Genomic DNA, 72,089 nt, shown 5'->3' with positions numbered 1-72,089 from the left:
CTGTGTGATGCTAAAAAGAGAGAATTGGTAACAAAATGTTGATGCCATCATCTAAGTTGCCAGAAATTGCAAATATGCAGAAGAAACTGAATTAGAAATAAATGACACTTTATCAAGGTGTCAGGTGTCATGCAGTGATGGATGAGTCATTGAAGAGCTAGATGTTGCAGTGTCACTCATCACACACAAAAGTTTGGATCCTACTCATAGCCTTGCCCTAGTATTTTTTAATTTTTAAACTGTTCTGGAAATATGTTGAGAATAGCCAATCATCTGTGCCCCCAAAGACGTTTCTTCTCTATTCTCTTCTTTTGTCATCTTTTCCCACACAGCTAAGGAGTTGCAGCCATGTTTATTGATATGTCAACCATTTCAACAGCTTTGCAGTGTGATGGTGTAGAGGCAATAGCAGCAGGGTGGATGAGAGCAGTGCCTTTTTTTCTTTTTAAAAAAATGTTTAGGGGATACTCTCATTTTGACTCAAGAAAACCACCATTTTATAGTTCAAATCAGGGGAAATAAATACAGTAAACACAACGAAACTGATCAATCACCATGCTAGATTCCAATTCCTACTTCACACATTAAACGCTCGCTTCCGTCTGAGACTCAGGAAGCACCCTGACTGCCATTGGAGTAGCAATGGAACTGATAATTCACCATGCTAAAGAAACTGAAAATTCTAAAAACAAAACAAAAACCAGTTTCTTCTCCTGTTGGATTCACCAAATGTTTAGGGGTTTGAGTAACCCTGTGTCCCCCCCCCCCCAGAAAAAAAGCACTGGATGAGAGCATACTTTTGTTGGTTTTCTGGATACTCAAACACAATTTGAAATATTAGAAACATACAACCAGAAAATAAATAGTGACTCCCATACATCTCCCAAAGGATCCAAGATAATGACGGGTGCTGTTTTCATCTTACCAAATCCTAGCCAGAACAGGGATGACGACAACAGAGTCTGCTAAACATGGAATGCCTCTCATCCACACAAGTTGTTCATCCGTGTAAATACTTTCTCATTAAGCAATTACATCAGCCAATGATCCCTCAGACCGTTAGATATCCATCTGTAGGATCTCTGCCAAACATTGAGCAAAACACAAATGCAAGCTCTGTGGCAGGAGCAGAGAAGCAAGAGATGAACTATATTTTGTATTCTAGGCCATATTTGTGACATACACTTATCACTTCAGCAACTTCAGATCAAATAGATTATGCCATATTCAGAGCTATCAGAAACCATCCTGCGTGATAATGTTGTCTGATCACTGGATCCAAAGCTGTTTTTTCTAGAAAAAGAGGTGCCGGAACTCACCATGAACACCTCTCTTGTTCTTTTAGAATGGCAATGGTACCCATCTGAGAGTGCCGGAACTGAGTTCTGGTGAGTTCTGGCTGATAAAACGCCCTGGCTGGATCCCTCCTTCATTAGAAACAATACAAAGAAGTACAGTGAAGATCATTCTGCTGCAGCAGTGCCAGTTGTACCCCACCTAATCTGACCCCTAATCTTGTGAGCCATGGGCTGTAGGATTAGAAACAATGGTTTAAATAAAAAGAGGATCCTGAGACCTTCAAGATTTCGTTGGTATTGACCTGGCCTTGTTGATCAAGGCAGATGGAGTACAACAAATCGTGTCCTCCCTCAAAGAGGGCATGTGTTGCGATGAGACCTGGAGACTGATCTCCTGGTTGTGGGTGGGTCTATTGAATAGCCACAACACCCAATCGGTAGGTCCCTCGTTGCTGGGTTTAACCTGGCCAATGGGGTGCAGTCTAAACAGATCAAGGGACCTATATAAACCCATGCACGTGTCCCAGAGCTTCCTCTTTCGGCGGAACACCCGCCCACCTCTCCCTAATTTTAGGGCATTTTGCGATTGATCTTGCTATGCCGTTGTGTGTTGTCTGTTGTTGGGACAGGGGCATGGCAGGAATTTTCCCCACTTGGCTGATTGGCTGTAGCCATTTGGGTTTTGCCTGCCACATAGCAATTCATCACAACTTGTATGGTTGCGGATAGGGATAGGGATAGGGAACAGTCTCGCCATCCCTATGTGAAGGGTATTCCGTTAAAGGAATCCAGGGACTCAACTTGGTTTGGCCAACCCCTGAAAGGGGTTTTTGCCCGTGCCTGAGTCCAGGGGAGCATCTGGGGAGTGAGCAAAATCTGTTCCCAGGCTTTTCACCTGCCTCAGGTGTTCACCCTTGGCTGACCTATGATAGAGCTCTGGGTCAGCGCTACCTGCAAGAGTGTAGGGAGCTAGTCGAACCAGAGCCTATGCAATCACTCACTCTTCTGTACTCAATAAAGTTGTGGCCTAAATTCTGCCTAAAACCAAAACTAAAATTTGAGTCATATGTGTCTTTATTTAGGGGGGGGGGAGATCTCTGGGTCTGAACACGCAACATCTGGAAGGCCTCAGGTTCTTCTTGATTGGGGATTCTTGATTGAAATCCTGCAAAAGTTTTTTTATTTTATTATTTTAAAGGCCTATAATCTACTTTGACCAAATCATTTCCCATCATCTAATGTAACAATGAATGATATTGCAGATATCCATCATAAATGGGACAGGAAATATGCTAGATTATAGGCCTTTAAAAAATCATGCTGGAATAAAAGATATAATATTAACATTTAGCTCTCGTGAGTCAGTTACATGCCTTTAACCAACTTTGTGGCATTTCTGATTATTTCTGAAGACACAGAAAGATTTCATGAAAACAAAACATTCCCCTTAAGGCTATGCTCTGAGCCAGTACCAGTACCAAGGATAGAGAATCTTTGGCTCTCCAGATGTTGTGGGATTCCAACTCCTATCAGCCCCAGCTAGGATGGCCAGAGGCCTAGTTTCAGACTGGAGTCAAATTACATTTTGAGGGCACGGATTCCCCATCCTTGATCCACACACAAACTGATGCAGCTGCTTGTTATCCATCCCTTCCATTCAGAATATGCATTGGCCAGGTGTCAGTACTAGGACATGCAGAATATGTGTCTTTCTCATCCCTAAGAGCATCAGGAAAGAAAAACTCCAGCTAGCAATGCTGGTTTCTGAGATAAAATAATATACTGGAAATGATATGTGATTGATATTGCTAGACTTCTGCGAGGCGGACCCTTGGCATCCATGTATGCCATTTCCATCAGAGATAAATGAGATTTCATTCCATTCTGGGAGGTCTTGTCTACACATTCAAGATCCCATGGAGAATGATCTATTTTATTACAAGTGTGTATATGAATAAACTCCACTGACATTTTCTGCTGCCCTTCCTGTCGCCTCCTGGGTTTATTTAGCTTATGGTGTCCCAAGAAAAGAAGTCCAGCGGAGGAGGGGGGGGCAGAACATGTGTTTTTTTAATATACAGTATGCTTTTTAACGAATTGGCATTAAATAATCAGAAATCTAGTATTTTGACTCTAAAAGGAACATTCCTGCATATATTTCCTGCTCTGTAATTCCCACCTTTTTCTTGTCAACATTTATCAGGCAGGTTTGCAAATATAATATCCCTCAGAGAGACCATCGCTGCTCAGAAAAAGAAATAGCCTCTGAAAGAATGTGAGTGATTAGTGTTATAGGCTTTTCACCTTTTTTTTTTAAGGTAACTGAAGGGATATACAGTGGAACCTCAGCTGTCAAACATAATCTGTTCTGAAAGACTGTTCGACTTCCGAAACGTTCGACAACTGAGGCGCAATTGCCGGTTGACAAATTCCATTGAGGAAAATGAAGAAATGCGCCTTGGAAGCTGTTCAACTTCTGAGGTACGTTCGAAAACGGAAGCATTCACTTCTGGGTTTTCAGCATTCGGGTTCCGAATTGATCGGCTTCCAAGACGCTGGAAAGCCGAGGTTCCACTGTACTTTTAAAATCACATGTGGTAGAGGACACAAATGTGCAGAAGGTATTTACATTCAAAACCGTCTCTCAAAACACCAAAGTATCGTGAGTCGTTACTGAAAACTGAGAGGAAGAAAGCTAAGACACACCAAAGAGATTGGTTTAGAAAACATTATTATCATATGGAACTCACTATCACAGGAAGCTGTGCTAGTCACAAGCATAAATATGTTTGCTATCAATAATGTGAAAAAGTTATAGGCGTACTGTGGACTACCAGCCACTATAACAAAAAGAGCAAGCTCAATTTTCAGATGCATTATACTTTTTACTTGCTATTATGGGTGGGTGGGTGGGACATCCCCTGAATTTTCTTTCTCATTTTAAAAGCACTTTTGGCCTCACCTTGTTTCATTTGAGAGGATTAATCCAAATTCACTTTGAATTTTGCATTGGGCTAATGAGTTTCCCTGACATACTTTATCACTGCTAGGAGATTTAATAATGAGCTTTCAATGTAATACCTGGATCCCTCCCCTCCCCCCACCTCTGGGGAGTTTTACCAACAAACTATTGTCTTAGCACTAGAGCCAAACTCAATTTAACCAAAGATAAACTTCTGATTTACTGGTACTCTGAAACATTCTGAAAGCAGGTTTCTGCTAATTTACTCTGGAAAGTCTTAAATGGAGATTTAAAGAATTCTTCAATGCAGAAAGAGAAGTAGATCAAGGAGACTACTGGATTTGAGCCTAAAAACATGCATAGCCTCTAGGAGAGTCTAATCTATTAAGTCTGCTATCTCTTCTCACACTCAATTTTATGAATGTTGCCAATGCAGACATTGTGGCTTTAACACCATCAGCTTCTCCCTTTGCTAAATACAAGCCTGCAGAAAAGTTCTGAATAATTCCAAAACTTGCTCATTGCTTTGTGCCATTTTGGTTAGCCTAATAAAAATATTGGCCTAATGTGGATTTGGCGATCTGCCCGCTTCCCTGCCATAAAAAAAGAAAGAAGTTTTATCTTGAGATGGAAATTTTGTTAGGCCCATTAAGCGGTGCATCAGTAAAACTGCTAGTACATTTGCAAAAGCTAAGCAGAGTCTGGTATGGCTTCAAATTGGATAAGGGACAGTGTGCTGAGATTTCTGCATTTTAGGGGGTTAGACTAGAGGACCCTCAGAGTCCATTCCTGCTATGACTCTATTAAGCGAGGTCAGTGTTATGTACACAAGAACCAGGGGTGGTTTAAGGGCACTGGGCACTGTGCTGCAGGGGGGGGGGTGCCACAACAATGCTGTAGAATGGAGCACAACGGGCGCCAAACAGGGCCATCTTACCCATAGGCACTAGGGTTGCAGGGCACTCGGGTACCAGGCTCTCAGGGGTGACAGGCATAGCTGCCAAGTTATCCCTTTTTAAAAGGGATTTTCCCTTATGCTGAATAGGCTTCCTCGCGAGGAAAGGGAAAACTTGGCAGCTATGGTGACAGGCGGAGAGTCCGAGGCCCTAGAGTTGAGTCCGGGGAAGAGCCCGCCCATTGGTCGGAGCGCCGCAGCAGGCTCTTCTGCTGCAGCTCTGTGTTCTGTGCCGTGACTTCGGGGGCGACCGAGCCAGTGAGACACTGAGGCAGCCGGCCAGCTCTGCCCTCCTGCGCACCTGGGACTGGGCAATCGGGGCAGGATGCCGGGCGGATCTTTGCACCCTGGCGCCGCATATGCTTAAGACAGCCCTGGTGCCAAATGTATGTGTTGCACAGGATGTCGCTGAAGTTTGAGAGCCCAAAGTCTGTCACAGCAAGAATGCAACATGACCACAAGACTGGTAAGAACTGGTTGAAGAGGAACCTAACGGCTGACCGTTAAACTAAAAAACAACCTCATATAAAGTACAAGGAGGGTTCTGAGATGTAAAGTAAAAATGGGTAGAGTAAATTCTATTCTGATTGATTGAGAGATGGTGAAGTGCCAGGGTGGAAGAAGGTGGTTGGGTTAGCAGGTCAGGTGACATATATTTGCCTACATATCATAATGGAGTCTCACGGAATCCTTGGACTCTGTCCAGAAATGCATTACTGAATAAAGTTTTACCAATTGTGAATTTGATGTGAGCCTCTGTACTTGAACCCCCCAAGGGGAATTTCCCCCACAATCTCTGCCACCATCCCCATCTATTTTCCGTGTGTGTGTCCCCTGCTTTTTTTTGGGGGGGGGGGAAGAATCTTTTCATTGTTTTGCTTTTCATTTTGATTCACCACTAGGATCAATGTGTGGAGGATGAATATAGATTCAGCAGAAGCATTTCATCGATATGAATGGAAGTGACCCTGCAGTTCTTTATTTAAATGGAACATGTTTATTGAACTGCTACTTTCTGATTGTTCGGAAAGGAGGCTTAGAAGTGATTCATCTGAAGCCAAGAGGCATTCGAGATTTCTATCAAGCGCTTTTACAAGCCTGAGCAGAGAAAGGCAAAAAGAAAGAAAGAAAGAAAGAAAGAAAGAAAGAAAGAAAGAAAGAAAGAAAGAAAGAAAGAAAGAAAGAAAGAAAGAAAGAAAGAAAGCAAGCAGCAAATAGCTGAATGCCGATATATGGATGGAACAAAAGAAAGTCTGCACCTTTGTTTTGCCTTTAAATATCTAACTATGCATCCAACCTATTCTAAATGCTGTATGAACTGAGGTGACAAGCTTCCAGAAGGGGTGGAGAACCTTTTACATTCCCTTCTCAGCAGCCTATTGGGAGGCCACATGACATTGCTGGGTGGTTCCAGAGGCAAACATGGGCAGAGCAACGAATGCAAATTTTACCTTCAGTAGAGTGGGCTAGTTTCTACGCACTCTTTTCTATTAGCCATTCAGAGAAGCAAGAGGCAGTGGCAGAGCAAGCCAATCGGGCACCTGGGGTGGCACGCGTGCCCTGTGCTTAGGGGCAGGGCGAGCCGGGGCAGGACACTCCGTGGGGCCTCCAAGGAGTCTGCCTGCCTCCTCCCACTCAGCCGTCCTACAGCTGAGGGGGAGGTGGCAGGCAGACCATTAGGGGCAGCACGGAGCCTGCAGGCGCCCAAGCCACCATGTCACTCCCAGGAGAGTGCCGCCCAACATTTTGCCACCCCCTTGAGTGGTGACACCTGAGGAAGATCGCCCCCACCACACACCCCTTCCCTGCAAGAGGTATTCTCAGAGTTCCAAGGACACATTCCAAGGTTGGACCAGTTGGAGAAGCAGCTGCAGAGGGTCCCAAAGGGTAGATAAAGAGGCCTTTGCAGTGAGGGCCAACCTTTGTTCCTGAGGTTCTCCAGGTTCCCCGTCAGTGATTTACGGGTTCTGAGGAATGGCACAAAGGTGGCATCCCCCAAAGTGGGGAAATGATCAAAATCCTATTTTCAAACATAGCTGTTAACCACATGTTATCCCTACATCCCCTTTCATAATTAACGTTCATTTTTATTTGACCTGTTTCTGAAGCTTGAGCAAAATTTCCTCCCGTTACAGTATCAGCCTTATATCTTACATGAGATTCAGGTTCTGGTTCATCATTAAAAACAAATCCTAGTTTTACAAGCCCTATGAAGAATACGCCTGCCCATGGCGATAATTGAGTTAGTGGTTTTTATCTCGCTACAGTCTGTTGGATGTCTCTATGACTATAAAACAAGCCATTTCACAAAGACCCTGCGGTGAACAGAGCAGGACTTTTGGCTTTCTAGTTATTTAGCTCCCTCACCCCTTTTTTTTTCTTTCCAGAGGTATCAGATGCAAATGAGGTTTCTGGTTTCTCTTATCTCTTTGTTCCTTCTGAGGCTGAAGATTGATAGCTTTAAGGAGATCAAAGACAACTTTCAAATGTATCCCAAATTGATAATCTCCAGACTATCATACACCTTGTACTCGGAACAAAATAAGATCCATAATGACACAAGCATGGTAAATATAGCTCTTCTGTTAGACTAAGTAAAAGTAGATTATACATGTTTTTAGACTTCAAAGAACTGTCCTTCAGGTCGGGTTGCTGTAAGGTCTCTGAAGCTGTGTGTGTACTTTCCTTTTCCTTTCAATAAGCTGAGGGGGGAAGAAAGACACTCCAGCAATAACTTGGGAGGATTTTTCTTCTTCTTGCTAACACTGCAGTTTGAAAGATATAGGAACAAAAAAAACCACCCCTTTTCAAAAGCAAGGAACACGGGAGCATATCCTGTTAATTCAATGTAAAATAGAGCAGTGCATGGCTGTGAGATTTATTTGTACTGTAGATGTAAGCCTTTAAACGGGTTGGTTTGGAGATGAGGCAGAGTAAAAAGGCTAAATCATTGAGGAGGAAGGAAATGAAGATGTGGTGCTCATAAGAAGCGGCCTCACATTTAAACATTGGACCATCTAGTTTAGTGTTATCTAATCCAGCCTTTCCCATCCCGATGTCTTCCAGCCAACAGGGCCAACACCTAGGGATGATGGGAGATGAAGTCCAAAATATATGCAGAGCACCAGATTGGAGAAGGCGGGATGGAGAATTCAGATGTGTGGGACTCCAAATCCTGCCCTCTCCAGACATCATGGTCCAAGGACAGGAATGATACAGGTTGTGGCAGCGGCCATGGAGAGGCAACAGGATGCTCCCATGCTACCGCCATCAGCACTTGGAACAAGCGCTGGCTCATCCTCCTCTCCAAGATCGGCAGTGGCAGCCATAGTGGGAAGGGAAGAGACATAGAATCATAGAACCACAGAGTTGGAAGGGACCCCAAGGAAACTCAGTTAAAGTATCTGAAGAAGTGTGCATACACACGAAAGCTAATACCAATGAAAAACTTAGCTGGTCTCTAAGGTGCTACTGGAAGGATTTTATTTATTTATTTTGTTTCATCTATGACAGATGGCCATCCAACCTTTGCTTTAAAACCCCCAAGGAATGAGAGCTTTCTGGAATTAAATCAGAATCTGGGATGGCTTTCATAATTCCGGGACTGTGCCTGAAAAACTGGGACGCTTGGAGGGTATGAAATCCTCCTTTAGCCAGGGGGGAGAGTGAAAGGTGTCTCTGTGTGAAAAGAGCAATGGGTGGTTTGAGTGAAAATGAGAAAGGCAGAGACACAGAGGGCTGAGTTTGGGCTCTGAGTACATTTTAGGATGTCACCCTGGAGATCTGATGTGGGAGCTGTAATCGGCTGGAGTGTTGAAGCTGCACCCATACATTTATTTGAAAATAATGCAAATACCGCAAAATATCAAAAAGCCTTCTAAAGGTACCTAGGTAAAGTGTTGCATCTGTGGAACTTCTCACCATACGGGGAAAGGAAATAACTTCACATTTTTCAGATTTCAACCTTGCCTTGAGTTACTGTAAAAGACTGCTCTTATAAATTCATCCCAAAGGTTAACTGAGTTTTAAAACAAATACAATTTTAAAATGTTATATATATCCATATCCACAGGCAATGCTGCATCTGTCCTATGTTTCTACGACCAAACCTGTAAGATAATCAGAGATGGCAGAAAGATTTTGCCCATATCACGTTTCATTATTGTTGCTTTTATTCTGTGGTTTTAATTAACATCATCTGGGCATTCTTGTGGGAAAGTGGTTTATAATTTTTAAATATATCAATAAAAGGGTGTATACATACCCTAATCACCTTCCTTCGCCAACCTGGTGTCCACAGATGCTTTGAACTACAGGTAAAAGTACAGGTAAAGGACCCTTGGATTGTTAAGTCCAGTCAAAGGCGACTATGGGTTGTGGCGCTTATTTCACTTCAGGCCAAGAGAGCTGGTGTTTGTCCACAGACAGCTATCCAGGTCATGTGGCCAGCATGACTAAACAGCTTCTGGCGCAACGGAACACCGTGATGGAAACCAGAATGCACAGAGACGCTGTTTACCTTCCCGTCGCAGCCGTACCTATTTATCTACTTGCACTGGCATGCTTTCGAACTGACAGGTTGGCAGAAGCTGGGACAGAGCAACGGGAGCTCACCCCGTTGCATGGATCCAAACTGCTGACTTTCTGATCAGCTCAGTGGTTTAAACTACATCGCTACCCGTGTCCCCTTTTGACCTACAACTCCCATCAGCACAGTTGTGTTGGCTGAGCCTTCTGGGAATTGTAGGCGCCATGTTGGCAACAAACACTGCTAAGAGATGAGAATGAGTGAGACTCACACTAAATGATAAAATTGGTATGCTGACAAATACAGATTGAGAAAAATACATTTTCAAAATTCACCCGTCTAGGGACCTCATCATCTTCACACAGATTCCAAGTCCATTGTACTACACGCTTAAAACAATAGTACATTCTTTCTGGTTATCCTTGCTCATTGTCGATTTATTATAAGAGTATGCTCCCTGGCATTTTGGCAGTATATAAAATACAGTTCATTAGGCAACATCCAGGAAAGGCTCTAGAGAAAATAAACCAGCCCAATGTTAAGTATTACAGTACAGGCATTGCTAATTCTTTATTTCCTGCTGTTAAGCAGAAAACAGGCTTGACTGCCCTTAACAACAGCTGCAGTGTTACCACGTGGGCCTGGCCGTGAACCTTGTGTGAATTGCTCTCTCAGAAAGAGCTTTTGGGGGCAATGGATATAGCAGGCAGGTAGGCCAGTTGTCAGAAGAGGCTTCTGAAGAGTCCTAGTGCATCAGCAGCAATTAATGCAGGTGGTATTTTAGACAAGGGAGCTAATGAGCTTTAATATGCATGCAGGTGAGGGAGTGCTGAATCAGTAGAGCCATTAATGAACCTATGACAGCCTAATTAGCTACAATTTAAAATCTATGGAATCTAATCAGAGAAGCTGAACACTGCTGCAAATCTGTGTATGAATGAGTCTTTCTAAATACTCCAATCTGTTGCTTAGTCACTGATTGATAGTAATTGCTTTCCCCCCCTCTATTGTGTATAGGAAAATGCCCAATTTTGTTCTGATAGAGAAGGACACAAGTTAAATGCCTAAGATGTTTGGCTGCTTAAGTTTTAATCAGTGATTTATTTTTATTTTTTAAAAAATATAAAAATAGATAGTGGAATTAATTGTCAGCTCTGAATATAGATGATCAAAAATATCACACTAACTTTTCATCAACTTGGCTGGCGAAAGGTTTTGCGCTAGTTTCTCCCAAGCGGTTACATGAATTTAAAGCCAGAGGACATATCAAATGGAAGAGATTCAGGGAAAGTTAAGAGAGAGGTGAGTTCTGCTGACGTTGTTAGGTCTTTGGCAGACTGCTAAAAAATGCAGGAGACACCGATTTCAAAAGCGCTTAAACATCGTGTAACATCAAACGACAGCTATGTGTGAATATGCGATCACAAATCGAAGAACACAGCTTTTATATCATTGCAAATACAGCACTTGCAGACTGTGTCAGCTTATACTTTTAACTGCCAATCATCAAGTGTGAAGAAAATTATCAAGTGTAGAGGTTAAGTGATGTGCATGAAGGTATCAGCTGGCCTTTAATCCATAGTAATTTAATTTGATTGGGAGGTGGGTTTTATACATTCTGTGCAAGTACAGTCAAACAGCAGGATAAAATGCATTTGATTTGAATACATCCATATGGTAGAAATCATACAAAACTTCCTTATTGTTATATAATATGCTGCGGTTGCGATTTTGTCTCATCTACCTTTTTTGTTTGTTTGTTTATAATTGCATTTTTAATGGATATTATTGTACCTTGTGTTATCACATTGCAATGAAGATCAGGGTTTTTTGTGTGTGTAGATAGATCAAAGAAATCTGGAGACTGACATATTATTGATGACTTTAATGCCTTCCCTAAACATGAACTCTGTCCCAAATATCTAGATAATGTGCACAATAACGTACTGATTGGTCATAATCCAGGGAGCTGAGGAATACTCACCTTGTGCTACTTTCCAGGCATGATCCTGAATATATGAATGGAACCACCACAATATCCCTGATACTCATCCCACTAAATCCAGGAGGATGCCATGATCAATGCATAAAGGTAAAGGTAAAGGGACCCCTGACCGTTAGGTCCAGTCGTGGACAATTCTGGGGTTGTGGCGCTCATCTCGCTCTATTGGCCAAGGGAGCTGGTGTACAGCTCTATTGGCCAAGGGAGCTGGTCATGTGGCCAGCATGACTAAGTCGCTTCTGGTGAACCAGAGCAGCGCACGGAAATGCCGTTTACCTTCCCGCCGGAGTGGTACCTATTTATCTACTTGCACAGCGTGCTTTCAAACTGCTAGGTTGGCAGGAGCAGGGACCGAACAACGGGAGCTCACCCTGTTGTGGGGATTTGAACCGCCGACCTTAATCGGCAAGCCCTAGGCTCTGTGGTTTAACCCTGGAAAATCGTCAAACTATACTGTAAAGTGCCTAAAGAAGTTATATAGGTGAAAAGTTAAAGTTCACACGTTTCAAAGCAGCTTATTCATATACATGCTCCAAAAACACTCTTTTGAAGGCACTCTTTTGATTCAGTCATCTCCTTCACTCCTGTCTTTCACCCCAGATTCCCATTGAAGGCATCAGAAAACCACAAAATCCTACTAACCCACCTCTCGTGGCCCACCCATGAGGCGACTGCCTCAGATGGTAGGATCCACTGGGAAAAAAATATCCCGATGTCAACTTGGTTCCTGATGTTGATCTTCCCTCACACCTTCTCCACTGGCAGGGAGGGAGGTGCCATTTTGGGGACAGCCTCAGGTGCCAAAATGTCTTGAGCTGTCTCTGCCCCCGCCAAACACCCTTCTCTTTCCTGGTGCTCACCCAGTGTTATGACTTGGTCTCTCCCACAAACGCAATACGACTCTGGCTGTTAATTATTTCAGATTTATTGCTAAAACAACAAACTAGGACGGAGCTTCTCTACTCATCGTCCTCCCCAGAAGATGCAGTTGCCCGGACTGAGCTCCTCTCCCTTCCCCAGCACAGAAGTCCCCACCTTCTTTTCCGATATCTTTATCGCCTCTCGGCTACTTTTGAGATCCTACAAGATTTGGGAGAGAATGCTTTCTGCATTCCAACGTCTGACTCATTTTTGGAGCTCTCACGCAGCAGCCTGTCACTCTGGCCCTGTCTTTCGTCTCCCCTTCGTTCAGAGCTCAGAGTACAGCTGTTCTCCCCCTCCTCTCTGCCTTCTGCTTTTAACTGTTATAAATAATAATAATAATAATAATAATAATAATAATAATAATAATAATAATAAATATATTATTTGTACCCCGTCCATCTGGCTGGGTACTTTGGGCGGCTTCCAACAAAAATTTAAAATACATAAAAATGTCACACATTAAAAACTTCCATGAATGTCTTCTAAAAGTCTGGTAGCTATTTTTCTCTTTGACATCTGATGGGAGGGCGTTCCACAGGCCGGGCGCCACTACCGAGAAGGCCCTCTGCCTGGTTCCCTGTAGCTTTGCTTCTTGCAGTGAGGGAACCGCCAGAAGGCCCTCGGCGCTGGACCTCAGTGTCCAGGCCGAACGATGGGGGTGGAGACGCTCCTTCAGGTATACTGGGCCGAGGCCATTTAGGGCTTTAAAGGTCTGTTCTCTCTCTATGCCTGCTTCTTCTTCTCCTGTCAGCACCTGAGCTTTGCTGACACCCAGAGAGGAGAATCCACAGCATTACAACAAACAGAGCACCCCTTTATCTTCCCCCAAGGGATGGGTGTCTTAGATACCACCCCTTGTAGGGTTATCCCACCTCCCTGAACACTGCCTTCTATTATCTCTGATCCAAATGCCAGCCCGAGTCCTCCCAAGGAATTGTCCAGAGCTGGCTCAGGTGTCGATGGTCAGGAAATCAAGGGTTAGTGTCATCTACCTTCATCAGTTCTCTTCAGCTGTCAGAAAGGTTCCTACTGCATTTAAGGTGCGGCTCATCAGGGCAGATGTCCCAGAAGTATATTTAAATATGTATTTGAATATGCATTTAATAACATATTAATAAAGGTAAAGGGACCCCTGACCATTAGGTCCAGTCGTGACCGACTCTGGGGTTGCGTGCTCATCTCGCATTATTGGCCGAGGGAGCCGGCGTACAGCTTCCAGGTCATGTGGCCAGCATGACAAAGCCGCTTCTGGCAAACCAGAGCAGCACATGGAAACGCCATTTACCTTCCCGCTGTAGCGGTTCCTATTTATCTACTTGCATTTTGACGTGCTTTCGAACTGCTAGGTTGGCAGAAGCTGGGACCAAGCAACGGGAGCTCACCCCGTCACAGGGATTCGAACCGCCGACCTTCTGATACATGTGTTTAAATTAGCATTTTGAAAGGATTAGAAGTATTTATTAAGAAAGAAATAATTGCTTAAGCCACCTTTCAGGGCACATTGCAGGCAGTTTGCAGAAAAATCCATGCAAAAACAGAACAGAAATATGTGCAAAAATATGCAAAAGTCACACGAGACTGGAAAGAGGGAGATTCACTCATGTCCTTAAATATTCTCAGACTGCAAGGCATAAAGTGTTCAAAAAGTAATGCATGTGCCTCTGGAAGGAGACTGGAAGTCTGATAGCTGCAGACCTGAGGAAGCTTCTTCCCCCAGCAGTTTGACAATAAAGGGAAGCTAAAGGGACTTACATATTGTGAGATTAGGCCTCTCCTCTCATAGAGTCCCAGATAATTTAGCAACAACTTTCTGGTTTAATAAGCATGAGTTTCTTGGCAAATGAGGTTTTCAATAAAGATCGTTTAGCTCTCAAGTGAGTTCCTGTGTTGGCTATAAGAGAAAACCAAAGTTTCATATCTATAACTCCTCCATCCCCTCTTTCTCAGGAATGACTGTAAATTTTGGGAAAATACCTTTAACAATCCGTTGTTATTTACTTAGGAACCAACTCCTAGGGGCTAATGGGTCTTCACACACCCCAATTGTTGATGGGCATTGGCATTCAAATGGTATGTGTGTGCACCATGTCATGTGATCAATTATGTAAAGGTAAAGTCTCATTGAACTGCATGGGGATTCCCTTTCAATAAAACTTTATATGCTCAATCTCGAAAATCATGGGTGGCATTCAACAGTGTCGGTTCACTTGTCCCACAGAATTCAGCTTGGGCAATGGACCTTTTCCCCCCTCCCTTTTCCAGAAGGTTGGGAGACCCTCTGGAACAGATGTGGTTCCAGGGGGCTGCAAGGGAAAGAAAAGGATGGGAAAGTCCCATATAGACCACTGGTGCAATGTTAGATATTGCCCCATATCACTAGTTGCTGAAGCATCTTCAATATCTTGCACTTGTGATTCATTTATGATTTTATGCACCTCCCGTGTCTTAGCATTCCTTCCAAAATGGTGTGTTTGCAATACCTCAGGAACTCTTCCCAGGGCTCATTCCATTTTCTAAACCAGCATATATATTTACATTTTAGTTTTGATGATTTTGTTATTTTTAAACTGTTCCACTCCACCTTTAAAGTTGGAAATCCAATACTCCCCCTCAAGGGACCCTGCAGTTTATAAAGTAATTGTAGGTGTATGGGAAGGAACAATGAATCAAACCTTGCATAGCACTGAGATATAAGGGTTCTCTTTTTTAAACCCAAGAATGCCCTGGGAATGATGTTAGGTCGCCTTCTAGAAAGCAGACAAAAATCTCCCTTTCATGGTGGAATGAAAGGTCTAGTAGTGGAAAGGGAATGGATTGGGGAACAGCTCTAAAATTAATGGATCCTCTGAAGTGAGTGGAATGAATGGGCAGTTATTTAACTCACTGAAGAGCTTCACACACACACACACACACACACATACACAGCTTTTGCAACACTATTTTTTATTCATTTGTGATGTTGCAGCCTTATTTGTTCTTAAATAGCCTTTGCTGCCTGGGTGTAGTTAGTTGAATAAATTCATTCCGAAGCACTTGGTAAAGTGTTTTCCTTCTGTACAATTGAGGTGATGCATTTTAATAAATCACTTGTAAAGGTGGCTGCTACAGTATTTACCCTCTTTATTACCTGCTGTGGAGACAAGGGCTTTAATAATTTTTATTTATTTTGGGGGGAAGTGGCTATTTTTCGCCCATTGCTTTTTATTCTGGCACCCTGTCATTCTGGAGCTGTAACCCTTCAATGTGTTCATTTGTTTAAAATGCTTACTGTTCCTTGCTGTATGTATTACTCTTGCTTCTTGAGCATGTTGATTGGCAAAAGTGTAGCACAAGCATAAACGCCACTGAAATAAATTTAATTTTTGTTAATTCCTGCTCTGTGGAAAGTGAGGCACCTCTGGGGAAGGACAGGGATACTTCCCCTCAGTTCACCATGTTGTGGCTAACACCATGCACAACAAGACAACCCTTAAATATGAAACAATGCCATTGTAGTTAGAAATGGTTCAGAAATTCTCATCATAATTTCTCCGCAGACTGGCAAGTTATTTACTTGTTTGTTATTTATGCCAGGGGGCGCTGTGTTTCAATGTATAGTGGTACCTTGGGTTACAAATGCTTCGGGTTACAAACGCTTCGGGTTACAATCTCTGCTGACCTGGAAGTAGTTGCTCGGGTTGCGAACTTTGCCCCAGGATGAGAACGGAAATTGCATGGCGCCGGCACGGCAGTAGCAGGAGGCCCCATTAGCGAAAGTGCACCTCAGGTTAAGAATGGTTTTGGGTTAAGAACGGACCTCTGGAATGAATTAAGTTCGTAACCCAAGGTACCACTGTACTTCTTTTTGAAGCTCTTGAGTGCAGGTTAACCAACCTCATATAACCAATAAACTTGGATCTTTCTTTCTTTCTTTCTTTCTTTCTTTCTTTCTTTCTTTCTTTCTTTCTTTCTTTCTTTGCCAATCAGAAACTGCGAAAGCGCTGTTGGACGTTTGGCTTCCCAAAAAAGTTTGCAAACTGGAACACTCACTTCCTGGGTTGCGGCATTCGGGAGCCAAAACGTTCGAGAACTATGCTGTTTGAAAACCAAGGTACAACTGTAGTTTGCTTGCTGCAGACCTCCAGAGTTACTTTCCTTTTCCATTCTTGTTATGTAGCAATAAAGGACAGTTGTGTTTGAGAGACTTACCTCTTCCTGATGTGTTTTCCTGTTACCTCAAAGCAACATTGTTATAACATTTCTACCTCGCATTTTCTCTAAGCGGCTCAAGTTGGCACACATGGTTCTCCCTCCTCTCCATGTTTTCCTCGCAAAAAAAAACCTGTGAGGGAGGTTAGGTGACTGGCCCAGCATTGCCCAGTGAGCTTCATGGATGAGTGGGGATTTGAGACCCTAGTCCCCCAGATTCTGGTCCAGCGTTCTAACCACTACACTGACTGGGTGTAAGGGAGGAGCAATGGACAGAAGTGGCAGAACAGGGGGCGGAGAGCAACCAGGGAGAGCAGGGGCTCAGGGATGCTCAAGAGCCCTGCATCCACCCAGAGGCCCAGGAAGCGAGCTCAGATTCAGGAAGGGAGGGGGCTTTCAAATCAGCACAGACAAGAAAGGAAAGGAAACGTAAGGATCAAAGACGTCTTGTGCAATTCCCACGTTTACTTTGCTGGTGCGGGAATCGTAAGAAGCCACTCCCCGAATGTGACTGAACGGGTTCGGATGCGTAATTCTGAACTGTAGCTGTTTCTTGTATATATGTAATAAAGATTGTAAATACCACGCTGATTGTGCTGGGTGTTACAGCGAAGGGGAAACACCACCTTTACACTGGGTGACTTTTACAGGCCCAGCATTAGCAACCGGCATGTAAGGCAGCTTCCAGCGGACCACGAGAGACCATCAGTGGTGACCCCTGCCTCAAGGAACCCTTAGAATCATCTAGTCCAACCCCCTGCAATGCAGGAAAATGTAACATGGCAATCGAACCTGCAACCTAGGTGTTATCAGCAGCAAACTAACCCGCTGAGCTATCCAGACACTGATCTAATCTTGGTGGCCATCACTGCCTCTTATGAGAACAAGTTCCACAGTTTTACATTGCTGGGCTGTGTGAAGAAGTACTTAACCATTATCTTTCCTGAACCTTTCAACATTCAGCTTCACTGGGTTTCCGTGACTTCTGGTGTCATCTACCTTCTCCATGCCACCCATGGAGCTATCTGCAACAACAAGTATTGCAGTGTGAAAAGAACACCAGAAAACAAGACAGAAGTGCTGGCATTTTAAGCAGGAAATCTAATGCAAGATTCCCCATGTCTGAATGCATCCTGGCAGTGGCCCTTCGGGATTTCGGGTTCAGTTCCCTCCCAGCTGTACCTGGAAATGCCAGTGGTTGAATCTGGGACTTCCTGCATGCAAAACAACAAAACATGCAAAACAACAAACCAAAAAGTGGAATTGTTTCAAAGTGGAATTGTTTCAAAGGGGCGTCCTTAATGCATCACTCTTCCATTTTTTTTCCTTTCTGAATTTTGTGCAGAGTGCTATGCATGCACACGATCCGTATAATTAAATAACCACAACAAAATGCCTTGTCACATGACTTTTTTGCACCATGTGAGCTCCATCTGGAGGGGTAAGTCTTTGTCTTTAACACATGGCTCCTGGCAGCCTTGAAATATATCAAAGTTTATAGTCAGGGGGAAGGGGGGAAGCAGAAGGCTTCAATAGATAGTAAATCGAAACATAAATTACTTAAGACTGGAGTATGGAAGAATGCCGCTGAAAGCATACAGAACTGTGGACAGCGATAAATGCCGTATTACAGACTAAAGGGTAGAGGAAAAGATGAACTTTCAATGACCCCTCAGACTCTGCAGGCTGTTATACATATTATCTGTTCAGGTGAGCTTGACTATTAGAATATAGCTGTGGAGCTTAGGTGATGTTTTTTTTAAAAAAAAAATCCTGAGCTACAAGTGAAAATTAGCAAAACAGGAAGGTAGAGTCTGGCTGAGGCCTTCAACAAAAGGAAACTATGGGACTGATGCTAAAGAATAGATTTAAATATATATATTAATATTATATAAATATATAAATAAAAATTCAAAGGAAGACATTAAGGCTGAATATGAATTATGCATTTAAACACATCTAAAACACATGACTCCCCCCCCCCAAAGAATCCTGAGAACTGTAGTTCTTTAAATGATGCTGGGAACTGTAGCTATGTAAGGGAGTTAATTACCATTTACAGGATTCTTGGGGGAATTAATGTACTGTAAATGTGCAGTCATACCTCAGGATATGTCCGCTTCATGTTGCGTCTTTTCAGGTTACAGATGCGCCAAACCCAGAAGTCCCCAAAACGGGTTACTTTGGGGTTTGGCGCATCCATGACCAGCACGCATGCGCAGAAGCGCTAAATTGTGCTTTGTGCATGCGCAGAAGTGCCGTATTGCGGCATGCGCGTGCGCAGATGCAGCGCTTCATGTTGTGGCCTTTTCATGTTGCGAATGGGTCGCCAGAACAGATCCCATTCGCAATATGAGGTACCACTGTTTTGTATTTATGCAGCCTGTATCTGAATGGCAAATTAAATGAACTATGAATAACACCAGAATATCACTTCTGTTTGGACTAGCTTTCCTCCCTATTTACCGGTATGTATTTATTTGCTAATTTTTAATATTGATATTCATATTTAATGTACCTTGTATTATCAAAATCTCACATACGAAGAAAATCAGCAACTTGATTACTAATGGTGACAGCCTCAGATGTTTTATTCCAGTTTGGAAAAAGTATTTCCGTGGTCATCAGCTGTTCTGACTCGAGATTCAACTAGCTGCAAGTTGCAGAATATGGGATCAAATATCCCAAGTTGCAGAATTACAGGTTGAATAATATGGGAATGGAGAGTCCAAAGGCCAAGAGTAGGAGAGGATAATGAGGGCTGTTGACCATACCTGAGGCGATGGATGGATAATGACAAACAGTTGATGGACATGTGGACTTCTGTGAAATCAAAGCCCATACAGCCATCACAGTTAGCAACCCTTGTGAGCTCTTCTGTTCAGAAAATTATCCTTAAGGAGATAGAACAGATAGAATATTAGCAGTATTTCCACCACATCTCAAGAATGGCAAAAAAGACTGAATTCTTTCTTATTTGAGATTTTGTAATGATGTGACAAAAATAGATATGATTCCTGATCCAATGAGTATCTTTATTAGTATGAAAAAACCTTCCCTTCTCCCAATTTGAAGTTAAGCATCTTGTGTTTACAGAAAGAGGCAACTGTAAAACACCAATTTTATCCCGAGCATAGTTGGTATTGCCACAGAACCTTGTCACAACAGACCTTCAGCAGACAGATAATTCATGTCTTAATTGTCTTAAGCCAAAATGTGTCTTTCAGGTAAAAGGTTTTTTTTAAAAAAAATGAAAGTAAATAAATTCAATGTAATTCCAACAGACAGCAGCTGTTGCAAAATGACTGAAGGATACAGTAACACTATCAATGTAAAGAAGGTCTCGGATTCTATTCTGCTTTTTAACAGACCTGACTGATCAGGCCCATCTGTGTCAAATCCTCGAGGCAAGGATCTTGCGTCGGTGAATGGCATTTGGCCGCTCAGCAGTGAAATGGGTACCAGCAAGAACCAAATAAAGCGACAGGAGATCATTGGCCCAGAACTCAACTGATATCCTGGAGGTCTTCTGGTTTACAGGCATTCAATGAGTAGGAGATTTTCTCCACATGGTTTTGTCATAACACAGCGTGCGTAGGTCCATTTGTAAAATAAACACATCAGTTGCAAAAAAAAAAAAGAAGTTCTGAGAGAGAGAGAAAAGAACGGCAGTTATTTCCTGTTGGCATGCAATCATCGGTTTAAAAGCTCTGCTTTTGCATAAAATGCAAAGAGATTGCGACTCCTCATTGAGCGTAACTGGCCCATAGGGCACAATTGTTGTCTCATTCCGTATCAGAAGTTCCAACAAATCAAGCCATAGCAACCTTAATAGGGTCAACTGATTATGAGGGCGTCTTAATTCTTGATAAAATTCCCTGGCGAGGCATGGCTGCTTTGTGAGAGGGGGGTGCTGAAGTGTGTGGTTAAACATCGTAATGTGTGTGCTGCAGTGGGTATAAAATGTCTCAGTTTACATATCAAGGGCTTATAAGGCTTTTCAAAAACTGCTAGTTTTCATTTTTGTATCGTATTTTGTTTTAATGAAAATATTTTACTGGGGTGTGTGTGTGTGTGTGTGTGTGTGTGTGTGTGTGTGTGTGTGTGTGTTCACCATGCTCCTCCACATGCAGCTGCTGGGTGACCTTGGGCTAGTCACACTTCCCTGAAGTCTCTCAGCCCCACCCACCTCACAGAGTGTTTGTTGTGGGGGAGGAAGGGAAAGGAGAATGTTAGCCGCTTTGAGACTCCTTCAGGTAGTGATAAAGCGGGATATCAAATCCAAACTTCTTCTTCTTCTTCTTCTTCTTCTTCTTCTATTGGCTCCTCCCTGGTGGGAATGGGAAGGAGAAGGATATAATTTTGTATATAAAATATGCAATGTGTATAAAATATTATATATATATATATATATATATATATATATATATATATATATATATAATAAAATATATAAAGTAAATGCTTATGTTAATGTAAACACATTGAGGGCAGAGACCTGTTTTTATTATTAGTAATACTATCTTCATTTTTATCTGAAGAAGTGTGCACGCACACAAAAGCTCATACCAATGACAAACTTAGTTGGTCTCTAAGGTGCTGCTGGAAGGAATTTTTTTTATTTGGTTTCATTTTTACTGTTTGGGAAATTCGGGGGGGGGAGTCATATGCAGTATTGCATCAATGCATGTATGTATGAATCAATAAGCAACTACTAATTTATTTCTGAATTGAAATACAGGATTGCCACATCCAAATCCACCCAATATGCACCCCACATAGTGCAGTGAATCATTGACTGATAATCAAAATATGATGATATAGAGAAGTGGGAGACATGACAGGCAAAACTATTTGCACATTGGCAATAAAAATCAGTATATTCTCCCTCCAGCACTGCTGAAGGACACAGGGCTTCAGTTTATGAGTTTCCTAATAAGCTATTTTTCTTTATATCCATACTTGCTTTTGTGTACATTCATTGAACACTTATAGTCACTTAATATAGGAGCCTCTTGGGTGTATGAAACTGATATGTCCTCTTTGAAAGCGGACAGATTGTGCTTCTAATGGTGCCAGCCTCAGATGTTTTATAGTTGGAAAGAAAATGTTGGTGTTTACTTAGACAGGGTTTTATGTTTTTTCTCTAAAATGCCAAGTCTTGCATGGAGGCTCAAGAAGTAAAATGACAATTCATAGCATGTCTGGGTGGCAACAGCTGAGACAAAGACAATAAAGTGAAACTTGTACATCTGTTGTGTGGCACATTTATTGGTGTAAATGTGACCTCTTCCAAGACTATTTCTATTTGTAACAGAAGCCAGAATGAGTTGTTCACCACTCAAACGTCTGTAATCTCAGTTTGACTCAACTACATTTTTTAATATAAAAAAAGATGTATTGCTTTTGCATATACAATGGTACTTTGGGTTACAAACACCTCTGGTTACAAACAGTTTGGGTTACAGACTCCACTAACCCAGCAGTAGTACCTCGGGTTAAGAACTTTGCTCCAGGATGCGAATAGAAATCTCATGGTGGTGGCACGGTGGCAGCGGGAGGCCCCATTAGCTAAAGTGGTACCTCAGGTTAAGAACCGTTTCAGGTTAAGAACGGACCTCCGGAACGAATTTGATGAGTGAAAGAGTTTAAATTCTTATAGCAAAACATCCCACCTTTCTCAGCTGCCCTGATATGACTCAAAGGAAGCAATAGCTAAGATGGCAGTCACAGAGCATCTCCACCCAATCTGCTTTTATGATTTCATACCAGAGTTGTACAACTACGGTAAATAAGGCTATAAAGAAAAGCATTCCAAAGTACTTATTAGAAACAAAGGGAAGCCAGTCTGGCCTATCTATGTAGAAAAAAATAATGAGGCTCTAATTACATCCAGCATTTGCACATAGATCATTCTCTTGGATCTTTGCCTCAATCTTTTTTTGGGGGTGGGTGGACTATCAATGTATTAGGCAGACATGCCAGCTGAGAAGAGATACTGTTTGGTGACTGGTGTCTTCTAACCATTTTGGGCAAGATCACAAATGCAATGCATACCCCGGGGAACTGATTTATGAATGTACGGGCAGCCTTATTGATGTTGGAGGATTCACCTGTCCAACCTCATCATTCTAATTTAACTCCAATTTACAATGTCTGAGAGATACTAAACTCACAATTTCAATTTCACGAGAAAAAAATCGTGTGCCATAATGCCTTGGATTGGCTGCCGGTGTCAGAATGGTGCAGGAAGTAACCCAAAATGTATGTGTTCAGGCTTTGTAAATGAACCGAATTAGCTTTATTTTGCACAATGTGATTGGTCTTACTCTGTAGCAGCCTTCCTTGATGTGATGCCCTCCAGATATTTTGAACTACAATAGCCATAAGCCCCAGCCAGCATGGGGATAAACTTCTGAAGGGTATCCTGTCATAAAGCCCCCAGGTTGAACACAAGGGACTATGGCCCTTGAGTTAAACAGGATTCCCCGCCTTTGTTTTAATGCCTCAAGGAATTGTGTGATGATGGAGAAAGATATATTCATACGTTTCTATGGAGCACATGATATCACATCAGACCATGTGGTTTCACGGAAAAGAGATACCTGTAAACTAAAAAAAAGAAAGAAACTGAAGCAAAGCAAAAGACACACATCTCAAAACAAGAACATTGATAACCCAACCATGTGAAAAATGACAAATAGTTAAATCACTTCCTTAGTCAAATGTTAAGTTGTTATCAGATCAAAACCTTGAAGGGTTCAATGAGAGTTGTAAAAAACAGGTGTTCGTTTGGAAGCTATCCCGCCATAACAATGAATATCTTGCAGATAAAAATTAATGAAGGGGAAAACTCATAAATGTGTCAGAAGTAGATAATAATTATTTCTGATACAAGCCAGATGTTTTCCTGTGGAATGTAAATTAATATTCATGATTGGAAGGAACTCTTTACTAAAGATTGCTCCAGTTATTAGAGGGGAAGTCAGCATTGGAAAGGCCTTTGAAAGCAACATATAGTATGGTTGATAAAGAGATGCCAATTTGAAAGTTGTGACCACTGTGTGATGTATAACAGAGATGGGGAACCTGTGCTCCTCCAGGTCTTGTTGGACTACAGCAGGCATCCCCAAACTGCGGCTCTCCAGATGTTTTGGCCTACAACTCCCATGATCCCTAGCTAAGAGGACCAGTGGTCAGGGATGGTGGGAATTGTAGTCCAAAACATCTGGAGGGCTGAAGTTTGGGGGTGCCTGGTCTACAGCTTCCCTCACCCTGGCTGATGGGAGCAGGTAAAGAAAGATTCTGTAGGTTAGTGAAATGATGGAAGCATGCTTCATGAGTGTGGGTCATCTACTGAGATTGGCTTCCAGACTGATTTCCACAGGTGTTAGGGTTCTAGGTGCTCCTGAGGAGGAATTCCACTGCTATCGTCAATGAGAGCAGTTCTGTTTCAGATTAAGATAAATTCTTATATGCATTCAGAGCACTGCCTTTGCACACAGCACTGGACCATGTTGTGGGTTGGATCCAGAGAAGTTTCCCTTTAATTGAAGACCACTATCCAGAGGAAGAAGCTTCTCTGGATCCAACATTGCGTTGTAAGATGGATAGACTGTCAAGTACACAACAGTTTAAGGGTAATGGAAAGGGCAATGCATCCAAGTTGCCAAATATATTTTTGATAAAGGGTTGACAGGACTCTCAAAATCACATCTTGTATTTAGTCTCCACAAAGGGTAGGTTTGAAAGTGCATGTCTGCTCTGCACTCTCATTTTTCATGTCCCACCTCCGGACAAATCTCACTTCCAAACAAATCAATAAATATTGCAGACTACTTACAACCCACCACACATATTCACACTTACTAACCCAAATAGGATTTATTTCTGAGTAGATGTGCACAATAAATGCATATCATACTTTAGATATGAAAAGGAAACATAAGCGACTTTCTCCTCCAACACTGTAAAAACTTTGGAAGCCACAACTTTAAACAAAGACAGTGTAACAGAATAGGGGTGCGTGTATGTATGTGTATGACTGTAATTGTGTTTTTGTTTTGTTTTTAAGGGAGGGCATTCAATTTGTTGTACTATTTGTTGTACTATTTGTACAATTTGTTGTACTATTTAAAGTACAATGACAATAAAGTATCTATCTATCTAGAGTCCAGAGAAGTATTTACTGAAAAGTCCATTTTACACTTATTGTACTTCAGGCATGACCAAAGTTCATTTCGGGGGTCTAATCCGGCCCAACAGTCGGTTTAATTTGGCCTTTGTGGCAGTTTATTTTTTTTGGGGGGGGATCCTAAAAAAACAAACCTCAACAACTTCATTCCTAAAAAAAGGTCAACAACTTTGGTCGGCCCTTTGGTCGGCCCCAATGGCCCTTCGCTTCATCAAATCTGGCCCTCTTTTAAAAAGTTTGGACACAACTGTACTTGGTTTGTATCTTCAGTGCAGCAGGGTGTGTTGTTGTTTGCAACAGTAATCCATAAACATTATGTTTAAAATCAAATCAAATTGTGTCTGATTGGTGGATTATAGGTCCAGCACTGGGTGATTCATCAGCTGAATCATCCTGCTGTGAAATTCCCATACTTAAAAGGACAGAATCATAATTTTTTATGGTGTCATGTCATGTGCATGAGGCTTGCTTTGAATGATTGTCTTTTCTTTTTTTGCCAAAATCTATCTAGCACCATGTCTCTGAATACCAGTATCAATACTGATTCTTCGATGAAGCAATGATTCTTCAACTTCAACTTTGTTGGACTGGTCATGTTGTGTGGATGCCTGATTATCGTCTTCCAAAGCAACTACTCTATTCCAAACTTAAAAATGGAAAGCGTAATGCTGGTGGTCAACAAAAGAGGTTTAAAGACTCTCTCAAGGAAAATCTTTAAAAATGTAGTATAGACACCAACAACTGGGAAACAATGGCCTGCAAGCCATTACCAAAGATGCAATGGACTTTGAAGATGCTCAAACTCAGGACTAAAGGGAGAAACATACTAAGAGGAAGGCATGTTTAGCAAACCTCACCGAGATCAACTCTTGCCTAGAAACCCATGTCCCCATTGTGGAAAGATGTGTGGATCCAGAATTAACCACCACAGTCACTTATGGACACTGTTAAAAATGTGTTTATGAAAGACAATCTTACGCGGCCATGAGTGATTCTGGAGAGCAAAAGTGGGAGAGGGCTATTCTACTCATGTCCAACTTGTGAGCTTTCCATGGACCACTGTGGAAAACAGGATACTGCACTTGGTAGGCCTTTGTTCTGACGCTGCTGGGCTCTCCTTATATTCCTAGCTCTGAGTTTGAACTCCTGCAAATGGTAAGGTCCTCTAAATGCAAGAAAATTATCTTGCCACTTGCACTGTTGCTAAGTTTATTTTAGGGGTGTTATTGATTTGTGAGTTAATTAAAAGGATGTTCAGTGAAAATCAGTACTGCTGTGTCAGAAGTAGCAAAGGATCATAAATAACTATTAACGGGATCCCCTAAAGGAATGCTGTGAATGGCTAATATTGATTTTTCACTGCAGAACAGTATAGCGCGGCAGATTACCATATCCTTCACAAGTGTGGAAATAAGTCAATGGAATCTTTGAGACCAAAACTGAGCTTAGGGAGAAACAGACAATGTTACAGTGCTGTAAGGGGTCATTCTGTGGATCTATGGGTGTGAAACCAATTTTAAACGAAGCTGTTAATGAGCAGTTTTGCTGGCAAATCTATAACATCCACCCACTCATAAGAACTCTCTAATCCAAGGATAGTCAACATAGTGCCCTCCATGATGTTGGTGGACTCACATCGGCCTGAGGCAGCATGGCCAATGGTCAGAGGTGATGGGAGTTGTAAATTAAGCAGCTTCTGGAAGGAACCATACCACCTATTCCTTCCCTAAACTGATACTTGGTGAGAAGAGGAAGTAAATCATAACATTATCAGCTTTGCTAAATGTTTGATCCCATCTTGCTGTTATAGCTAGCTGTCAGAGAGTGCCTGGCCCTGCTTAGAAATTTTTAGAAACCAAAAAATACTGTGTTTCTTTAAGATGGATGGTGTAATTTGTGAGTTTGCACTCACCATGCCAAAAAATATATATGGGCGAAGTCACATCAAAGTCACATCTCAATCTGCCATCTTGATTCAGAATGGTGCCTGGCATCCAAAAAGTGCTGAAGGCTGCCATCCTCACCTTGGAAAGCTTCCTGCCAAGTTTGGCAATAATACCTTGAGAGGCAACCAAACCAATTCCCCAGGGTCACAACAAAGTGGCACTTACGCCCACCATCTTGAATCCAAGTGGTGTCCCGTGTCCAAACATTGAGAAAGACACCCCCACACACACACACCACCACCTTGGGAACCCTCATGCTAAGTTTGGTGATGATATCTTGAGAGGTGTCTGAGCACATAGAGAACAAACGGACTAACAGGCAGACGAATCACTTTCCAAAATATACAGTAGATATTCCAAACAGCAGATGCTGCTTTGTGAAATGGCATTTCTCTCTTCCAAGTATGCTTGTTCTAGAGTCTGACAGGCAATTTGGAATGATCACCCAATTGCACATAATGCAATGTCAGATTCTTTTACTAAAAAAACACACTAATTTTATTCAATGCATAAATAATAAAAATAATAATTAGTAGTAAAAATTGGCAACTGAAAGTCTTCCTTATCTGCATATAACTGTGAAACTGTACAGTATTATATCATTGTGTCCGGAAGTTAGAGTTTTCTCGATGTCATTTTATCTGGTTTTGTTTTTAATCTTATATTGTGTGAAATTTTCAGGGTTTAGTCCCCCCCAATAGCCTCGCTTTTAAATTGTGTTCTATTGCTGATGTACAACAGCAATATTGTGCCTAGGATCTTCTCTGGCTTGCAAAGATTTTCAGAGCAAATGAGAACTGAATAATGGATGGCCTCGCGAGGTCCCTCCACCCCTCTACTATTTGGGGGATAAGCTGGAAACTTGCTTGATGGAAGATGTCTTTAAATAACATCCCTGAGTTGGAAAAATATTTGGCATAAACACAGATTTCAGACCACCTGCTATTCCACTCTCTCTCCCCCCCCCCGCCTTCCTCCCCACCCCTCTGTCATTTTGCAAAATCGTCCTGCATTTTCCTTGGAAGGATCTGGAGAGGAGATTTTCTTTTCATGAAAACCAGCTGGGCAAAGCTTCTTGTAGAGTCAATGCGAGCGAGGTGTCATCGCACAATTTACCAACAGAGATGCTGCCAAAAGCAAAGCCTCCCCCCGCTTTACTGTACTAATTAATTGTGAATGGAAGTTTCATCAGAGTTCATTGTTTCCTGCTATACAGGATTCTGAGAGATACAAGGCATCCACTACAATAAGCAAATTGCCTGCTGAGAGGTAAATGCAGTTTTCGCAAACTGTATGAAATTTACCAGTAGTTGTGTGTACACATATATATTCATTTGAAGCTGTTTCAAATTTAATACCTGTATAACAGAGCAGACAACAGTCAGCCTCTAGGATGAGCTTGGCTTTCTCATTATAGCTTAGAATCATAGACTCACAGAACCGTCGAGTTGGAAGGTACCCTGAGGGTCATCCAGCCCAGCCCCCTGCAATGCAGGAAGTTTAATGTCACAAACAGGAGGTGAGTTCCTCATAAAGGGAACAATATGTGAAAATCTAATCATACCTCTTTCTAAACTTGGAAAGGGAAGTTAAAAATATATAACCTAACCACTTGCAGGAATGTAAACAGGGGCGTAGGAAGGGGTGTGGGGGGCAGCCCGGGTGTCATCCCTGGGTGCATGGCATGTGTGCCGCTCTGGGTGCCCAAGTGGCTAGCTCTGCCGCTGGATGTAAGACAGGAAAGGACGGCACTTAAATCATGGCAGGGAAATAATGGCACACAGCGTAAGGATCTGCAATGGGGTCGGGTGCTTCTGCAGCAGGCCACACCCAGGAAGTTAATGCTGGATCACTCCTCCTTTGCAGTCAAGCTGGGAATGATCTAGCCAGAAGGCTTTCATATTATTTGCTGCTATCATTAAAAAGAAAAAGAAAAAACCAAGCTGCAAATTCTTATTGAAGGTCTGTTGATGATAGTGCAGCTGGGATGGTCATATACAAAGGAGAACAGGCCTCCTGGACCTTTGATAGTTGTGTATGGCAAACTAATACCTGCCAAAAAACAACAACAACAAAACCCACAAGAACACCCGGTTCCACACAACCATTAAAGGTGCAAGTGCCGTGTCCGCTTTTGCACCCATCCACTCTAAATACAATTTGTTCTTCAGGCCTGTTCAGCTCTAGGGTCCAGTTGCATTGCTTTACAGCAGACATGTTCAACCGGTTGACCGCGATCGACAGGTAGATCGCTGGGGTGTTCCAGATCGATCGCGGGATTAAACAAAGTGATCGCCTAGGTTCTCCTGATCGATCACGCCACACCACACTGCACCACACCCTCGGTGCTATGTCCCATCAGCACAGCTGTAAAAACTTATGTTTCCTGTGGCAGTGTGGGGGAAGGAGGGAGGACAGCAGAATGTTGAGTGAGCGATTTTATGCAACTCCCACCCCCCAAAAGCTCTACAACTCTGGGCACTCCCCCCCTAAAACTATAGCCAATCCTTCCCTAAAACTTTGGGCAATGCTCCCCAAAAAGGCTTGACAGCTCTTGGCAATGACAGTGGGTAGATCACTGCCAGTTTTATTATACTGGGAGTAGATCACAGTCTCTAGAGAGTTGGACATGCCTGCTTTACAGAAATGCAGCTTACCGGTACTTCTTGGATTACTTTGTATGGCTTCTCTTTTACTTATCTCCACTATGTCTTTGAATCTCCTACATGGTTCCTGTTGATGCCAACGCTCACTTCAACCCTGGTGTCAAAGATGGGCTCCATACTGAAAACAAAGTAGCTACCTTTATCCTTTTGGAAGGGAGATTCTAACCCATACTTGGATTTAGGTCATCTGCAGAGATTGATTGTGCCAAGTTCATCGACAAGGGCACAGTGATGACCCTGGAGCTGCCAAGAATGTAACACATCCACCATTAATTTGTAACACAAAATAATCCTTTGCAGAAGTCCTAGATGAGAGTTGTGGTTTTGGGATAATCTCTCCCATGTGAAATGCAAAAAGTAAATTAAAAATGCCCATTTTCATGGTAGTATGATTTGGTCAAAGTTAACAAGAGTTCATAAGCTCTCTAACAGAAGTAATAATAACTAGTGATAAATGCAATAAACCAGGACCACTGTGTTGTATACACACAAGCTGAATTAACAAGTTGAGAACAAAATGCAGGCATGTTACTGATATTTTGCTTTTATGATTATGTAGACAGCTGCATTTTTATGGATTGCTTGACTCAGAATGAATCTAAAACTCATTATTCACAGTGTTCAAATGACTGCTGGATAATAATTTGCAAAAAAAGAGGTGGGGGTTGCACTATTTATTTTAACAAGGACATGTCAGGAACCCGAACAGAAACATGTTATCTGAAAAAACAACACCCCACTATTTTAAACTCTCTAGAACTCCCAGAGGTTGTTTTACCTTATAGTTATAATCCTCTGGGCACTTATTTTGGAGTAAACTTCACTGAATTCAACAGGATTAACTTCTGACTAACTAACCCTGCGGGTGGTGCTGTGGGTTAAACCACAGAGCCTAGGGCTTGCCGATCAGAAGGTCGGCAGTTTGAATCCCCAGGATGGGGTGAGCTCCCATTGCTTGGTCCCAGCTCCTGCCAACCTAGCTGTTCGAAAGCACATCAAAGTGCAAGTAGATAAATAGGTACTGCTCCAATGGGAAGGTAAATGGCATTTCCATGCGTTGCTCTGGTTCGCCAGAAGTGGCTTAGTCATGCTGGCCACATGATCTGGAAGCTGTATGCCGGCTCCCTCGGCCAATAACGCGAGATGAGCGTCGCAACCCAGAGTCGGTTACGACTGGACCTACCTTTAACCAGAAATTTGGGATTCAATAGCTGCAATCCCAACCTCCATGGAATGTACATTTATGCTATGGGCAATTAGAATTTGTTGGCTACAATGAGTTTTGAGTTCAAATTCCTACAAACTGTGTTTTGTAGTTAGAAATGTTACTGGTTTCTGTTTCAATTCCTTGTTTCCAGTAGCGAAATACTAACTTTCATTTGGTTCCCTCTGCTTTCTTTTCTTCTTCTTTTTTTGTAGGCCTTTCAAAGCTTTGCCTTGTACATTTCCTTGGCCATTAAAAGAAAGCAAAACTTTAGATGTGTTGGAGTATGTGAAGGCCAATCTAGCCACTGACACCTCATCAAGGACTTCAAAAAAATGTTTTGGTACAAATGAGACACAGTTTTGTTCATGAAGATTAAGAAGTTGACAGTGTTAAAGCTCTTGGTTTCCTATTGATCCATGGGTCAGGTTGGCACTTTGCTCTGTTTAACCCTTAATAATAATAACAACTATGAAAGAAGTGTTACTTGCTCAAGAACTTTGTTTGTGTGGAAACCATTTATTTTGCTAGTTAATGCTCAGCTTTTTGTGGGTGGGTGTTATGAAAGAAGTTAATGTCTAAAAGGAAGGTGAATTCCTCCAGTGCTTGGTCTCCAGAATTGTATGAGTGTCTGTTAACTAGCAGTGAGCATGAAAATTCTCCATGGAACTTTTTTTTCTTTTTTGGAGGGGACAGAAATTGGTGTCTGGGAGGTGGCAAAGGTGGGATGAAATAAATTACTGGGGAAAGTGGTGGCAGAAATTCTTTCCAACCTAGTTTTCCTGTCAATACAAGTGGTGGTGGAACCTCTCTCAGTGGCTCCTACCCCCATTCGCCAACTTCTCCTTGGCCTGATGCTACATCATCATCATAGACCAGGGGTCAGCAAACTTTTTCAGCAGGGGGCCGGTCCACTGTCCCTCAGACCTTGTGGGGGGCCAGACTATATTTTGAAGAAGAAAAAATGAACAAATTCCTATGCAACCCATAGATGCATTTTAAATAAAAGCACATATTCTACTCATGTAAAAACACCAGGCAGGCCCCACAAATAACCCAGAGATGCATTTTAAATAAAAGCACACATTCTACTCATGTAAAAACACCAGGCAGGCCCCACAAATAATCCAGAGATGCATTTTAAATAAAAGGGCACATTCTACTCATGTAAAAACATGCTGATTCCCGGACCGTCCGTGGGCCTGATTGAGAAGGCAATTGGGCCGCATCCGGCCCCCGGGCCTAGGTTTCAACGTTTCCAGTGGCCTGTCATCCCATGAAACTAATGGCAGTGGATTTAAGGCAGATAAAAATGCGCTTCTTCATGCTACACATAATCAATTCATGGAGGACAAGTTTATCCATGACTTGTAGCAGTGATAAGTATAGAGAACCCCTAGTTACAGAGACAGCAGCCACCAAATACCCATTGTTGGAGAACAACGGAGATAGAGGCCTGTTGCTCTCATGTTCTGTTTGTGGGCTTCCCATAGGCATTTAGTTGCCACCATGGAAAACACGATGCTCGACAAGATGGACCTCTGATTCATTCAGCAAGCTTCCTCCTATAAGAACATAAGAAGAACCTGCTGGATCAGGCCAATGGCCCAACTAGTCCAGCATCTTGTTCTCTCAGAGGCCAACCAGATGCCTGTGAGAAACCTACAAGTAGGACCAGAGCACAAGAACACTCTTCCCTCTCATGGTTTCCAGCTGCAGGTATTCAGAAGCATCACTGCCTCTGACTGTGGAGGCAGAGCATAGCCATCAGGGCCGGCTCAAGACATTTTGGCACCTGAGGCGAACAACAAAATGGCTCTCTTCCACCTTCGTGCCAGGGAAGAAGGGATGAGTGAAGATCTACATCAGGGACAAGGGTGAGAGGAGACCAGCAGCACCTCCTGTTTATGTCAGGAGTCCAAGTTCCCAGCTTGATAATACAGTAAGTGTAGGTAATTAAAAAGGAGGATTTATTGCAAAAACAAACAGAAAGCTCCGGAAAGCTCTAATGCAGCTGCTGGCATTATCATTCAAGATGACCCTTCTGAAGACTGCTTCCTGTGTCTACAGAATATATAGAAGTTTCGCACCTTACGTCTTTTGTTTTGCTTCCTGTCTGGAAGCCAGGGGCGTTGGAAGAGGGGGTGATAGGGATGCTCCACCCCAGGCAGCGCAATCCTGAAGGTGCCATCAGAGCTGCCCCCCCGCCCACGCTGGGTGCCCCGCCCCCGCAGGCAGCACACCACATCCCCAGAACGCGTGCCACGTCCCCGCACCACACCCCCAGAATGCGTGCCAGCCCTGCCCCCGCCTGCTCTCTGCCCCCCCCCCCGGTGCTGGAGCATGAAGCTCCACCACTGCTGGAAGCCCTCCCATTCGTTGGCTCCTTGGACTGATTGGATCATCTCCAACCCCTTCCATTTCCCATAAACTCTCTGTGTGTCTGTTCACACCTATTCGCTCTTCCAGTGAGCTTTGGCTGTGTTCCAGCCTGCTCTCAGCCACTGCCTCATCAGCTGGTCCATCAAGGTCAGGCATAGCTGGAGTCTGCAGCTGTCGGCTCTCCTCTGTCTGACTAACATCAAAGTCTTGCTGTTCCTGGCTGCTTTTTGCAGCCAGCTGTAAAATTATACTTGGAGCTGGCTTATTCATGACAGTTTATCAGGAGGCCACTGTAGAGATGGCATGAGTTAGGGGTGGCTGCTGAGGAGATGGCAGACCCTGCCTCCAATGAGTGTGCTGCAACTGTTGCTGCTCTCACAGCAGCAGCAGCAGCAGCAGGTTCATGCATTCCTTGGAGGCTGGACCTGCTACCCTGTGGATCCTGCCATTGAAGGTGGTTGCCCCATGGGTGGGCCAGCCCTAATAGCCATCATGGCCAGTAGCCATTGTTGACTTTCTACTCGATCAATTTGTCCAATCCTCTATTGGTGGCTGTCACTGACTCTTGCGGGAGCAAGTTCCACAGTTTAACTATGCACACTCCTCTTATGAAGCAGCCCTGAAAGGTCTGCAGAGCTGGAAAGTGCCACCTATGTAGTTGTTGGATCCACAAAACCCCCATAACTCTACAGATCATGCACAGAAAGGATATACAACAGGCACAGAGATTATTAGGTAGCATGATCAAGCCTTCTTCTCATCTTGCCTCAAACGTACACATCAATATATATATAGTGTGTGGAGGGAACCATGCTGATTCAGGAAATTTAAACATATTAAACTATATTGAGGGGTTGGGGAGAAATTTACCACAATTTGTGATCAGTTTCGTTTTGTAGCATGGCTTAAAAAAAACCTGTTCTGAAAGTTAGACATTGATAGAGCTGGTGAGGCAGCTTTATAGCTTGAATACATCTATTCATCGGAGAGACAATTACGTTGGTGAGGAGCCCTCCATTGCCAAATGGCAGCACGCCGCCAAAGCATTTACATAGTTGCGCTCTGTATAACACAGTCATTCATGTAAATGGGCTTTCCCTTACAGTTTTATTGTACTGTCGGCGTGCTCGTATCAATAAATAAGTTCTTAAATAGATTGTGGATCTGCAGCTTTGGGAAAAGGAGTTCGCTCAAGGAACGGAGCTCCAAGGGCTGCAGTCCCTTACCTCAGAGTGGGGAACTTGTGGTTCTCCACATGTGGCTGAACTACAGCTCCCATCAGGCCTATCAGGCATGGCCAGTGGACAAGGATGATGGGAGTTGCAGTACATCACCATCCAGAAGACCAAAGGTTCCCCACAAATGCTATGCCTACTTACCTGGGAGCAAGGCTATTTGAGCTCAGCAAGACTTACATCTTACAGATATAGCGAAGGGCTGAGCAGATAATTCCATCTCGTTTCCATCTCACTGGTGCCTATTTATTTATTATTGCTTGAATTAGCTTTGTGTGGGTGTGTTATAAAAGTGACAAGTGTCTAAAGAGGAGGTGTATTCATCCAGGGTTAAAGCATTTTTCTGAGCATCAACCAGCATCCCATTCCATACTTCCTGCCCCATTTCGTGTACATTTTTTGGCTATGTACATTTAAAGCGCATGGCTTCCCTCCAAGATTCCTGGGAATTGTAGTTTGCTAAGGGCAGCTCCCATGCTGTGACGGTTATGCAGAATTCCTAGAATTCTTTGGTTGAAAGTCATGTGCTTCAACGTGTGCATGTGGCATTTATTTCAAATGCACACTTTTAAATGCTTTCATCTGGGAGATATTCCTTTTGTAAAGGTAAAGGGACCCCTGACCATTAGGGCCAGTCGTGACTGACTCTGGGGTTGCGGTGCTCATCTTGCATTATTGGCCGAGGGAGCCGGCGTACAGCTTCCAGGTCATGTGGCCAGCATGACAAAACCACGGAAGCGCCGTTTACCTTCCCGCTGTAGCGGTACCTATTTATCTACTTGCACTTTGATGTGCTTTCGAACTGCTACCGTGTTTCCCCCTTTTTAAGACGTAGTCATAATATAAGACGTAGCAGGATTTTCAAGCATTTGAGAAATATAAGCCACACCCCGAAAATAAGCCATACCTAAGACGGCCCTGGATAGCGCTCCTGAGGGTGGCCAGCCTCGCTATCGCCACTGCTGCCACCCCGCACGCTCTTCATCCCCCTGTTGTTGTTTTAGTTAGTTTAGTTTTTGCGCGCCTGCCGCATTCCCCTCCCCCGCTCCCTCTTCCGAAACCACCACCGAGGAAAGGAGGCGAAGCCGGAGCACCGAGCCCTCCACCGCCTCCTCCCCCTCCCCCTTTGCCACCGCTGCCTCTTCTCCCCGCTGCAGCGTCTCCCGGGTCCCGCATGCTGAAGCGCGGGCAGATGAAGGTTCGCTCTGCATAGGATCGACCTGCCGCGGCTGCAGAGCGGAGCACCGAGCCAGTGGCCTAGCCTCTTTCTCTTTTTTTGCCCAGCTGAGGAGGCCTGGGCCAAGGAGGCCGAGTGCTCGGAGCGCCCTGTAGCGGGCGGAGCGCCGAGCCAGCGGCCTGGCCTCTTCCTGGCCCGGCTGAGGAGACCTGCCGCCCCGCCGCTGGAATCGGCGGCTGCAGGGCGGAGCGCTCCGCAGCGCCGAGCGCTCGGAGCGCCCTGCAGCGCCGAGCGCTCGGAGCGCCCTGCAGCGGGCGGAGCATCAAGCCAACAGCCAGGCCTCTTCCTGCCCCAGCCGAGGAGGTCTGCCGCCCCGCCGCCGGAATCGGCGGCTGCAGAGCAGAGCGCTCCGCAGCGCCGAGCGCTCGGAGCGCCCTGCAGCGGGCGGAGCATCAAGCCAACAGCCAGGCCTCTTCCTGCCCCAGCCGAGGAGGTCTGCCGCCCCGCCGCCGGAATCGGCGGCGGCAGAGCAGAGCGCTCCGCAGCGCCGAGTGCTCGGAGCGCCCTGCAGCGGGCGGAGCCCCGAGCCAGCGGCCTGGCCTCTTCCTGGCCCGGCTGAGGAGACCTGCCGCCCCGCCGCTGGAATCGGCGGCTGCAGGGCAGAGCGCTCCGCAGCGCCGAGCGCTCGGAGCGCCCTGCAGCGGGCAGAGCGCCAAGCCAACAGCCTGGCCTCTTCCTGTCCCAGCCGAGGAGGTCTGCCGCCCCGCCGCCGGAATCGGCGGCTGCAAAGCGGAGCGCTCTGCAGCGGCGAGTGCTCGGAGCGCTCTGCAGCGCCGAGTGCTCGGAGCACCCTGCAGCGGGCGGAGCGCCGAGCCAGCGGCCTGGCCTCTTCCTGGCCCGGCCGAGGAGACCTGCCGCCCCGCCGCTGGAATCGGCGGCTGCAGGGCGGAGCGCTCCGCAGCGCCGAGCGCCCGGCAGCGCTGGGCAGAGCAAAGAGCCAGCGACCTGTCGCCTCGGTGCCTGGAACCTGCTGCTGCTGCAGCGCCGCGCAGAGCGCCCAGCAGCACCATGCAGAGCACCCAGCAGCACCCCGAGCCCTCGGCCCGGCCCGGCCAAGGAGGCCTTGAGGTACCATAAAAACATAATTAAAAAAATTAGACATCCCCTGAAAATAAGACACCGTGTGTTTTTTTGAGGAAAAAAAGTCATAAGACGGTGTCTTAAAAAGGGGGAAACACGGTAGGTTGACAGAAGCTGGGACCGAGCAACGGGAGCTCACCCCGTCACAGGGATTCGAATCACCGACCTTCTGATTGGCAAGCCCTAGGCTCACAGCGCCACCCGTCATTTCGTACCCATCCTTTAAACCAGGGTTTCCCAAACCTGGGTCTCTAGCTGGTTTTGGACTACAACTCCCATCATCCCTAGCTAGCAGGACCAGTGGTTAGGGGTGATCGGAATTGTAGTCCAAAGGAAGCTGGAAACCCAAGTCTGTGAAACCCTGCTTGGAAGAAAATATTTGTGCCCGTTTTTCCTGTGCGCTGAAAGTGCATTTTTCATAATCTGCAGAAGTGTGCCTGATTCTGCAGGCAAGCTTGGGAGCATTGTGTCGGTTCTCTGGACAAAAGCAGACCAAAGGAATTTCTCCTCCATCCCAATATGTATGGGATCACGCCGTTAATCTATTTCAAAGTTGACAAAAAGTAGTGACAGAAGGGATGGCTTGTTTTTGCTTCCAAACTGCAGGCGCTGGGTGGTCTATTTCAAGCAAAACATCGCTACCAGGCAAAGAACACCAACCTCGTGGCAAAACACGCAAGTCATCTGCTATTTTGTCAGAAAGAAGAGCCTTCCCACCATGTTGTCAAAGAGGCTCATCTCTGCCTTGACAATTTGGGGTTCCACGCCATTAGTTTCCATTTGATTTTATAGCGGCAAAATAAGAGAAAATTAATTATAGGAGATGCTGGAAACCAAGCAGTGGAATTAAAAATCCCAGCATTCTCATTTAATGCCCAAGAAACAAATTATGCTATTACGGCAGAACAGCTATTTTAACCTCCCTCGAACTTGTTTTCACATTTTGAAAAAAAAGATGTTGAACGTATATGTTGGGAATGAAGAAAAATGCAGGGTGCGGGAACATGGCAATATCAAGGAAGCAACTTTATGAGATATGGGGTGCATAAACATTAATCAAATAATTAATGAATTAAATAATTTCATTTCCCCAAGTACTCAAGGTGCTTTTAGGGTAGATTCAAGTTACAGTTAGCTGAATACCCAGTTGTCCCCAAAGGCAAGATTTTCCACAGAGGTGACCGAAGTATGGCTAATGACTTGCAAAACTGCATTAAGCAGAGTGCTCTGCCTTCTAGACAACGGTAATGTACCAAATAAGACTTGTCATTCGGACTCCAGTTACCGGCTATTTGCCTATGTACAGTGCCCACTTTCTTACTGTCACTGATGTGGATTTTATTTTTGTGTGTGGATTTACTTCCAAGAAAAACCGTCATAAGACATTCAGCCTGGGCACGCAAGGGCAAAATGTGCATTGAGGGCTTGTGCTCCCCCCTCCGCCCCACCATCCCTGTGGGAAGCTGTGAAGGCATCTTCTAAGCACATTTGGCAAGGCATGTTTTTGAAGCCTCACTGCAATCAGGAACTCAGATAATTCAGGATATTGGAGGATAAGTCTATTAATGGCCACTGACCAGAACGGCTATGCGCTGCCTCCACAGTGAATAGCAGTAATGCTTTTGAATACCAGTTGCTGGAAACTGCAGGAGGGAAGAGAGCTCCTCCAGGTTCCTAGCTTGATAACACAGTAAACATAGGAAATTAAAAAGGAGGATTTATTGCAAAAACAAGCAGGTAGCTCCGGGCGGCTCTAGCAAAGCCGCCTACATTATCACTCAAGATGACCCTTCTGAAGACTCCTTCTGGTTCCTACAGAAGATATTGAACTTTTGCCCCTTACATCTCTTCTTTTCCTTCCTGTCTAGCAGTCCTCTTATTCGCCGACTCTTCAGACCTATTGGATCAGCTCCAACCTCTTCCTGTTCTGAAAAACTGTCTCTGTGTCTGTTCGCGCCAGTTTGAGCTTCCTGAGAGCTTTGGCTGTGTTCCAGCCTGCTCTCAGTTGTTCCCTTGGCAACCGGCCATCCAAGGTCAGAGGGAGTCAGTGCTGGCAGCTCTGGCCTCTGCTCAGCCTGCGTCAAATCTAAACCTATCTGCTCCTGCCCGTATTCTTCAGCTGGCTGTAAAGTTCCATTTGGAGCTGGCTCATTCCTGACATATATTTAGATCCTACAGAGATCTGGATGGCTACTGGATGTTCTCCTACAGAGAACAGGATGCTGGAAAGATGGGGCCATTAGACTGATTCAGCAGGCTCTTCTTAACATTCTTATGTTCACGGTTCCTGATAATAGGGAGTCTTCTTAGAAAATCCTTCAGATCTTTATACTCAACATACTCCCTATGCACTTTTTGCCCTTATTTGCTCAGACAGAATGTCTGGATAGGGCTAAAGTGAATTTAAGATTGCAAGCCTCAAATTGCACCACTCCTGCATATTGCAGAAAGAGCCATTTTAAAACCAAATTTGTATTCTAGTGAAAATAGCTTTCAAATTAAACTTGTAGACACGGGGAATGCGAAATGTTGACAACCATGTAAGCATCGCTTGTAATAATGAACCAATAATGATCTATGCAGCCCGTATTGATGCAAATCTAATGTGCACCTCAGTTTTCAAAACCTTGAAACAAAATAATAATAATTTGCTGGCACCATCAAATCTAACGTGCACCCTAATTTTCACTACATAAACTGGCCAAAAAAAGGTGTGCATTACATTCCGGTAAATACAATATTAGAGAATCTGCATTCTGTACTTCATATTTTATCGTTATACTCAAATTACATTAAAGGGCTGTTTTTGTTAAGGAAAGCTGAATGTTCTTCTCCCTCTCCTTCTTCCCACAACCTTTGATTGACCTGATAGGCAGCCCACAGTTCTGTGAGCTAAATGCCTGCTAGTCATTATGGCTGCATATCAGAGTTGGAATGCCTCTGATACCAGTTGCTGAAGAACAGAAGTCCTGCTTGCAGGCTTCCCATAGGCATCCATTTGGCCACTTTGAGAACAAGAGGCAAACAGTGTCCTTCTTTGAAGCTTCAGAAGCACAGGCTCTCTCCCTAATACTATGTTGAGCTTGCACAGGACCAAAGCATATGTTCTCTTGCAGCAAGCTCATTTGTTGACCTCTGGTCATAGAAAGAGATGATCCATGGACTTTAATATTAAAATTACATCTATAGTAGTGTGTCATTGGAATGCCTTCCCATCAGTTTTTATTGGCTGATATGATTTATTTAGGATGTTTTACATAGCAAATATTCAATATTTGCATACTATATACGTATAATCTAGGCCCGTGGGGGAATGGCGATACCTGCTTGATTTACAACACATTAGGAGCTAATGTGCTAATAAGATACCCTCCTAGTTTCAAATGTTCAAAACTGAATTACCCCATTTAGAAGATATAATAGAGGTAAGTGCTTTTTCAGTACACTAATATGAGGAAGGTATGGAGGAAAGTTTAAATGGGTGTTCACCCTGAAATACACACCATTAATGGCCGAGATTTCTATGAAGGTGTATGAAGGAGTTACACGAGTTTTTATACATTTGAGCAAATATCCTAGAAAGAAATCACATTCATAGCTGATTTCTCCAAAGTGTTCGATATTTTGTAGGAAAGATTCAAACACATATTGGGAATTTGGGTTTGCAGAATTCAAGTGGATTGAAGTGCTTTGTTGCCCTAGGACCACTAAACCACACTTTACCCCCCCCCCCAAAAAAAACCCCACAAACAGACTTTTTAACACTCGTTGTAGAACCTCAGAATGAATACTCAAAGACTGGAACTAGGCTGCATTCACATGGACATTTATTCCATTTCCCTGACACGTCTCTAGCTTTAAATTTCCTTGGGTGGGGAGTGTGGGGGATGTCCTTTAGGCCCAACATACACAACATGAGCATGGCCTGGGTGCATGTGTTGGGTTCCCATAGAGTTGGAAGAGACCCCATGAGTCATCTAGTCCAACCCCCTGCAATGCAGGAATCTGAACTAAAGCTTCCGTTACAGATGGCCACCCTACCTCTGCTTAAAAACTTCCAACAAAGGCTCTCCTTCCACGAGCTCTCAAGGGAACCCATTTCACAGTCCAACAGCTCTTATCGTCAGAAAGTTCTTCCTGATATTTAGTCGCAATCTCCTTTTTTTGTAACTTGAAGGCACTGGTTCGAGTCCTACCTCCAGAGCAGGAGAAAGCAAGCTTGCTCCATCTTTCACGTGACAGCCCTTATGATATTTGAAGATGACTATCATATCTCCTCTCAATCATATCTCACCTTTGGCTCCCCTAGCAAGAAGGAGCTATTTTCTCCCAGCCCTTGGCTGAGGAGCTGTAGTCTATGGCTGTTAATGTGCCCAGGGGTGTGGAGGGATGCTTCCCTGCCAAAATGAGCAAAAATCCTCACCGGTTTTTAGTTTCTGATTTAGGTTAATTTGGTTTGCAGAGCTTAGGTTGTTATATTAAGAAATATAACCTGTTTTCACTGTCTCTTTTCCTCATGAGTCTTCATTGAGGTTTATGGGAGTTCGAGTCCAAAATATCTGGAGTGTGCCAGGTTGCGGGACGTTGATCTAATAGAAGCAAAGTATTATTAACCCCTTATTGTAGATGGGAATGTGTGTGTGTGTGTACCTGTAACTGCACTGAGAGAGGCTGATAAGGCCATCTGCTGATGTTATGGCAGAAATGAGAATTGAGCCGATCTCTGATCTACATCCCAGATCCATCGTTTCCCTTTTGGCTCTGGCCTAACAGGTACAACAGAACTCTTCATGTTTACATACTAAATCCCAATATTAAATCTGTTTACAAACCCTTTCATTAAGCTGCCACATCCAGTGTCACAAACAATGTCACTTTTCAGCATGACTCTCCTGCTGTTGCCAGGAAGCAAGGAAATTTGAATTCCATAGACAAGTGTTTCTGAATAATATTTCACTGCTGTTACACACAATGAAGGCAGAACACGCTCATAGAACTTCTCCTATCAGCTCTTAAAATTGCCTGGGACTTGCGCTACTAAAAGCTGCCTTTTCTTCAAGTCAAGATGCATTTTACAGAAGCTTTTGAGATGCCGTGGCATGTGGCGATGTCTCGATCCCTTCATGACAGAACAAGGAATTACAAGCATGTTCCATATGGCAATGACTTTTGCACGGAGAGCATCAAGGTCAAATAGTATATTCTCTTGGGACCTGGATGCAACTAACAATTCATTTCTCTTATAAAGCTGTTCAACAACAACAACAACCACCCATACAAAACACACTTCCAGTTCAAGCACTATAATGTAAATCTAATTAATGAATAGAAATCTAAATAATGACCTTTGTCTACCAAATCCTTCCATTTATGCAATTCATTTGCAAAGTAATTGTACACTAAGAATGTAGAAAATGGTCCTATACTGAATCGGACCATTGGTCCATCTAGCTCAGAACTCCCTATTTCTAAAGGTCACCAACATGGCACCCATGGGCACCCATGTGTGATATGATCCCCTTCCCTGACTGTAACAAGGCTTAAAAGAAGCTTGCTATTGTAGCCAACTGATCAGGTTGTATTGTGTTATGACAAGGTATTTTTGTTTGTTTGTGTTAAGTATAATTGCTTTAATTGACACAGAAATGGAAAATGCATGTGCATTAATGAAGGTTTAAAATGAGAATTCCTAAATGTGTACTGGTGGAAAGGTTTAACATGGCGTTTTTCCATGGGGATATATCAGGCTTCCTCAACCTCGGCCCTCCAGATGTTTTGAGACTACAATTCCCATCATCCCTGACCACTGGTCCTGCTAGTTAGGGATCATGGGAGTTGTAGGCCAAAAACATCTGGAGGGCCGCGGTTGAGGAAGCCTGGGTTATATTAAAGCCAAGGAGAGCACGCTCAGCTCCTAAATGGGCTAATGATTACTTGCTGATTGTTCCCTGTTATTCTAAACTGTTGTAACCTTACATCACAAGACAAAGGTACAGAGTTGGAAAGTTGCCATCTTGAATGCCACAGAGAACAAAGGGATGCAAATGAAGCTCTCCTGAAGAGAGAGTAAACAGCCTAAGGCAGGCATAGGCAAACTCGACCCTCCAGATGTTTGGGGACTACAACTCCCATCATCCCTAGCTAACAGGACCAGTGGTCAGAGATGATGGGAGCTGTAGTCCCAAAACAGCTAAGCTTCCTTTTATGGGATGTAAGAACTACTGCTATTCAGTAGTGACTGTGAGGAGGACCTGACCGTCCCATCAGCAGGTATTGCTAAAAGGCAAACATTGTGCTGTATAGTTACACAAGCAGCTAAATGTTTTGGTGTTGTTGTTGTTGTTGTTGTTGTTGTTGTTGTTGTTGTTGTTGTTGTTATACCACCCTTCATCTGAAGATCTCAAGCTGGTTCACAAGATAAAAATGCAGGATAATTGTACAAAATAAATGTTGTTGTTTAGTCGTTTAGTCGTGTCCGACTCTTCGTGACCCCAGGGACCAGAGCACGCCAGGCACTCCTGTCTTCCACTGCCTCCCACATGAATCAATGCATTGTCGTGGCGAAGGGGCTTGAATAACTCAGAGAAGCTATGAGCTATGCCGTGCAGGGCCACCCAAGATGGACAGGTCATAGTGGAGAGTTTTGACTAAACGTGGTCCACCTGGAGAAGGAACTGGCAAGCCACTCCAGTATCCCTGCCAAGAAAACTCCATGGACAAAGACAAAATAAATAGTTGAAACCAAAACAAAAAATACAAAACATTTCAAAGGCCATAGAATACAAATCAGCCAAAGACCTGGTAGAAGGGGAATGTTTTTGCCTGGCACCTAAAGATATATAATGCAGGAGCCAGATGAACTGCCCTGGGGAGCACATTCCTCATTTGGGAAGCCACTGCAGAAAAGGTCTGTGAAACTCAAATGTCTTATATTTACCCCCTCATACGTTTATATCTCTTCCCCAAGCCCATCAACATTTGGGTTGCAATCTCTTTGGGACAAAGACTTGTCCTTTTTTTAGTTCCTCATCCCTTACTCCAAAGAAGCAAATCCATAAAAGTGTTCTCCTCTCATGGAAAATTCCAGGACCAAGATATAAGTATGAAAACTACCCTGGTTTGGAAAAGGTGTAGAATGGCACTGGAGGCAGGAGTGGTGAGTCTCTACATCTCTCTTCCCAGCTTCATTAGCTTTCCACTGCTCAAGTCAATAGGATATTCATTTCTTTTTGAAAACTGAAAACAAAGAGCAGCAAAACTGCCAAGGGTAATGCCCAGCTTTATCACCCATCGTCTGTAGAAATTATGCATAAAGCAGCTTTGCGTAATTATCGGAACTCTTAAAAGCATCCCACCACAGTAATATTTAGCAACCAGCCACAAATTAAATCAATTGTTCTTCCTTGTCACATTGATGAAGGGATTGTGGGCTCTGTTTTCATGACAAACACATCATTAGAGTACATACATTTAAACTGATTATATCATTCAGTGCAAGGGACACTAGGGTTAGGATGATATAAAAGTCCAAATCACATGCAGTGCTTCCCAAATACCAGGCTTTGTGTGCTCTAATCAAGATTGCATCAAATGTTTTATTAGGCACAGCCACCCAAGTCTAGCTGAAGCCAGATGATCTCTTATTATCAACCAGCAGTAAATTACATTCTTTTTTGGACTGAATTTCAATGAACTCATTTTTTTTAAAAAAATACTCAGATGCTACAAGGAGGTCAACTCATAAAAATAAAAAACTCCAAGGGGATCACAGTATTCCACCCCCTCCTCTTTGAAGAGGAACAACACACAAAGGAAATAAAGTAATAAATGTTACTGATAACAGGTTATTTTCCCTGTGAAATAAACCACAATCACTAATGATAAAATGCCACTAGCCTTGATGCATTGGAAAACCTGGTTGAACATTTAATTACAGGGCATAAATTTGATGCAAATGGTAAATGCCCTTCAGTTATCTCGGTTGAATGGGATTATCTAGTGAGTATACAAATGGTGCCCTACACTCCCTGAGTTATTGGTTGGTGTGTGTGTTAAAAGAAAAGAAAACGTTGTAGCCATCTATGGTCTAAAGAGATTGTTGCTAGTAACATGACAGGAACCAAAACAGGAAGTACCTGCGCACTATGGCTGAAACTTCCTGTTTCAGAGGCCTTGTACTCCCATTGCCGCTAAGCCATGGTGATAACTATCTATCATCATGATAGATTATAGCTATGCTCTGTCCTCCCATGATCAGCATGTGAACAGGACACAATCACAGAATTGTGCATGCACACGAAAGCTTATACCAAGAACAAACTTAGTTGGTCTCTGAGTTGCTACTGGACATGCGTCAGACCAACATGGCTACCTACCTGACCCTTTAACCACCCTCAACATAGTAGTGAATTGATACTTTCCTGATTATAATGGATTGTATCCAACTACATTCACCCCAGAGTAGACCCAGTGAATTGAATGGACCTAAACGAGTGATGCCCATTGATTTCAATGGGCTCATTCTGTGTATGATCATCACTAGATACAACCCTATATTTTATTATGATTCTGCAGTGCAGTGTATAGTGAAACGCAATGTACTATCACTGTAATACTGCTAGCACCTTAGAGACCAACGAAGTTTGTTCTGGGTATACGCTTTCGTGTGCATGCACACTTCTTCAGATACATTACTGAAGAATATTACTGCTGCTGTTGTTTCTGTAACTGTTAAAGTAGAAGAAAAAGAAAAGCGTTTGTCTTCAGTGTGCCAGTTGCCTATAAAATGCTACCAACAGAGGTAACCTTCTGCATTTGCTGGTTTAACAGTCAGTACTATTATGGGGGCCTGACATATCATTTGTAGTAATGTCTGTGATTCAGATTGTATCACTATGATGCAGAAGTTAGGACATCAGAGCACAGCTGGAATAAGTATGAGGTGATGAGGATAGGGCTCCACCCTTGCACCTGGGTAACAAGAAGCCAGAAAAGATGGAGGGCTGAAGGAGGGTAAGGGGGCATGAATCGATCTTTAAATCTCTAGGGGACCCATGAATAGGGAAGGAAGAAGCAAAGACATGTTGAACTGTGTTTCAGTCTTGTCACATGCAAGTACTGAACTATATTAGGATAGATTGTGTCCTTGAGAGTTTCAGGAGTGTTCATGATCACAATGAACCTGTGCATTCAATGAATGCTTGAGGGAGCAATAAGATCATGTATATGTTCACCATTCCTGTGAAGGGGACTTATGATTGGACAGATTTTCTGCTTGCATTGAGGCACACTTCACACTAACAGTGAATATTCAGCCGTCAAGACACAAGAGGAGTATTGGGTGAGTGATTAGTGGGTGCAATCTCATTCTGCATTTGCAGAATGAGTGGATGGAATTTGTCTGAACACCCCCTTTACAGTGGCAGTTCCAAGATCAAGGCTTCAATGTTGGGAAAGGTTACTTTTCATTTTCTGGAAGTGGACAAAGGTTGTCAGATCTTGGCCATAAACTGGGCACATTGTGCATTGAATCTATAGGTCTATAGAGTAGAGCCATTAAAGTTAATGTGCCTAAATTAGTTAGGAGGAGATTCTTGAGAGTCCCATGGACTGCAAGACGATCAAACCTATCCATTCTTAAGGAAATCAGCCCTGAGTGCTCACTGGAAGGACAGATCCTGAAGCTGAGGCTCCAATACTTTGGCCACCTCATGAGAAGAGAAGACTCCCTGGAAAAGACCCTGATGCTGGGAAAGATTGAGGGCACATGGAGAAGGGGACGACAGAGGACAAGATGGTTGGACAGTGTTCTCAAAGCTACCAACATGAGTTTGACCAAACTGTGGGAGTGCTCTGGTCCATGGGGTCACGAAGAGTTGGACATGACCAAATGACTAAACAACAACAACAGCAACAAATTAGCTATACAGTATAGATTAATTTCAGTGCATTTACTCTGTGCAGAATAGAATTTGATACAACCATGTCAAACTATTTTGATAACTGTCATTTCTGATTGTCGAGAGGTTAATTGTTTATTGAATGGAAGAACATATGCATGTGTTCTTTTTTCTTTTATTTTGTATAATTTATACACTGTTCTTCATCCAAAATTAGCAGCAGCAGCAGCAGCATCTCAGGGCAGCATATCTAAAAATCTCAATTAAAATACAGAACACAATCCACATAAAAGCAAATAAATTAAAACATTCCATAGTTATATTCATATGTTCATATGTTAACACGTTTTTTTTAAAAAAAATCTCACCTTGGAAATAACTGAGAGCCATTTCCTATAAAACCTAATGTAGGTTTGCAGGAGATATCTGGCATAACTATTTGCACAAATGTTATATGGCCAGATTTACATCACTCATTTCATGCCAGTTAAATCTTTGGGTGCTAAGGCACTTTTACTGGTTGTGCACAATTGCACATCCCAGACACAGATTAGTCAGGTAATACAACTTGTCTCACAATCTCCCCCACATACAGACCATTATCATTCAGCTTGACACATCTAATTCGTTATATTTTTATAGATGTTGCAGTGTCATTCATGTGGTGAGCTTCATCAAAAAAGGGAATAAAACTATGTGATCACATTAATTATAATTAGCACTGCTCCAGTGAAAGCATCTAGGCAAAACAGGTAGAAAGAGCGCCATCCTTTACTTATACCAGTGCTTCCTGCTGCTTCTGTGTTAAGTCATCCACCAGAACTGGCCCATTTCCCTGCAGTTATACAGGATGAGCTATTCTGAGATATTCTTTGGGCTTGAGTCTGTTGGCTCAACCTTCTTCCTTTGTCTGGGGTGGTCATAATATTGAATAAGAGCGGGACGGGGGAAGGATCTGTCACCCACAATATATTGTTGGACTACGACTGCCACCATCCCTGATCATTGGCCATGCTGGCAGGGGCTGAAGGGAGATGGAGTCCAATAATATCTGGAAGACCATGGGCTTCCAACCCCAGATTAAAATCTGGGCACAGACCAATGTTGGCGGGGCAGTGCCTGCCAGCCATGGTCTCTATAATTGCACAACTCCCCCATGTTTTTAAACTCTTTCCCCTCAGTCCTGTCTGGACAATTCTGGCTGCTGATCAATGGCTGGGCCATGTTCAAAGCTTACCTTCCAAGTCCCAGACTGCAGAATCCGGGACCGGCAGCCGTGTGACACCGGAAGTTGCGTCGACGTAACTTCCAGTGTCGCTTTGCCCTTCTATGGGCACCAAAAATGGCCACCGCCGGCTTCAAAAGTAGCTTCTACGCATGACCGGAAGTGCGTCGATGCAACTTCCGGTGTCGCCCCGCCCATCTATGGGCACCAAAATGGCCGTCGCCAACACCGGAAGTCGCATCTACGCACTTCCGGTAATGCGTAGATGCGACTTTTGAAGCCGGCGGCGGCCATTTTTTTTGCCCATAGAAGAGCAAATCAGAAAGAAAAAAAATGGCCGCCAGCAGGAGAAAATAACGGAGAAAAATGGGAGATGAAGTGATATGGGGGACCACCGGGAAAAGGTAAGTAAAAACGGGGGTTTCCCGGGGAAAACGGGAGACTTAGCAGCTATGGTTCAAAGTCTTGTTATATAAAACCCTGAACAATGCGAGGTCAGGTTACCTAAAAGAATGTCTGCCCCTGCATACACCTGTATGGTTCCTTAGGTCATCTGAGGACATGTTGGTCATGGCATCACATCCTACAGAACATCATAAGAAGGCAACCTGCTGTTGAATACCAGCTCTCATCTTCCCAAGTCAGCATGGCTGAAGGTGGGGGAAGATGTGAGTCGTAGTCCAGCAACATTTCAGGTCCACAGCCCCCCGGACCCGCCCCCCCGGTTTATATTATGTACCTTGTTTACATCCCTGACATTGTAAACCAATCATTATTTTAGTGTGGTGGCACCTACCCTTTGGAACTCCCTGATGCCTTCACTGGGCTCAGCTACACTGGCAAAGAAAAAGCGCTTTATATGTGTTGCATATGCATTATAACTCCAGGTGGCGCTGTGGAGTTCCGTTTTCGCCAACCTGATTTCTCATACAAAGTTTACAACGCGTTTAACTGAAACACATCCTGGATGTATCTAGATCCAGCCACTGTACTCTTTTCGGCAGCTGCTAAAAATATTTTTGTTTCGACATGCCTACCTAGATACAGTCACACCTCGGTTTAAGTACGCCTCGTTTTGAGTACTTTCAGTATAAGTACTCCACAGACCGTCTGGAACGGATTAATCCACTTTCCATTGCTTTCAATGGGAAAGTTCACTTCAGGTTAAGTACGCTTCAGGTTAAGTACGGACTTCCAGAACCAATTACACTCATACTTCGGGTTAAGTACGCTTCAGGTTGAGTACTCCATGGACCCATCTGGAATGGATTAATCCACTTCCCGTTACTTTCAATGGGAAAGTCCGCTTAAGGTTAAGTGCACTTCAGGTTAAGTACAGACTTCCGCATGGGCGTAGGCAGGGGGGCAGGAGGGGGCAATTGCCCCCCCTAGAAGCAGGGCCACTGGCCAGCCTGCCCCACTGCCCGCCCGGTGCCATTTCCCTTCTCCCTGGCTGGCTGTGGGGCGGGCGGCAGGAAAGCACCAGAGCCGCGCAAAGCGTTTGGCTGGCTTTCCCTCCCTCCGCCCCACAGCCAGCAAGGGAGAAGGGAGACGTCCCTTCTAGCCGGCTGGCTGTGGGGCGGGCGGAGGGAAAGCCAGGCAACCGCTTTGCGCGGCTCTGGGGCTTTCCCTCCACCTGCCCCAGCGATTGCAGAGGGGGAGGAGGGGATCGGAGCAGCCCGATTTCGGGCTGATCCTGGCTCCCCCTCGTCCCTTCCGATCGTGGAGGGGGAGGAGGGAGTCGGAGCAGCCCGAAATCGGGCTGATCCTGGCTCCCCCTCGTCCCTTCCGATCGTGGAGGGGGAGGAGGGAGTCGGAGCAGCCCGATTTCGGGCTGATCCTGGCTCCCCCTCGTCCCTTCCTATCGCGGAGGGGGAGGAGGGAGTCGGAGCAGCCCGATTTCGGGCTGATCCTGGCTCCCCCTCGTCCCTTCCGATCGTGGAGGGAGAGTCGGGAGTCGGAGCAGCCCGATTTCGGGCTGATCCTGGCTCCCCCTCGTCCCTTCCGATCGCGGAGGGGGAGGAGGGAGTCGGAGCAGCCCGATTTCGGGCTGATCCTGGCTCCCCCTCGTCCCTTCCGATCGCGGAGGGGGAGGAGGGAGTCGGAGCAGCCCGATTTCGGGCTGATCCTGGCTCCCCCTCGTCCCTTCCTATTGCGGAGAGGGAGGAGGGAGTCGGAGCAGCCCGATTTCGGGCTGCTCCAATGTGGCCCCGCCCCCGCCCCTTGGCCCCGCCCCTTGCTCCCCGCCCCTTGCCCCCCCTGATTTTCATCCTGGCTATGCCCCTGGACTTCCGGAAACAATTGCGTACTTAAACCGAGATACCACTGCATCTAGAATGCTTCTGTGTATTCAATTTATTCCTGGTTTTGATTTTCTGAATGTTCTAATTGTTTTTACTAATAATTTTACTGTTTTATTCTTTTTGTTAACCACTTTGAGGTTGTTGGTTTTTTTTTACAATCATGTGTGGTGTATAAATTTTATTAAATAAATAAATAAAATGACTTTCATGAGGACCTCTTAAAATCAGCGCAGAACTCACATATCCCATTTCTGGAATGAAGTTACATCTGGTATGCAAAAGTACACAAAGTGTTAGAAGCGTATTTTTGGATTTATTTAGAAGGATGTTTTTCGTTAGGATCTTCAAATTGAAAATCATGCAAGCTGACAGTCTTCTCTGGAATATCTGATGACTTCTAGTGAACTAGGCATCATCATCATGTAACTAACATTGGTGTGGTGTATAAGGTAGGAGCCTATTGGTCCATTTTGAGAAAGTCTATCCTACCCCAAACCACCACAAGGTGGAAAATTATATCTTGAGGTTCGCTAGAAGAAGAGGAGTGTGCGTATTATTGATATGATCAACTTTTTAAATAAAATATTTGTTTTAGCCAAAGTGAGTATCTTAGATACAGAATAATTTCACTGACGAGTGAGAGTAAAACTTGGAATAAAATGATAATCACTTCCTATAGCTCTAACCGCATGAAAAGAATGTGACTTTGGATGCATTTAATTCTTGAGTTAAGCCTTCTTTTGTCAGAAAGGGCTTGATGCTTTCTGAAGTAATTTCGATGCAAACCAAAGTCCTGCAAATGTATCAGTCGACAACAAATTCATGAGCTGAGGTTATTTTATTGACATCCCTTCCCGTTCTCTAATGGTATTTTTTTTTATTCACTCAGATTCCTTTTTTGTGATTTATATAACTGTTCCACAGTGATGAGTTTATTCCAATGACCCTCCTTTCCTCTAAATGCCACCCAATCTGATGCATTAGAGAAGAAAGCAAACTCCAGTTTAATGAAGTGACCTTAAAAAATTTAATCCACAAAGGGTTTTTCTTTTTCCCTCCCTCCCTCCCTCTTTTACAACGTTTATGAATATATTTCCTGGCTGATGAGATCAATTGTCAATGACAGGAAAGTGAGGATGTTCAAAATCTACAGAACATGGATGGAAAGGAAGCATGACATCTCCTCAAAGTGATGGAAAGAAGCAGTAGCTGGCCACTTGAGAATCATAGAATCATAGAGTTGGAAGGGACCATAAGGGTCATCTAGTTCAACCCCCTGCAATGCAGGAATCTTTTACCCAACATGGGGCACAGATTCCTGACCATGAGATTAAGAGAGATTAAGAGTCTCATGTTCTACCGACTGAGCTATCCCAGCTGCTTTCCCAATGCACTTGGTGCCAGTTACCAAGAGGGAATATCCAGGGCCTTAGATTAGCTCCACTGCTGCACACCTGCCCTGTGTTTCCTGCTGTCAGGGGCAGGACTAAGGAGGAATGGTGGAGACCACTGCCCTCTTCTCTTGAACCTTCCCAAGAACAGGAGGACAGTATAGATTTAGAACAGTGGTTTGCAGAAGGGCATAGTTCAGAGGCTGCAGAGGGGAGAAGCTGGGAAATATTGGGAGAGGAACAGCAAGAAGAACAAGAAGCACCAGGGGAGATGCAGCTGACAGACTCAGTGTCCTTAGAAAGCATTCCTGACCCCACCCCCAGGACCAGGCGTGCCTTGAGGGGAGGAGAACATAAAGCTCAGAGGCAGAAAGCTCAGATTAGCTGACGCAGGGAGACGGAGCGAGGTGGGACTTTACTTGGAGCAACACCGTTGTTTAGGGAAGGCTGCATTCCTCTGTTGCTCTCTGAGAATTATTGAATAAATTGATTGGTAAAAACTTTTATTGTTTCTCTGATCCCGTAGGAGGGATCCGATTCCCCAAAGCCTGACACCTGCTGCCTTGCCTCTCCCACTCTCAGTAACCAGCAGTGACTTGTGGAAGTCACAAGAGCAAGGCAGTCCACGGCCCCCAACCATGCAGGCCCACCAATCACTAATGGAAAGAAGCATGACCTGATTTATTCTCCCCGGGAAAAGGACTTCTTTGCCTTCTTCCAAGGCTGCGAATCAGAATTTGCTCACTTATTTATTTAATAAGTGCAGAGGGCCTTCTCGGTAGTGGCACCCACCCTGTGGAATGCCCTCCCACTAGAGGTCAAAGAGAACAATTACCAGACCTTTAGAAGGCATCTCAAGGCAGCCCTGTTTAGGGAAGCTTTTAATGTTTGATGGATTTCTGTATTTTAGAATTTCTGTTTTTTTTTGGAAGCCGCCCAGAGTGGCTGGGGGAACCCGGCCAGATGGGCGGGGTATAAATAATAAATTATTATTATTATTATTATAAGATTTCTATACCGCTTCGTCATCAAGAGCCTCTGAGCAAGTTTACATGAAACAAGAGAAAATGTTCATTAAGAAATACCAATAAAATCAATTTAGGCCTATTAACATAGATTGCAAAAATAAACTTCCCCGAAAAGCCTGAGCTTGCGAATCACTGAGCTACACACACTTGGAAAGCCTGTGGAAACCTTTGTGCTGAATGCACACATAGAGGACAAGGAAAGCTGGCTTGGATGTGGACGCTGGTGGGGCGTTTGGCTCTGCTGCCTTTATGTCAGGTATTTAACCCTTGTTCTAATAACGCCAGAATAGGACTAAACTGAAGAGCTTGTATCTGGCAACATGCGTAGGCTGATGTATTCTGTCTGGGCTGTGTTGCCTCCAGTGATGCAAAACACCCATAAACTAGATTTAAGGGCTTATGCGAACTGGATTTGCAACTACTTTACATTCAAAAGGATGCAATCAGTATGTATGAATGAGCCTAAGGAAGGAGAGTGATATCTTTCTAATTTCTCCAGACAGATTTTTCTTTCTTTTTTCAGCTGGAGCAAGGACCTCTCTCTACAAAAACACAGAAGCGTGTATTATTGAATTGTTCTCTGTTGTTCAAACTATGACTAGCTACCGAATTAGTATTGGTGTTTGATTATTACTGTCTCATTCTGCTTCCCCACACACTCATATCCTGTACATTGGACCATCCATTTCCTATATGGTTGGCTTCCCTATGTTAAAAGGTTTTACAGCTTAGCAATACTTAGTTCACCTGGGATATCTTTTTCACTTTGAATCTCTCTCAAACAGATGTACAAAATTTTTGCAGCGACGGCAGATGATACTGAAATTTGGACTAGGGGTGCCCTCCAACAAAGATTATTCTGGGACTTTTAGATCAGGACTCATCAGTGTAGCACCCATGGGTGCAATGGCACCCTAGAGATTTCCCCTGGTGCCCAGGAAGCCCCTGAGCACCCACTTCACCAGATCCACACTGTTTTTGCTTTCCTTCATTGAAAAATACACAGAGCTGAAGGAGGAAGTTAGAGGAGTGACATTCTTTGTTACTTCCTTTTTCAGCTTTGTATAGAATTGTAGAGTTGGAAGGGACCCCAAAGGTCATCTCGTTCAGCCCCCTGCAATGCAGGAATCTCAGCTTGTGATATCCCATCCAATTTGAAACCATACCAGGCCCTGCTTAGCTTTTCAAATATGTTCAGGTTAATTCTACTGGGTATATTCTTTACTCAGATCCCTTGGGAAAGTGTGTGTGATTTCTGTCTCTCTGGGGGAGGGCTGATCTAGGGGAAAGGAGAGGGAAGTGACCAGATGGGGTGGTACCCATGGGATTCACTCAAAATTTCCAAAAGTGCCCACGGACCTGAAAGGGTTAGTGACCCCTGAATTTGATGGATGAGTTTTGTTCTCTCTCATGGCTTCATTGCTTGTCATAGTTGTTTTCTTTAGGTCCAAGTAGCAAAGACATCACCTTGCCGACAAAGGTCTGTATAGTTAAAGCTATGGCTTTCCCAGTAGTGATTTATAGAAGTGAGAACTGGACTATAAAGAAGGCTGATCGCCGAAGAATTGATGCTTTTGAATTATGGAACTGGAGGAGACTCTTGAGAGTCCCATGGACTGCAAGAAGATCAAACCTATCCATTCTTAAGGAAATTAACCCTGAGTTCTCACTAGAAGGACAGATCCTGAAGCTGAGGCTCCAATACTTTGGCCACCTCATGAGAAGAGAAGACTCCCTGGAAAAGACCCTGATGTTGGGAAAGATTGAGGCCACATGGAGAAGGGGACGACAGAGGACGAGATGGTTGGACAGTGTTCTTGAAGCCACCAACATGAGTCTGACCAAACTGTGGGAGGCAGTGCAAGACAGGAGTGCCTGGCGTGCTCTGGTCCATGGGGTCATGAAGAGTTGGACACGACTAAACAACTAAGCAACAGCTTTTGCAAGGATAGTCAGTATGATATCCTCCAGATGTTGATGAACCACAATTCCCATCATCATCTGCTGACCTTTGTGAGAGAAGGATGTAGAATCTTAGAATCATAGAATCATAGAGTTGGCAGAGACCACAAGGGCCATCCAATCCAACCCCCTGCCAAGCAGGAAACACCATCAAAGCATTCTTGACATATGGCTGTCAAGCCTCTGCTTAAAGACCTCCAAAGAAGGAGACTCCACCACACTTCTTGGCAGCAAATTCCAATGCCGAACAGATCTTACTGTCAGGAAGTTCTTCCTAATGTTTAGGTGGAATCTTCTTTCTTGTGGTTTGAATCCATTTCTCTGGAGCAGCAGAAAACAACCTTTCACCCTCCTCTATATGACATCCTTTTATATATTTGAACATGGCTACCATATCACCCCTTAACGTTCTCTTCTCCAGGCTAAACAACAACTAGCAGGCATGGGTGAACTCACAAGAGGATTTCTCTAGCAATCTAGTAATGTTTTGATGTTTCATAAGGCAATATTGGCTCAGGACACCACAAACATATTCACTGGTCCCAGGCATCTGGATTTGGACCTGAAAGAGCAAGGAAAGGTTTGGGTACATTCAGGGTAAATGGTAGCAAGCACAATTTGTGACATTGCACAACATCGTTGCTGATGCCGGGGGCATGTCTCTTTAGGCCTCAGCCTTAGTTTCCAAGTTTGTGGGGCCTGAGGCAACATGAGCCTTAACTTTGATCTTCAACTGGTTTTTTTTATCATTTAGTTGAATTACTCCCCTATATGTTTCTACAGCAATGACCCACAACTACTTACATGTACCTATGGATAATGGAAGCTTCCTAACTACAGCAAGGAAAAAGTAAATGAGCTCTGTGGTAGAGGAAGTATCTGCATTGTACATGTCCCCTGGAATCATGTGTGTCCAGTTAATAATAAAACTCATTTATCTTCATGTCAGTATTGTAGAGTTAATATATCTGCAGATGGGCAAGCTGTGTTCTACTCTGTCTCATTCATCATCAGCAAAATTACTGGTTTACGTCCAATTCCAAAATCTTTATTGTTCAATTTGATGGCAGAAGTGTGTGTGTGTGTGTGTGTGTGTGTGTGTGTGTGTGTGTGTGTATCAGCTTCAGCCAATTTTGAGTTGGCTGAAGCTGATACATAGTTTTGTTTGTGTATACATTCACAAATTCCAGAATTAATAGGTCCAGTCACACAATATGTGGCAGAAGGAGCTGGATTTACTTTGGAGTGTGGGTGAAATGCACCGATTTGCAAAGTCCATTCATAAATGTGAATACAGTCATACCTCGGTTTAAGTACGCCTCGGTTTGAGTATTTTCAGTTTAAGTACAGTACTCCGCGGACCTGTCTGGAACAGATTAATCCACTTTCCATTACTTTCAATGGGAAAGTTCGCTTCAGGTTAAGTACACTTCAGTTTAAGTACTCCACAGAACGTCTGGAACTGATTAATCCATTTTCCATTACTTTCAATGGGAAAGTTCATTTCAGGTTAAGTATGCTTCAGGTTAAGTACGGACTTCTGGAACCAATTGTGTTTGTAAACCGAGGTACCACTCAAATAACGTCTAGAGGATTATGTCTTCAATGCTGCTTCTAGAGTGGATCAGGTCCTCCATGCTTCCTCCTTGCAGTCAAGCAGGAATGTTTGAATCTGTCTTTTTCTGGTCCTTGTCAATTTTGCATCATGTCAGGGGTATCTCAGTCCCATCAACATTGAGCATGGCAGCCCCAGACTTAAGTGGGGGCGAACATACATACATGGCACAGATGAAATCTGGCACAGATGATCTACCAGATAAGGTTTATGAATATGCCAAATTTCAAAGTGATCCAAAATAAACTGCCACAGGAAAAGCAAGTTTAAGAGTGCTGAAAATGAACACACGGGTCCATTTTTCTTGAGATTTTCTCCAGGCATATCATTTATATTTTCCAAATTTGGGGGGGGGGAAACTACTGATGCCCATTATTCTGGCTTGTCGGAGAGCACGTGCTTTCTCTGATTTGGCAAAGTTCTGAGCAATGGTTCAAAGGTGGCTAAGGTTTTCCTACCCATTAAAGTCTATGGAAGACAAGTACTGGCACAGAGTACTGGGCATGACAAGAACAGAAACGGAAGCCAAAGATCCTGCCAGGAGTAGTGTGCTTGCAGAGAGAGCCACCTAGTGGATGCTATTTGCAAGTTTTTGTTTTTTTAAAAAGTTCCGGTATATAACAATATTAGTGGTTAGACATAGGGTGTTGGAGAATTCTGACCAAAAACAGAAATGGGAGCAGATATTGCCAATGTTTCTTTATTTGTCCCATCATGGAAGGCAACCCCGTGAATATGATCAGTATTTGCTGCTGCTGCTGCTGTTGTTGCTTTCAGTCTGCAAATGACATGTACAGTGGAAGCTCGGGTTGTGAACGTGATCCGTGCGGGAGGCACATTCGCAACCCGCAGCGCCGCGTCTGTGCACACGCGGGTTGAGATTCGGCACTTCTGAGCATGCACAAAGTGTCATTTAGTGCTTTTGTGCATGCGTGAGTGCCAAAACCCAGAAATAACCCGTTCCAGTACTTCCAAGTTCGGCGTGGTGCACAACCCAAAAACGCGCAACCTGAAGCATTTGTAACCCGAGGTATGACTGTAATTCTTTGTATTTGCCTTCATTTGAATTCTGATTATTTTGCATTGAAAGGAAGGACTGCAATAACACCATGGCAACATAACTGACATAATTCTGTGAATTCAGGTTATGTAATTTCACCATGGTGAGCAGTGAGATGGATAACATAGTGTTCGGCAGAAGATGAGCAGCAGCAGAAAAGAAACAGTGCTGCTTGCAACAAATACAGAGTAGAACAAAGAAGGATGCCTTCTTACATCCCTAACCCTCGGCTCCGAATCTCTCCCAACCACCCTAGAAAAACCTGATTATGTCAAGTGAAAATAGCTGATTATCTGGGCTATAACATAGTGGCTTCTTTGTTAGTAATGCACAATAAAAGTTATGATAATTGGAGCCATTAAATTATTTTCTGTTCGGCAATTGAACTGGACCAATACATCCCTTGGGTATTTACTTATTAGGTTTCTTAGGTAGCTATTAGATTTTTTTTTTTTAACCAAAAAACCCAAACAAAAAATCATAAACCCAAGCTTAGCTGCAAGGCACAAATCAACAAAATAATGAAAATGGAATGAAAGTATTTTACAGTACTCACTTAAAGCCATAGCCAACTGAAATGAATATTAAAGAATAAATCATAAACTCAAATACATGTAATCCTTCTCTGCTCTGAAGTAAAGCAGAACAGTTCTATTTACTCTACAAAATACTTAACTTTCTTTATAATGAGAATTTCAGTCTCATTGCAAAATAATATTTTTTATAATCCTAACAAATATTTCAAACCAGAACCCAAAAATTGTATATAAGCACTAAGCTCTTCAGAATGTAATTTAGGCCACAGACAGAGATTGAAATATATTATTATTAGTAGTAGTATTACAATTCAATTCAATACACTTTATTCGACCGATAGTCAGAAACAAAAACATTTCTCAATACAAAGATAAACATATAAAACTGAAGGCATCAGAGGGATACATAAAAATATAAAAATATAAAACTGAAGGCATCAGAGGGATACATAAATGGGGTATGACCCATAGCTGCCAAGTTATCCCTTTTTTTAAGGGAAATTCCATTATGCTGAATAGGCTTCCTCGTGAGAAAAGGGAAAACTTGGCATTTATGGTATGACTGCGCTACTAAACCTCCTACAGATAACCCACATCAAGACAATAGTAGTATTACTATTATAAGTATAAAATATGATATCTGGCCTAAACATATCTCTGGAATAGAACTGAACAGTGCAACCTCTTCATTTTGTATCAACCCGGATCTATATTTGATTTGAAACTGCTTTTATATATGCAATTGTTATTGTCTTTATATATGAAACTAATGAAACTGTTTTAATGGTTTTACACATGGGCATATATTTTGATAATTTCATTCTGGAACATATATTTTTAACTGCTATATTATATCTATATATAGATATAGATACATTTTTAAGGCTAACTTATTTTTACCCCTTTTGGTGAAAAATTTAATGTATATTTTGTTTTTAATGCAAACTGCTTGAGTTTTTTTTACGATTAAGCAACATGCAAAAAATCTGTTAAATAAATATGAAAATGTTGCCATTCTTTACATTCATGCTCTTTATTGTTAAATCACTTCAAGATATGTTATAGGTTTGCCAAGGCTATCAAAGGGAGGTGAAGATAATGCTAGAGACCTTTTGTGTCTGGACTCATCGCCAGCTGAGAACTGTCTCCCTTCAGCACCATTTTCTCTATTGGATGTTTATTGTTATTTCTATAGCATTTTAATTGCTGCGAGACACTATGGGAATCTGCAAAACATGGGATTAAAAATGCATGCATGCATTCTGCTACCAAAGAGAGATTTTGCAGGCCTACCCTAAATTTCCTTGGAAGCAAAGAGCTGAAATCATAATGGGATTAAAGTTTAGGTTGCAAGCCTATACCCAGTCCTATTATGAGAAAGCCCCATTAAAGTCAGCAGCACTTACTTCTGAGTAGACCTGCCTGGGATTGGGCTGCACCTTCTGTTAAAGATAGGGAACTACAACACGAAATGTCTCCTTAACAACAGTGACCATCGCTCTCAAATGTTTTGCTACACATTGTTATAAGGAAATAAATAAATAAATTCCAATCCGCACAAAATGCACACGAAGCTAACAGCGAAATGTTAAGATAGTTACTTACTAGTATAGTTCATGTATCACCATCAAAGAATTTATTGTGTCAAACCAAAGGCCATAACAATTTCAGTACAATTTAAAGTTCACGTAAGTAAAGGACAATTCCTTCCAAGTCAATGTGTTTAAGGAGTGGGTTGCATAGTACAGACAACTTCATTGCACTACAGTGATACCTCCAGTAGCGAACGGGATCTGTTCCGGAGGTCTGGCTGTATCCTGAAGTTTTTGCAACCGGAGGACCGCTTCTGTGCATGCGTGCGGAACGGCTTAGCGCTTCTGCGCATGTGGCGAAACACTTATGGGTTTGCCGCTTTCACAACCCAAAGTTTACGTTACCCAAGGGTAACGTAACCCGAGGTTCTACTGTAATTATATTATTTGTGTGGATTATTCAATATCATGTTATCTGCCTTCATGTGTTGACATCCAGAGGGCATCGGGCGGCCTGCTGGCCTGCCTCCAGCTGGCACGGGCCCTCCAGCCGACACGCTGGCTGAAACCTGGACCTCTGGAGCAATGCAGATAATGGCTCTGCTTCTCTGAAGCAGGAACACATTCTTTAGCAGATCCTGCACAACAGAAGAGGCGCTGAGAATGTGTATGTAAGCATAATTACAGCAGTTTATTAACTATAAGTCAGACAAAGGGAAAACATGTCTGCCTCCTCCTTCTCCAGAGAGAGAGAGAGAGAGAGAGAGAGAGAGAGAGAGAGAGAGAAAGCAAAAGCTATACAGCAAATTCCCAGCAATCTGTGCTGGCATGTAACAGACATGTGACATGCAACAGTAACATGTCTGCAAACCCTTAAGGTGGAATGTAAATCACAACAGAATAACTCCATGGTATTTCTTCTTGTAATAAAAGGCAGGAGGGGGAGGACACAGGAAGCTGCCTTGTTCTAGGTCAGATCAGTGCTATTTTTTCCAGAAAAAAAGAGGTGCCATGAACCTTGCTCTCTTAAAATGGCAACGGCATCCAGCTGATAGGTGCTGAAATTGAGTTCTGGCGAATTCCAGCTGGGGGGAAAAAGAGCCCTGGCTCAGATCATTGGTCTACCTAGCTTAATATTGTCTACACTGACAGGCAGCAGATCTCCATGGTTCAATTTATTAAAGGTTCAGTCTATTTTATTAAAGGTTTCCAACATATAATACAATAAAAAGCAAACAAAGCTAATATCTAAAGAGAGCAAAATAATAAAAAAGGAAAAGAAAAGATAGGGGAAAGAAAGAAAGAAAAAAGCAACACAGCCACACAAACACACATACAAAATATATTCCATCAACCTTCTATCTTAATCTTCAATTTACAGAGATTTCCTGAACCCCCAGGGGTTCAGACAGGATTCTCTCTCAACTGCAGCTGCAATGTAGATGCTCTACCACTGAGCTACAGCTCAGAAGGAGGTGGAGAAGAAGAAGAATCTAGAAAATAGACATATCAATGTGATTAATCAAATAATCAAACAATTGCACTGATGGCGCAAAACTTTGGGAGCGTGCAAGTCACTCTTGCTTTCCCAAGCATGTTTAGAAGATCAAAACAGTGCATCTGAACGATGTCCAGGAAGCTATGTTCATTTTCAACATGGATCTTTTATTCTGAGAGATTTTTAATGCAATATTTATTACATTTTTAAAGCAACTTGAAGAACATCTTAAGAATGTGCCTGTAGTTTTGCAACAGCATTAACAGTTAGATCCTAGGGATGATTAGATAACCTGCATAAGTTAATTTCAAGACTGCTTAGCTTTCGAAAATGAATGCTTACCATGCTTGTTCATTTCAAACAGATGAGAACACAGAATTTGCTATAGATCTTGTGCAAGACTTGCCATTGATTTCTCAAGGACAACTGCACCTAGGGACCTAGTTAATATGTTCCAGTTTGGAGGTAGAAAGAGGTTTCCATCTACAGCCCTTTAGACTGAAACTATAGCAATCCTACAGAGATCTTATGGGTCACCCGATGTTCACCTTACACTTTGCTCCTAAGCTTGTCAAACTCAGCTTTATTTAAAGATATTAGTAGTGCCGAGATATTTTGATAAATATTAGGAAACTGTATATTTTGTCGAATGAGCACAATAATTTTATTTGCTGTTCATTTTCATCTTCTGAGAATACAAAATAGGAATAAAAACAGAATATGCAGTCACATGGTCCATCTACTAAAGAACTGTAAGGAATTAGGAGTTTTGAGACATATTTTGGCAGGTGAGGCACAGACGAAATTTTGTATTCCTCATACAGTGGTACCTCTACTTATGAATTTAATGCGTTCCGAACACACATTCGTAAGTCGAAAAAAATTGTCAAATCCCATTGGAATGCATTGCTTCATAAGTAGAAGCAACCCTATCTAAAAATTCGTAAGTAGAAAAAATCCTGTCTAAACCGCATCCGAGATGGCGGACGGAGCTCCATTCGTAAGTAGAAACATTCGTAAGTAGAGTTCTTCGTAAGTAGAGGTACCACTGTATTGTAATTTGTCCAATAATTTAAAATACAGTGTACATAATTCTTCCAGCCTTAAGAAGAAGTTCAAGAAAACTATCAAGGGAACAAAATGAAGAGAATTCACAAAGCACCTTGAATCCTCAGATGGTATACCAAAGTGGAATAATTGGGATCTAACTTCCAAATAAAATATCAATGACTCTTGAAACTCATATTCCTCTTTCACCATTCAATATAGAACACCCTCTCCACATCCTATGCCGAACATCACCAGAAGAGTGTAGCAGGAACTACCCGTGCAAATGGTGAAGTCTCCTATCCTCATTCAAGAGTGTATTTAGCATCTGTTCTTCTCTGGAAACACTACAGTACGGTTGAACAGTTGCAGCTGTACAAAGGAGCAGAAAGATGTGTCTCTTTACCCTGGCCTTTTGTGGGAAATTGCAGTCAAACATAACTATGCATGAGTGATAGTGCATGAAAGGGTTAAGATCACAGAGTTATATTCCTAGACTCAGCTAGATCATGTCCCCTCTTCTCTGATGTGGGAGGAAGTTAGGGCTGCAATACATCCTGGTTTTCACGGACACATATGGGAATTGGGCAATAAAATGGCATCCGGGCAGATTTTCGCTGAATCGGTAAAATGTCTGGGGAAACCTGGATGTATGGAAAAAAAGCTTAACAACTTTGCCCTGATTTTCACTTTTGGGAATATGGAAACCATAGAAGGTGCTATGTAACTGGCCAAGGAAGACATTGAAACTATCATTCTGTATTTTCTACCCAATAGTATTCTGCCTGTGTTCTCCTTGCTGCTGCTTGGATAAATGCATGAATCTCACCTGCAGAACATTTTGCAAGTAAATCATTTTAAAGTCACCTAACAGTGTGTGGTCTTTTTATTGAAAGGGGGTAGAAAAAGGGAGCGCTTTGGACTAAACAGGATAAGCAAAAGATTTAACAGCCTACATTACTAATACTTCACTATGCTGCTTGACTATGTGAGCTTAAACTCTGCTCCTGGGGGGTCTCTTTTGCTGGAGAGTCTGTGCAAAGCCCTGCTTTAAAATCCAGCCACCCAGCCAATTCTTTTGTTATTTACCCCACATGCATGGGTTACAGGGATTCCTATCCCCCCCCCATACCTTTGACATCTGAGACATGTATTTTCAGAACCTACTCTATTCCTGTATCTGTAATCTGTTTTTTTTATTCTGAATTATAAATTGTTGTAACCCACCCTGGGAACTGCTTGTGAAGGGCAGGTAATACCTTTTTAATAATCATAATAATAACCTGAAAATTTGGAATCTAGTCATGTTATCAATATTCCCATTCCAATATTAAGCTGATTTGTTTATTTTGCTTCGCTTATTTGCCTGGACATGCTCTGATTCAATTTTTTAATTACAGTTCTTCTTTTTGGAGAAGAAATCCTAAGAGTAATGAATCCTTGCTTCCTTGCCCTAGTGACGCTCTTGCCAGCTTACCAAGCACTCAGCCACGATCTCACTAACACTAAGAGCAGCTTCCAGATCAAGCTTGAGGGAAGCCTCATGGAGTGCATTGCAATAATCCAGTCTTGAAGTAACTAACGCATGGAGTACTGTAGCAAGGTTTTCTGCAGGTCCAGGAATGGTCATTGTTGTCAAACCAACTACAGTTGTTAAAAGGCACTTCTAGCCACTGTGATTACCGGAACCTTTAGTGACAGAGCTAGATTCAGAAGCATCCTCAAACTATAAACCTGCTCTTTCAGAAAAGGGAATGCAACCCCATGAAGAGAAGGCAACTGACCGATTTCTCAGCCATGGGATCTACTCATCCACAGTGCCCCCATCTTGCCCAGGTTTACCGCAGTCTAACCTGAGACCGAACAAATCAAACTATGCAAGAGATATGAGAAGCAGTAAAACACATATCTTGCTGACTTTTCAGTAAAGCATGTCATCAAGTCTTTGGTGTTAATTGCCTTTTGTGATTTGCTAACTGGGTTAATTGCCTCAAATTTATTTTAGCTAAGAAACTGTAGTCTAATTCATAGTAGAAAAGCTACTATATGCTTGCATAATTTGTGATATCACCACTCTTCCATTTTATTCACATGTTAAATCCAAAACATGCCTGTCTTTAGATGAAATCATCTTCATTTATTAATTGTCTTTTGAAAACAAAAAAACGATGCATGAACTCTCATGACTCATTGGAGAACAATGGTATGCCCAACGGGATGTACTGCTGCATAAGTGTTTAATGGTTACTGTATTTATATTTGTTTAAAAAACAATTTTTTTGTTTAAAAGTAATAAATTAGTTGCGAACTTTTATTTTTTAATTTAGCAAAATGCATATACCACTTGACTGTAATAATATCTATGAATTTTACTAAAAGAAAAAACAACAACCACATTAACACATAAAATATTGTGAAAAACAAGTATTCTTATATCTTCGAAAGATGATTTAAATCAGGCATCCCCAAACTTCGGCCCTCCAGATGTTTTGGACTACAGTTCCCATCTTCCCTGACCACTGGTCCTGTTAGCTAGGGATCATGGGAGTTGTAGGCCAAAACACCTGGAGGGCCGCAGTTTGGGGATGCCTGATTAAAATGAACAATAGCGAAAAAGATGTGTGTTTTAATCTCAACATCTACGTGTCAAGGTAAGCTTGCCTAAATATTTTAATCCAGTACAGGGAAGAGTACAGTGAGGATGCCAAAACATAGATGCTGTCTTATTGAATAGTCAGTTTCTTCTAAGTGCAGAATGAGCATTATATGGGATCTGTAACATGGTGATCCCACAAGTAGACTGGGCATGAGCTGCTAGTTGCTAATTTTTTATAGACCTTAACATAGTCCATAGGCACATGCAACACATTTCACTGTGTACTCAGGGAATTGTTTTTTTCAAAGGCAAACATTTATTGAATATATAAAAAATAAAAAAAATAAAACACCTCTGTTTTGATTCTAATGGCATCCACACAAATTTATAGATATGGGCATAGCTGCCAAGTTTTCCCTTTTCTCGCGAGGAAGCCTATTCAGCATAAGGGAATTTCCCTTTAAAAAAGGGAGAACTTGGCAGCTATGGATATGGGTTAGTATTCACCTAAGTTTTACTCAAAGGAAGCTTGTTGAAAATAATAGACCTCATTGACTCATATTCACCACCACCCTATTCCCTACCATAGACAGAAACAGGCAGAAGCTGCAGGTCTATTCCAGTCTTTTTTTTTCCTGCCTACATCTCTCGCTGCTTTTGCCCTCCTCCTTTCTACATGGGCCATTGCAACTGAGGGAGCCTGGTTGCCATTCCCTTCTTGCATTCCGATGACACAGCCCCTGAACTTAATATGAATCTTTGCCTTATAGCTCTGTTACTTCCTCATTGCAAATAAAGTTATCCCTAAGGGTTGGTCGTTATGGAAGCCTCTGCTCATGCCTGTTGCAACCCAACTCTGCTTGATCTGCCTCGGGGAGCAACATAAGACGGTGCTAAACTGAGTTTGCATCACCTCCGTTCTCTTGACTAGTTGGCCTAGGTTGGTTCCAGTTCAGCCAAATGCAACTAGATTGGAGTAATGGCTGCTTGGCCTGAACCAGTCTTTTAAAGCGCACAAGGATTCCTGTATATCAGTGGTTTGGGAACCTGTAGCCATCCAGATGTTGTTGTACTCACATCATTCAGCCCCAGTTGTGACATTTTGAAGTTCATTACAAACCTTTCAGGAAGAGTTCCCTCCTCCCCATAATTTTCCATACACATACCTAGAGGTGGGTGAATATGTCAGTTTCATATTCTCGTTTTTTCCTTGGAAAGTACAGTACACCACATTTCCACATCAGTTTGTGATTTTTTATTTTTTAAAAAACCAGATAGTCCTTGTGAAAATGAAGTGCTAATTCCTTCCCTCCCTCCCTCCCTCCCTCATATTTCTATGCCATTTTTGCTAATCTAACTCCCCCCCCCCACAGCAATTTACCCAAATATAATGTGTTTTTTGTATGTTTTTCCATTAATACACATGTTTATGTTTTGCCCTAACCAGTGCTTTTCTTCTAAAAAAATAACAACCAAAAAACAGGTGTCGGTACTAACCATGAAGTTGTTGCAGTAAGTGCCACACTTTTAACCAGTACTTTTTCTTCTAGAAAAAAATGTGCTGGTACTGCGTGCCCTTGAGTACCCCATAAAAAAAACATTAGCCTTAATGTATGTATTTTTGCACACATTACTTGACTGAAGAACTACATTGCAACATCTGAATAAGCGGAAATGTTGAAGGATGCCTGTGTTTAAGTTTGCTTATTGTTTTGCAAAGAGTGAATTAGGTAAATTCACATTTGAAAGAGATCAGATTTTAATTTCTTCCCCATCCCTTGTGCAAGCACACACACACACACACACACACACACACACACACCTTTATTCACCTTTTCCTCATCATTATTTTCTGACTATCTTTTATGGCACAGCCTCATTAAAGAACCCCACGTCACACTTTTGAAATCATAGGAAGCCAGATTTGCTAGTTTTTCTCCAGCTGGTTTTGTCTTGCAGTTGTTGAAGTGTTCCTGTCACAATGGCAAGGTGACGCCTGGGCGCAACTTTGTTGTAGCCACAGAGAGCTCCTTTGTTTCACGGTGTGATGTAATGTTCCCGAGAATTATATTATAAAGCAAATCTGCAGCCAAAGCCATGCTACTTATACCTAATTTAATATCCATTATCTCTTCCTGCTCGCTTTGATCAGTCTTCCTTTCCAGGTGATTACAGCTAGTGTAGCATCACCGTATTATATTGGTTCCCTCTACAAACCATCCAGGACCTTGCTTTTTTCCTGGTGTAAATCCATTTCTAATGCAATCCCCTTCTCTCAAACTACACAGGTCCCTTTGCATTTATCTGAAGAAGAAAAAAAGTGCATTTAAAACCATCCATAAACTTAATTACTGCACTAGTTATGCTTACTTGTAGAATATTAGCAAGGGTGTTGAAAAACACACAGACATATCCTATAAATGCTCCTGGTTTCACACTATGCAGATTTACCCTGTGCATTACACTCTGTTCCCATCAGTCTCCTTTCAAGGCACATTTTAACTTTCGGAAACCAAAATCCTATTTCTCCATTGTATGGATGCATGCAATCAACACAAATTTTTATCAACAAATTCCATCATACAGAAGCTGTGGTAGAGGCTTTAATAAGGACAAGGAGTTCCATTTGTGCAAACAGAACACCACAAAGCTCTGGATGGCTGCCAGTATATATATATATATATATATATATATATATATATATATATATATACACACACACACACATATATATATATATGTATGTATAATGTACACCCCACTCTTCCTCACAAAGGAGCCCAGGACTGCAACCACATGAATTAAAAAAAATGTATTTAAAATTTATGAAAAGTTTAAACACACACACACACTTACAGTACCTAATTTGCAATGTGCACAAAAATACGAGGGTAAAGTCTCCATAAAAATGGATATCATCAGCAGAATATCATACATAAAGGGACTGTATCGGGGAAGACTGCTTGGAAAAAAATGTGTGTATCAGGCAAAACTGCATACAAATGTGTGTATAAGGAGACATTATCACTGAAATGCTGGTGAATTGTCATGAATTTTTTTTTTGCACACATATAAAAGCTGAGCATAAACCGGAATGTTCACAGCATTAACATTCCAACAGTGGAGTGTCCAAACTGCTCCACCTAGGGTGCCCAGAAGCCATAGCTTTGGATTTCTATAGACAGGAGGTCAGGCTTTTGTCTCGCCCCATTTTAGTCCCAAGACTGCCTGCTTCTTCCTCCTTCAACCATGACATCACCTTCTACCAGTGGAGGGTGAAATACATGCCTCTCCAGTTCATCTTTCCAGAAATGCCCCCAGAAATGCTTGAGGAGACTCTTGAGAGTCCCATGGACTGCAAGAAGATCAAACCTATCCATTCTGAAGGTAATAAGCCCTGAGTGCTCACTGGAAGGACAGATCCTGAAGCTGAGGCTCCAATACTTTGGCCACCTCATGAGAAGAGAAGACTCCCTGGAAAAGACCCTGATGTTGGGAAAGATTGAGGGCACAAGGAGAAGGGGACGACAGAGGACGAGATGGTTGGACAGTGTTCTCGAAGCTACAAATGTGAGTTTGACCAAACTGCGGGAGGCAGTGGAAGACAGGAGTGCCTGGCATGCTCTGGTCCATGGGGTCATGAAGAGTCGGACACGACTAAACGACTAAACAAACAAATTTAATTTCTATCTCAACACTTTGTCTCAAGCTTACGTAACTAAACAGAAGCTTCACAGACCTGGCTGAGCTCTTTTGCTTAACAAAGAAACTGACTTGACCATTTGAGATTACCCCTTTTCTGCAAAAAAATGAATAAATAAATAAATGTCCCATCTTGCAGCTTTAAAGTCACATATTTGAGGGAACCCTCCAGAAAAGAAACATTTAGTCCAACCCTAAAAGTATTACTGTATCAATTTCTGAGAATTTGAAGAAGAAAAAATCATTGTTGGTATGTTTTATGATATTGTATTATCGCTTATCTGTGAGCCTCTTTGTGGGCCTTTGGGAAAAGAGATTTGAATAAAATACATTTTTTTGAAAAATATATAGTGATGCACATGAGTGTGGGAATTAGGTACATGCAGTACCACTCAGACTCGCCTTGACAATCAGTTGGGCTTTTTGAGTGTTTCTGTCAGATGCTTGGAAAGCCTCAAGGGTATTTTTGAAAATTCAATATGAATGCTTGAAAATTAATTTTGCACCTTTCCCAAGCCAAAAAAACAAAACAAAACAAAAGAGCCTTACCTTGTGCAAAGAAGATGTAGGTAGCAGGTGGTGGAGAGCTAACTACACATACAGGCAGGAAATGAGAGTCCTTTGTGGGCTTCTCCACTGGAAGAGAGCCCTCTTATCACCTGGAACCTCTTCACCTTTCTTTAAGGTTTTTTTGGCTAGGGTAAGGAGAAATACTATGGAAGGGGAGCCAGCGAATGTGGAATGTGAACCCCATTTTGAGTCTAGCTCAGCTGGAAGTGCCTTTGTGAGAATAACTCCCTAGCTTCTCTTGATTTGTTGAAATGTATCAGTGCCCATGTTTTGGGTAGCCCTGCCGAAAACACATGCAAGAAAAGGAACTTGGCTATTTGTCAGGGTGGGGGGTGGGGGTGGAGATCCACAACCTGCCAAAATAAGGCATTAGTCTTGCTCCACCTGAATCCAATTAGAATCTCTATGTGAAATATTCACTGATTGATTCCAATACACACACACACTACACCTTAGTGCAATATTGTACAGTAAATTAGAATATTTTATACCAAAGATTACATTCTATATGATTTTAACACTCTGCTGTTCAGTGTAGTGTTCTCCCTTGTAACAAACTTTCAGCTAAATTTAATTCCCGATCCTTCAACTATTCATAATCACATTTATTTCCTGGCAGAATCTGAGCTTCCTTTGGATGTGAAGCTAAAAAATTCATCTGTAGCTTCTGACATATTTGAAAGAAAGGAGGTATTAACAGGAAGCAGGGACAACCTAGACAAATTTTGTACTTGGATAATAATGGCGATTTCTGGTATCTGAAAGTCTTAGTGTAGCTTCAGCAGCAGAAATTATTACCTTAAGATTTAGTCCCTTTTATTGGAAGTTGAACAACTGCCATGTTTCCTATGTCTCTGACATTGACTTTTCCATGGTCTATGACTCCTAAGCAAGCCCATCAAAATGGATAGGAATCAGGCAGGCATTTACACCCAGATTGGGTTGCGGGACGGGACAGAGCTGTGCACAGCCCTAACCATGATCCATCTCTCATTTCCACTAGATGTGACATCCAAAGCTGCACCTTGGTTAGGATTCTGCACAGCCCTGCCCATCCCCGCAATCCAATCTGGGCTGACCCAAAGAACACCCAACCCAGATCTGTCCCTGAATCAATTTCGGAGGTGTGACTAATATTTAAACCACAAAGTTTAAACCCTATAATCAAGCATACAATTGAGAGGGGAAGGAGTTGAAACATCGCCTCTGTCCCTCCTGATCTCATTGGACTGAAGTTGCCTACATCCATTGATTTTAATGGGTTTACCCTGCTTATGACTAATGTTGGATACCACCCATCCATTTTATGGAGAAGAAATTTCCTTCCTAATAGAAAATGCAAATTGTAACCAGATTCTGGTAATAGAAATGCACTAGAATACAGTGAATAGGTTAAAAAAAAATGCATCTGAGAGAATGTTAGTTTCTGTGTGAAGAATTTATGCTGTATATATTCCCCCATCTCCAGTCTGTTTCTTATCATGCTTATATTTTCATGGCTTTTTATTAAACTTGACCCCGCAAATGCAGATTAGGGCTAGAGAGATTAGATCTGCGGGCTAAAAGGTGGATCAAGGGACTTGATTTTCCCATTAAGTCTCAAGAAGGAAATAATTGGCAAAAAATAAACCCCAAAGAAAATGGTTTCAAAAATGAGAGAGGTGGCTTGTTGATGTTAATGAGAACATCATTGCCTGACCTTTACCTGACCTTATTAAGCACACGTCTTGCAAATTAAGCTTACTAAAGTGTCAACTGCATAACTCTGGAAGACTTAAATGTCTTCCATATGGAATTCTTCAGATAATCAAGGATACGTCTTTACGCCTGCCCTGCTCTCCATTGGCACGGATGTGAAGTATACGAAGCATAAGTCATGAACAGAAATAATTGCTAATTCATAGATAACAAACATTATAAGGGAATTGCTCCTCTTCCCTAGCAGCCCATGACAAATTTCATGTCCTGTAATAGTAGATTCTTGAAGAGCATTAGTTCATGAATTATAATCATTCACAGTGCTCACATACATTAGGAATCTACAGGAGCTCTGGGTCATGAGTCAGCTGGTGGGACTCAGCCCCAAAGTCATAGACCAGAGCTAATCCCAGGAACAATGCTCAAAGCAAAGAACAAATCAGAGTCTCCAAGGAGGGGGAGAATTTTGTTTGCTCAGCATTTTTAAGTGAAACAGACTTATATAATGGTCTGTACCTTTACAGGTACAATGTACCTTTATTTCAGATTTTGTACTTCTCCAAATTTTGCCTTACAATTCTCAGCCCCACCCCATCCCAAATGACCAGAATGCTGTATCTAGTGCTAGTAATAATAGAACAATTGAAATGAATGAACATGAATCACGGAATCACGGAATTGTAGAGTTTGAAAGTACCCCCAGGGCCACCGAGTCCCTGCAATGGAGGAATGACAGCTGAAAGATCCGTGACAGATAGTAATCCAACCTCTGTTTAAACACCTCCAATGAAGGAGAGACCACCATGTTCTAAGGAAGCCTCTTCCACTGCCAAACAGCTCTTACCATCAGGAAGTTCTTCCTAAGGTTTAGCCAGAATCAGCTTTCTTGCAATTTGAATCCATTGGTTCAGGTCCCCCCCTCTGGAGCAGCAGAAAAAAAGCTTGCTCCATCTTTGGAGTAGCAGCCCTTCAGATATTTGAAAATGGCTATCCTATCACTCTTCTTCCTCCTGTCATTCCCTACTGGGGCCTACAGGCTATCCTGGTCCCACACAATGAGCACCCCATCCCCACCACAAGCTCTGCGCCATATCCTTGGCTTCTGACACTGGAGGTGCATCACTAGAGTAGGGATTTGTGCTTCTTGTGGGACTCCATGCTGGTGTCGTACTTGTGCTTCAGTTCTCCACATTTCTGCATCATGGTGGCATGGAGTGCCTTCCATCAACTTTGGCTGTTGACCCAGCTGGGCCCCTATCTGGACAGGGATAGCCTAACTTCTGTTGTCTATGCTGTAGTAACCTCTAGGTTAGATTACTGCAACATGTGCTATATGGGGCTGCCTCGGAACACGGTTCAGAAACTTCAACTGGTGAAGAAATCGGTGGCCATGTTGCTCACAAAACAAGACAGTTTGAGCATATTACACTGATCCTGGTCCGACTGCACTGGCTGCCAATTAGCTTCTGGGCCCAATGAAAAATGCTGGTTTTGACCTATAGTCTTAAACCGCTCAGGGCTGCAATACCTCAAGGACCACCTCTCTCCATACCAGGGCAGTCTCGAGCAGGTCGGGCGCCCTGGCGCTGAGGGGCGGAGATCGCTCCGGCGCCCCCGCCTTCGCAA

Source organism: Zootoca vivipara, chromosome 11 (genome assembly GCF_965207765.1).
Source record: "Zootoca vivipara chromosome 11, rZooViv2.hap1.1, whole genome shotgun sequence".
Lineage (NCBI taxonomy): Eukaryota > Metazoa > Chordata > Lepidosauria > Squamata > Lacertidae > Zootoca > Zootoca vivipara.
The sequence above is the reverse complement of the archived record's forward strand: the minus strand, read 5'-3'. Positions refer to the sequence as shown.